This window comes from Malania oleifera, chromosome 3 (genome assembly GCF_029873635.1).
Source record: "Malania oleifera isolate guangnan ecotype guangnan chromosome 3, ASM2987363v1, whole genome shotgun sequence".
NCBI lineage: Eukaryota > Viridiplantae > Streptophyta > Magnoliopsida > Santalales > Ximeniaceae > Malania > Malania oleifera.
In genome coordinates, this window is record NC_080419.1 from 15270795 (window position 1) to 15342883 (window position 72089).

At 36.4% G+C, this 72089-nt stretch overlaps 1 protein-coding gene across 1 annotated transcript; it reads left to right on the forward strand.

Annotated features, from left to right (window-relative positions):
* The first annotated feature begins 5532 nt into the window (after positions 1–5532).
* LOC131150211 (UPF0613 protein PB24D3.06c) lies at positions 5533–33460 on the forward strand. The gene is made up of 9 exons (XM_058100810.1): positions 5533–5939; positions 9241–9317; positions 16592–16697; positions 18787–18879; positions 18994–19059; positions 19202–19347; positions 29853–29961; positions 31574–31638; positions 33096–33460. Exons 1-9 carry the CDS (start codon positions 5697–5699, stop codon positions 33241–33243), a joined length of 1053 nt encoding a protein of 350 aa, XP_057956793.1. The 5' UTR covers positions 5533–5696; the 3' UTR covers positions 33244–33460.
* The last annotated feature ends 38629 nt before the right edge of the window (positions 33461–72089 follow it).

Here is a 72089-nt window from a genome sequence, read left to right on the forward strand (position 1 = left end):
TTATTTCCCTTAATCAAGGTTAAATAATTATTTCTCTACCCTCATTTTTAAGATGAATATAAAATACTGCTTCAAAATGTGGATTCTTTTCATTTTTTTTTTGGTGGTTTCAATTTTTTTTTTCCTATCTACATTGTAAGAGATTTGAATGCTCAAAGTCAAGCTAACACTGCCTATGTTTAGATGATTTTAAGGGTAAAATCTAACAACACCCCATTACTTTTCAGAAAATGACACTTCACCTCCTAAGTTTTTGAAAACTACCACAAAACTTCCTAAGGTTTAATTTTATTAACAATGTGAACCTTTTATCGTCAACCGTTAAGTTTAGTAAAAAATTAATTTTATCCTTAATAAAATGATAGTTTTACCTTTCCACTTAATTTTGACAAGATAAACTAAGAAAATGATATTAATTTAATAAATTAAGTTGAAAAAGTAGATCAAATAATTGCAATGTATTTTAAAAATTAAACTTATAAGTGAATTAAACACTAATCAACTAAGTCGGGTCAATGTGTTGATATAAGCATTACAACATAACCAAATTATTATTTTAAAAAATTTAAAGGTTATGAAAAATAAATAAATAATACAAATAATTCAAAAAATAATTAAATAATTATATCATTACAAAATATTTTCCATACACATTTCATGAAAATTAAATGACTAAATATATCTTTGATCAATAAAATATAGTTCAAAAATTGATTTGGATAAGAGGGTTGGTCAAATTGTGGATTTTTTTAAAAGCTTGATTGAATACCATATTTAATCACATAATAATTTGAATAAAATTAAGAAAAGTAAAGTGAATTGTCTCAAATAATAGTCAATCAATTAATATAAATTTGAGTTTTTTTATTCATTTAGCATTAATATTTGACACATAGAAGAACAAACAACCCATTTTGTAATTTTTATTTTATAAAGAATGACTTTTGAAATTATATTTTGTCTTTTTTTAACATTATGTTTGATAAGTTGCTTGAATTTTAAAATATTAAACTGTTATATTTGTTTTACGATGTGTTTGGTCATTAAATTTTTATGAAAATTAGCTCTAACAAACATTTTGTAGTATTATTATAATTACTAGGTATTTTTATGATTTATTAGTAATTTTATTTTTTCATATATTTTTTAAAAATTTAAAATAATAACTTTTTTTATTATGTTGATGTCAATTGGTTGATCTAAAGAAAATGGACTAAATAGACCAATTATTTTGAGAATATATTAGGTCTTTGAGTCACTTGATTAGTTTTCAAGACATTATATTGACCAATTTTTTAGTTTTATTTTAAATTGGCGTCATTTTAAAAATATCATTTTATTATGGCTAAAATTAAAATTTTTTTTTACCACATATACATAATGGTTGACTAATGGTTAACTAATGGAAGGTTCATTCTATCAATAAAAATAAATCTTAAGAGGTTTTTTGGTAGTTTTTGAAAACATAGGAGATGAAGTCTCATTTTCCAAAAACTTAGGGAGTGTTGCTAAATTTTACCCTAATTCTAATTTTGAATTTATTGCTTCTTTACCCCAAAACAAAAACACACCCACCTACCAACCTGATGGGGATCAACATACTTTGTCTATCTCATTTGTCGATATGATGACACGTGAACGATTTCTTGATGTCCACTATTATTTATAATTGTTTTGTAGGGGACTACTTGAAGATCATCTACCTTTTTTGATGGAAGACTTTGGAAGACTTTATTATTAAGTTGGATTTATATTTTGCTTAGATATTTTATTTCAAGACGATTAGATGCATGAAGACCCAAGTGAAGATGTTGAAGCAAGTTCCACCACAAGACCCATGTGGGTTCCACATGGCTTGTGGTTCCCACACAATTATGCTCCATGGGCCCCACATGATTTTGTGTCTCCTTTTGGCATATGCTTAAGTCTCACATTTGAATTGTAATAATGCAAGACAACTAAGTTAGAGTTGTGAGAGTTTAATGTTTTGTCTTCCATGCTTGTGTGAGAGTTGTGAGCGTTTAATGTTTTGTCTCTCATACTTGTGTGAGAGTTCTGAGAGTGATTAATGTTTTGTCCTCCTATGCTAGCCTCTATATCTTTTGTCATTGTAAGAACTCAAATTTTGTCTATGTTTGAATATGGAAGAAGAACTCCATTGTTGAAGTTTGAAGCTTGTCCAATCTTGTGATTGCGTAGTGTGAGGCTACAACATTCTCTCCGGAGATCAAGTGATGAGAGATCACTCTATCCAACATCACCATCACCCCTCTTCCCTTTCTCATCCGCACGGCCTCCCCCTCTATACCCACACAACCTTCTCTCTCTACACATCCATACCTGTTCATCTTTGCGTTTCAAAGCTTGGTTGAAGGACTATCGGTGTAGTCTAAGCTCGTGTTAAACAATGTCAAATCATCCAACGATTCTCTTGGGTAAATTCGTTATTTTTCTTGAATCCTTAATTAATTGTATGAGCCATTGCTTGAAGCCTAGAGTCCAATATTAGAATAACCCCACTTGAATTTCAATATTGTCATCTGCTAGTTAATATCACTTATAAGAATATTAGTTTGTTAACCTAAAACTTGCAATCTTGACTTTGAAATTAACATCTTTCCACATAAAAAACTTGATTCCTTGATAAGGAGCACTTAGGACTTGATTTCTGGACAAAATCATACACATTTTCAAAAATCTTACAACATGTGAATCGTCGCATAATTTGTAATGTTTATGTTTGGTTAATTGAATTTTTAAATCAAAGTGTTCGAATGTATGTGCCTATGTGTGGGTTGACCGTAGGACTAGGCCAACCATACCCGTCCTACATCACAACCATCACATATAGAAAAAGAAGTAAATCAATAGATGGTTTTATGACCCCGAGTAATGCACTTTAAATAACTTTCTCTACAAGTGCTGAAATTGTGCATTATTTGATATATTGCAAAGAAGAGCATCAAACATTTCAAATGGTACCTAATTTGAATTGAGAAAGTTTCAAAATTAAATCAATTTTCCATTAAAGTTCCTTCAATTTTATTTGAAAACCATGTTTTACCATAATGAATGATTAATGTAAACTCCTTCTGAGCAAAAGTATTGAATTTTAAGCATTATGTTGCACTAAATATTTTCATTAGTATGTTCTAAAACCAAGTTATTTGGTATAGTATAATGCAAAATGTTTTTATGGACAAATTTTGTTATGAAAAAATACTAATGAACCAAGTTCTTTGGTACATTATAATGTAACATGTTTTTACAAACAAATTTTGTTATGACAAAATACAAATGAGCCGATAATAAGCCAAATATAAATGTTGTTACTGCTATAATATTATATAAAAATGCGTGCAATGTCACTTTTGCTATAATTTTGGGATAAATAGTTGAATGCAACTTTGACAAAATAAGATTATATATACATGAATAAACTAAAACATAAAATATGATGATGAAATTTGCTATAATATCTTATTACATCTCATTATTTGTTTTAGCTTTTCCATGTCAAGGTGAAGAAATTTTAATTGATGAACTCTTGCTGGTTTAGAGCTCATATATATGCTTAGATGATGACAATTCTTATGACCAGATTTTGATGTTCTCTTTATTCCCTATTACTATAGTTCTCAGGGGAAACATTTGCTAGGTTTGATTTAGCATATAATTATAATGTTTATTGTGTGCCCATTGCTACTAAAAGGAAGGTAAATTAATGACTTAATTTTTTTTTTTCTCTTATAATATGTTTTACGACCTAATTTATTGAGTTGTTTGAAGACCACTTATGGATAGTGTAAGACATGTTATGGTGTGCGTTCCTTGATAAATTACAAAACTTGTTATGCAAAATTACCAATAATATGGAAATTTAAATCAGATTATGAAACTAAACAATTCATCTCACACAGTATAAATTTTTTTGTTTAGGTTAATTGATCTACAAATTGATCTTTCAACCCCAATAGGCTAGTTTGGGCTTGCTTTTGTATCTGAATTAACTTGTACCCTATTTTAGACCCCTAAACTTTAGCTTGCCGTGCTTAGTCTTCATATTATTAGATATTAAATAACTATTTGCCAATATACTCCTCGAATTTGTATGATGACAAATTATACTTTACTGCAGTATAGAGCTTTTCCAAGGGGCAAATAAGGTTGTAACTATCAAATAGGTATATTTCCTTATCCGTTGAGATATAAAATAGGGGATGTGACTGAATTGTTTAAGATTATGTAGAGGAAGAATTATCAGTACGTGTTTGATCTCAATTCATTCTATATGAATGTAGTTGAATATATTTTAGGTAATGACATGGTTTTGTCAAATGAATTGATGCAAGTTCTTATGATTCCAAAATCTGAAGAAATTAACAATGATAACTTTTCTTTAATGTAAATAGAATATTGAATATTAACATCATCTGAATTATTAGAGGGATCAATAATTAGGAAGTTAGGATCAAACATAGTATCGTCTTCTATATTAAGGATCAATTTTTCAAATTTGGTTCCATTTATGGCTATTATTTATGAATTCAATTAGAAATTTGGTGGAAGAGTGTGATTTAGGGGAACATGTTATTTTTGGATAAAGATTTGTAAATAACATATATAAAATTTATAGATTTTCAAGTTTTTTCTTCTATTGAAATGTACAAATTTTTTTAAACAATAAAATATCTTATTATTTCATTAAAATTTAGTAAATATGTCACATCTGATCACCAACTTGATATATACCAAGAATAACTCTAAATTTAACCTTCATGGGGTATAGTACGGTGGAAAGGCATCAGCATGTAAGAAGGAATATCGGAGATTCAATTCTCAATAGATACCCAATGTGTGTCTTGGGTTTAGGATTGATCGAACGTGCAACTGATCCATGAAAGCTGTATCCGAATCTAGAGTTTACCTTAATTAGCGAGACCTGGGGGAGGAGGACGTTGATTTGTGGGTTTAATGCCCTATTGGGGAGGGGGTCCAAAGGACTCGTTGGTGGCTGGAGTTCCAACGTCATCCAAGAAAAAAAAAGAATAGCTCTAAATTTTTTTTATGACATCACTTATAATTATATATCAATGAAGGTAGAATAGTACGTCCTCTTCAAATATAGAAATATATAATTATGGACAATTTTAATAATCTTGGTATATGAACTCACTTTTTATTAATTTTTATTGGAAAAAAATGAAATTATGAGTAATTTTTTATTTATTTCAATTGATTTTAAAATATTAGAAAAAATAAATATGGTATCACATGCACCCGTTCGTACATCACACTAGTTTCACAAAAAGCACGTGCCCGCGGCTAGTTTTATTTTTTGACCATTTTGATGGGCAATTTGCCAATTTCCATACCGTTTGAAAGAGCGTTCGATATAATTGTGTGTGTGTTTCCTAGAGGCCCATTGGGTCATAGCAATCTCCCTCTATTTCAGCCCATGTTGAATCTTGGGCTTTGTCTCAGCTTCAGCCCATGTCAAACCTTGGGCTCTCCTTCTTCACTATATGGCAATAATTTAAAATTTAAATTAAAAAATTAAATTAACGGCGAATGCCAGATGGAGATGGAGATGGAGAGGAGGAACTATGCTCTGCAAATCGCTGGTACAGCTTGGAACAAACCCTAGGAATCCGTGCCCGAGGACATGGCGTGCATGCTAAATTACAGTGCTTGACATGAGTCTCTCAACAACTTCATCTTTGCCGTCTTTTTCCACTATTTCCTCATCCTCCTCCTCCTCCTCCTCGTCGGCTTCAGCCACTTCATGGTTTTCCGGCATTGTTCGCGGCCGTTCTGATAAGTCTGGAAGCATCAAGATGGCAAACAGTTCCACCGGCGGCGGCGATGCTGGAGGTCCCATAAATCGGAAGAACCAGTTCCGGGGCGTACTCTTCAAGTACGGTCCCAACACAATTCAGGTCTGGCTGTGATTTAGAGTAAATTTGAAGTGATTAGACTCTTCAACTTGAAATGTCTATGCATATATTAGTTTCAAGGGAGAGTTGAAAAATCCCTAATTTTAGTTTCAGTGTTGGTGATCTTTGAATTTGAGTTTATGCTTAGAACAAGACCGTGCAATGATCTAGAAGGGCAGTTGCTTTTGCAGTGCGTTTTGGCAATGATAAAGTCATTTGATTTTTCATTTTTTGATAATGGTATTTGAACATGTAGGATTAGCATGGAATTGTGGTTTGCTGCGTTCTGAGTAGCACTTCAGGGTCAAATGCACCATTCGGAATGGGTCCAACTGACCACTGGAAGATCACTGTAATTGATGATACAGCACCAACACTAGGAGAATTGATTATGAATTTGAATTGACTTCATTTACTTTCTCTTGTCATGTCAATATTCACGACCAATTTTTTCTGAGGCTGTTGCATGGAAGTTCTCAAGCGCAATGGGGCAATTCAATTTGTATGCAATGTCCAAATGAATCCTTACTTCATTAGAAACCTTAAGGTGCCAGTTGCTTAGAAATCTACTTGTCCATTATTCTAATTGTTGCAGTCAGGGGAACTTGTCCAATTAGCTTATTTGAAGTTGCTGAAAATATCTAAAACTTTTTATTTTTTCTGTGCGGTCTTAGGGGATTTATAACATACTTGCCCAAACAACAACAACAACAAAACCAAGCCTTAGTCCTCCAAAGTGGGGTCGGTTATATGAATCATTTTCCGTCAATTTGTGCGATCATGGACCATTTCTTTTGATAGATTCAAGGATTAAATCCTTACTCATTATCTCCTCTCAAGTTATTTTAAGTCTACCCCTACCCCTTCTACTGCCCTCCACAGTAACTAAGTCACTCTACCTCACAGGTGTACTATGTAACCTACGTTGCAAGTGTCCATACCATTTGAGTCGTCCCTCCCTTATCTGATTTTCTATAGGAGCTACACCTAACTTACCATGAATATGTTCATTCCTTAATTTATCTTTCAATGTTATACCACTCATCCATTTAAGTATTCTTATCTCGACAACTTTTACTTTTTGGATATTATATTTTTTCGTCGCCCAACATTCTGACCCATATAGCGTAGTTGGTCTTATAGTTGTCCTATAAAACTTTCCTTTCAATTTTAAGGGTATTCTATGATCACATAGCACACTTGAAGTATTTCTCCATTTTACCCAACCTGCTTTAACTTTATGCATTACATCATCTTCAATTTCTCCTTCAGCTTGCATTATAACATACTTGCCCAACACTGACTTAAATATTTACAGCATGCTTCTTGAGTGGTGCTATGTTCTAAATCCATGGGGCGATAGGTAAGCAAACAATATGAACATAAACAGAAAAGCCAACTTGTTCACTAGCAGCTATTCACAGACTTTAGGACATCATTTGTTGATTTCTAACTTAGACCGCTAGACATTCATTATTTTTCACACACTTATCCTCACATTATATTCTCTGTTAAATGGATGCTGACCATATTGTAAGGTGTCACTTGAAAAATGTGAGCTGGTTGCTAGTGGCATAACTTGTTAAAAATTTTGGTGCCTTCAGTAGGAGTAACCAGTTTCATATGCATGTCTCAAAATTTATTGTTTCTTGTAGTAGTACAAGAAGTTGAGGGTATTTTTGGGCTTTTTTTTTTTTTTAAAATTTGTGAAACAAAACATATAATCTTTGCTTAACTAATTGAGTGATAGTTAACCATTGGTTGATGAATTTCAATTTATCTATAGGGAATACGCCTTTCAAACAAACTATTGAGGTACCATCATATGGTATCATTTATATCAGTGATCTGGGTTTAAATGGTCGTAATTATTTTTGGTAAGTGAATTTTGAGTCTTGTTTTGGAAATGGAAAAGTAATTGGAGACAAATACTGGCATGGAAATATGATTGTGAAAGAGTAGATAGATTTAGTGTCAAATTTTGGAAGGATACTTGTTGTGGTAACATGTCTTTAATGGGTGAGGAAGGTTCTATCATATTGTGGTGGATGGAAAACTTGGGTGGAGCTCATGTGGTTTGGGAGGCCAGTATTATGCATTGATATCCCTTCTTTGTTTGATGATTTGAAGCTTGGGGGTTTGGAAGTGGCTTTTCTGCTGTTTGAGAAGCTTTACACCACTTCATCACAAAGGGGCTAGTGGAAAAAAATGTTTTTAAAAGGAGGCCCAAATGGTTTTTTCACGGTTAAGTGCAATGGTGTATATTTATTTATTTTTTTAAAAGTAAATAGTCGTAGATATTTACGTAAGAGAATGTTGGAAGTTTTTTGGTCAAGTTGGTTTGTGGTTATTGTGCATGCTCAAGATTAGTTTTTTTTTTTACCTGTAGACATTTATATTTTACAATCATTTGATTAGAAGGGGATGAATAACTTCAAATGAAAGAGCAATGAAGAGTTGGTGGACCATCGACTAATCCATTGTGTTTTGGAAGTGGCTTTTTTGTTGTTTGAGAAACTTTACACCACTTCATCACAAAGAGGCCCAAATGGTTTTTTCCACGGTGAAGTACAGTGGTATATATATATATTTTGTTTAATAAGTAAATAGTATTAGATATTTATGTAAGAGAATGTTGGAAGTTTTTTGGTCAAGTTGGTTTGTGGTTATTGTGCATGTTCAGGATTAGTGTTTTTTTTTTTCCCCCCATAGACATTAATATTTTACAATCATTTTAGTAGAAGGGGATGAATTACTTCAAATGCAAAAGCAATGAAGAATTGGTGGACCATTGACTAATCTACTGTGTTTTGGCTACAGATCTTTGGAAGTACCACTTCTTTTGGTGGAGATTATTTGGGTTATGCCAAATTGATCTTCTTAAAAGTTAGTCTTTGCAAGAAGGGCATCTTGAGAGGTGGCTCCACTTCACCTCCTTTCGGTGCATTTGGTAGGAGATTTTAAGGATAGAGTCTTAACTTTGGTGAAGATTGACATCAACATGCTCATCTTTTGGGACTTTGTGATTCCCTTGTTTGTGGAGACTTTTTCCCACTATTTTGGTTGCATTTGTTAGATTTTTATAACTTGTTACCAGTGGCCTCAGGCCTTGTATGCCCCTATGTAATTTACTTTTGCTCTCCCTTTCGTTGAAACAGTTCATTCAAAATAAATAGACTATCTCTATGCTCCCAGAGATTCAAAATCAGTTACATACACGCACATATATATATATATATATATATATATATATGTATGTATACAACTATTTGACATGTGCATGCTATTTTTATTCTCTATGCAGGTTGCGTTTAAAACAGGCGATTATAAACAACAAGTAATTTTTATTGGTGGATTGACTGATGGCTTTCTGGCTACAGAGTATGTTTAATGTTGTTGTTTAGTGTTATTCATCTTTATTATTAATTTAACTTATATTTCTATTTTCTTTAAACTAATATATACTGTTTGTCTCCAATCCCAAAGGAGCTGCTTTGAGCACTGATTCCCTAGCTTGATAAGGGTATTTCCTTTCGAGCTTTCTGTTGGGGCATTCTTGAGGATTATTTTCTCCCTATTTTTCATTCTGCCTTTATTCTTCTTACACTTCTTGAGGATACTTTTAGCTCTTCCTTCTTTACCTTCTTTTCAATCAACCTTACATGCAAAAAATTATTTGCCCTTTTTCAAACTGCACATAATGGCATATTTTATAAACTTAAGCTCCAATCCTCAAATTAGTTGTTCTTGCTACGGAACTATGAATAACAATCAGGTTTTAAATAATCTACCTGTAAAAATTTCCTAAAAAAACTTCAAGTTATTAGAATAGCACAAATGTTGAAACTTTAGGATTATGGAGGCTTAAGTTGGCTGATTGATGTTAGCTAGAGCAATGACACAGGGATTTATGCATCGTGGAGGCAGAGTATATACCATGCAAAAGGTTACAAAAAACATAAAAGCAGGATAGAGGTTAATGCGGCGATGCATGTGTTAGTTTTGGTGTATTCCCAAAAGGGGGGGTGAATTGGGTATTTAAAATTTATTCCTAGGTTTAGCTAATTCAACAGCAGTATTTCACAACCTAGGGTCTTTCTATATACACAAACTCAAATGCGCAGATAATATGCGAAAATTAAATCATGCGCTATGATATACACGTGCAGAAATATAAAGTGCTGAGAATATAAGGTACACGCACGATATGTTATCGGGATTTGGCCAACTATGCCTACGTCCCCACCTCTAGCTCGCAAGTCTGAGGGTTTCACTAAAGGCTCACTTAACGGGTGGAGCGACACCAGTTACAATCAAGTCAATTCAAGGGGCTGACCTCAACCAACACGCCTTATCAGGATGGCGCACCTAGCTTTCCTAATCGGGTCTAAGCCAGTCCGAGACTATTTAACAGGGCTAGTCTCCCTCTTCAAGCCCGTGCCTAGAATACAACCAATTTGAAATTCAATTTTTGCGTACAAGGAAATGCTTCTTACACAAGCTGATATGTACCAATATAATCAACACATTACCAAATGATAAGATATGATAAGCTCAGTGTAGCCAAGGTGTCTACTCTCAAATTAATGTCAATAATGCAATCATTATATGAGAGTGTAAGTGACATGATCTTTGTGTCAAAATAATATTCTCAATCACAGTGCACTAGCAAAGATCATACTCCAAATATCTCAACAAAAGTTTTTATCAAAGTGAACCACAAGAGATATTCAACAATGATTTGTAAAAATAGTTATTTGATCTTCGTATTAAAATGATGATCTCAATCAAGGTTATAGCAACAAAGATCTTTTAGCACTCAAGCAAATATCTCAAAATATATATTTATCAAATATAAGCACGAGATATTTTGAGAATGATTTGTAAAATATTTTAGCAATCAAAATCCAAAGTGAACTCCTTGAGTATTGCAATGACAATGCAAAACTCAAAGGCTCAGTGAAGTATTTCTATGGAAGACTTATTAACAAAGTCTCCTATGGAAACTTCAAGCTTAGCTCTCTAATAAAATAATCTCAATCAACAAGAACAAGAGAGAGCTTAAGCCTAATGAGAAGAACACTCAATCACACTTACAAAGGGATTTAAGCAATAAAATTTGGTAAAAATGGGTGTAGGAGGCTCAAAAATGAGTATGAGAGATTTTCGAATTTAAGAGGATTTTTCCTAATTAAGATTTCTAATTCGATACTAATTATTTCAAATGAGGGGGTATATATAGAGTTCCCTAAAAATATAAACGTTCAGGACACATATGAAATTATTATAAATGTTTTAATACATTTTAATACAATTAACCCCGTTTAAATATTTTAACCACGGTAAAAATATTGGGGCAATCCGAGAGCACCGGTCGACCGAAGGCAGATTCGATTGATCGAGTTGTGCAAGTTCGGTCGACCAGGCAAGATTTGAACTAAAAGTTCGGTCGATCGGTCAACAGGTTCCAAAGTGATTTTTCTTTTCTGCGCGATTTGGTCGACCGTGAGGTTTTGAACTAACTAGTTGGGTCGACCAGACCGTTAGATTTTCCCACGTGTGGGTACGGTCGACCAGGTTGTTGTCTTATGATTTGGGCTCGGTCAACTGTATGGTCAAATGGTTGATTCAAAGGAAGTTTGGTCGACCGGGTGAGAATGAACTTGCATGGCTCGGTCGATTGGGCAATGGCCAAAGTGTTGACCCGGTCCCGGTTCGGTCGACCGAGAGATATTGTACTTTTAAGTACAGTCGACCGAACATATATTTTTCATACATTTCGGTTCAATTTGATTATATGATCACTCTTTCCATATGACCATGTATATATGTGCATGTATGAGTGTCCTAGGGTCATTCTAGCCCCTTTTTCGTTTTGAGCTTACCTATCAAATCATGCAGGTGATGCATATGATTATTACAATTTAGATCCTATTTACTATTACATACCCATAATGAATATAGAAATTAAATACAACATAAGTAGGATCTTCAGGGCCTTCAACTTCTACTCCTTGTGCTATCATCTTGATTTGCCAATTGTATTCTTGCACATATCCTCAATCATCCATCAAATACAACAAGTATTTGTTATTATCAAAACCGGGTGTGACCTATAAGGTCAACATTCTCCTCCTTTTTGATGATGACAAATACATCATGCAAAAAATGTGGGTATGGCCTTAAATGGCTCCCCCTAACAATATGCATTAAGTGCAACCCAATTTCAACCCAATTTTTTTTGCCTCTTTATCTCCCCCTTTTGGTAACAGCAAAAAGGGCCATAAAAACTATAGCTTTAGGCAATGGGTAAAAATCATATTTATGCACAATAAGTTTGGAAAATTTTTGAAAATTTTTCGGCAGTGTGCCGTTTGTAAGTAGGTCATGCCAAAAAAAATCCTGTATGAAAAATGTCTTGTTTTGAGTTTATAAGATCTAGCAATTTATCCACAACTAGGAAACTCAAACAGTTCCAGTATGATTAATACAATAAAACATAAATGTCATTATCATTATGCAGTAGATATGAGAATTATGCATCGCAAACATTAATCAAGTTTCACAAAGTCTAAGCCAATACAAAATATCAACGGTAGATTAGTTGTTAGACTTGTAAAATTTATTTGAAAGCTCCCCCTGACAAATTGAATCCAAGCTTAGATGAAATAAACTGCTTAGACTAGATGGATAAATATTTCATCAAGAATGCCAAGAAGTGTAAGCAATCAATTTTTAAGTCTTTTAAAACGAATATACTGAATTAAGATTTATTCATTTACCATTCAATCAGTATAATCATCTCTATAGATCACACATGCATTAGAAGACATACATTAAGGCATGAAATAAAGCACATAACTGAGAACAATCCATATCAAAACATACGGGATATAATGATAATCAGGGTTCTTAGAAAAGCCTCAATATTCAATAAGTCAAAACATGATGCATATGAGTTCTTTATGGTCTTTCTCTAGGGATGGAGCTATGCTCCTTGAATACCTAATGATTATGTGAGAATGAAGTTTAATTTTCATTGAGTTTTCACTCATCCTTTGAAAAAGATTTTAACTTTTAATTTTACTATAATCATCATTGGACAAGGTTTTATGTTGGAAAAGACCACTGAAATTTCGGCAGCATGCCGTCTGTAAATAGGACATTTCCCAAATAAACCTGCATAAAAGACTCCCAATAGCGAGTATATCGTAAGTTTTAGGGCATGCGAGAACCTAAAGATCTACCAGCAAGCAATTGCACATCCACTGCATCCGCCATGCAGGAGACATTCTAAACTACTCTTGCAATTAGGTAGACAGTGATTTATATGCCGTTTATCACAGGATATCCAACAAGAGAACAGAAAACTATCATCTAGGCATATACATACATGAGTTACACACAAACATAATCATGGGAACATGCAATACCTAAGAAATAGACAACCACGACTTTCCCAAATCAATACATACTAGCAGATATAAATAAAAGCAGATAACCCAAATATCCGCAGAATCCAAAATGGACAGCGGGTGAGAGTATAGTATGTAAGAAAAGAGAAAAGAAAGAAAAGAAAAATAAAAGTTGTTTATAAGTACAGATTAGAGAATACAAAGGATAATGAATCAATACATACCAGTAGATATAAATAAAAGCAGATAACCCAAATATCCGCAGAATCCAAAATGGACAGTGGGTGAGAGTATAGTATGTAAGAAAAGAGAAAAGAAAGAAAAGAAAAATAAAGCTGTTTATAAGTACAGATCAGAGAATACAAAGGATAATGAATCATAAAGACAATTCTAGATCTTGCAGAATACTTCCCTGAAGCTAGATCTCGCCCCCATCTATACCGTCATAGGTGCCATCACCCGCTTCGAAGTCAAAGTCCATCGTCATCCTATCTCTCTCATCCTGCATCTCCTGGATCCGGTCATTCAACTCACTGAAGTTAACCGCAATGACCCTCTCCATCTCCGTGAATTGGTTTGCAGAAGAGATCGAGAACTGTTTAAACTCATCATGAAGTGCACTGGATGACGATACTAGATATCGAAAATCTGATTGGACAGATCCTTTGAATTGCCTGAAGGAGTCAGAAAAACTGGTGATGGCATCCATCAGATTAATATTCGTTGGCTGCATGGGCTGTGGTGGTAACTCCTGTGGGGCCTCCTCCTGAGTTGCTGCACCCTTAGCACCAGATGGCAACCATATGTTGCCGACCAGCTCATACCCCATCAGTATCGAGGTGACATAAGAGAATATATCTGTAGACCTCTTCCTTTTCAGCACGGCGACATTGGATTGGGTGACTCCCACTGCTCGAAATAACTTGTTCAAAATCCCCCCATATGGCATAATGATCCTATGCCCGATTGTCTTGGCCATCATCCACTGAATCATCAAGCTGGGTAAATCAAGCTTCTTCCGTGCGAATAGGCACCACATGACAAAGCAGTCTAGGAAGGAGATATGCACCCTAGATCCTGCCTTAGGCAGAATATTGTATGTAATCAGGTGGTGCACAATCTTAGCCTCTAAGGTGAACTACCTATACTGAGGTGGGTGATCCTGACTGGCGGCTAGTGGATCAGACATAGTCAGATTAGCAAAGGTGGCAACAGTAAAATCCTATTCCTGTATCCAGGACGTTATTGAGTCAGGACATTCAAAATCGCCACGATCAATATCTAGAATATTAGATAAATATTCTGCATCAAATCGAATATTAGTCCTCACTACCCTGGAGAAATACCCATTCTCGTCATTGCCTAGGTTTGCGTAGAACAACCTAACATAGGTAGGGTAATGGCCACTGGGCTGATAAGAGATAAAGATCTTCCACCCCTGATTATGGAACATATTCATAATATTCCCAAAATGTTGTTCCATAAATTCAAGATCTAAAATCTTACCCAAGATAGCTTCTTTTGGGCGAAACTCCTGCACAAATATGATTTTGGCTTATTCTGACCGAAACCAGTTGTCCTCAGTGTGCGCCATATCATGGGCTTCGATACAATCCTCTTGACGAGCCATGAATGATGGAGGAGATGGGTTTGGTACTGGTCTAAGAATATGGGACAATACTCAGAGGAGCAGTGGAGGAGCTCTGAAGTTTTTCTAGTGAAAACTGAGTTCTGAACGTGAAGGACATATAAGCACCGAGGTTCGGTCGACCGTCCCTTTAAATTCTTCACAAAGTAGCAATGTTCGGTCGACCGAAATGAACATGCAAAATTCAAAACTCCTCCCTTCTTATTCCCACTAAACACACTAAAAGTTATCTTTACTACATATGGAGGCACAAATAATGTAAACTATCTTGGGGGCAAAAATATTCCTACCTTCTAAAAATAAAGCATAACTTCCCTAAAACATTCGTGTTGAATTATTGACTATCAAGTTTTGTAGAAAGTCGAAGTAGATTAACAGTTGAATTCAGCTTTTTACTGGGATAAAGCTGAATTCCTCTTTGTCATGGGAGAAGACTCGTTACTTAGCCTCACTTCAGTGTGCTGCTGCTGGTTGTTTTGAAGGAGTGAACTTTTCTGATAATCTACAGGATTGGCTATCTTTATTATCTAATTGCTGTTTTTTCTCTTTTTCGTTTTCTGCTCGTTTTAGGAGGATTTCTTATTCTTCTTGTTGTATATTCTTTCTATTCTAATGAATCCATCTTTTTTTGTTATTTTAAAAAAAATTCCAAATATAAGTGATTAGTAGTAATTTTCTATTAAAAAATGATTAGTATTTTGCGACAAAAAATTAACACAAACTAGCAAATTAACATAGATTATCAGTCAAAAATTAAGTGAAACAAACAGGGGAAAAAAACCCAACCAAATAAAATGGCAATGTAATGACGTCAAGAACTGGTTGAGAGTCAAAAATTGAGCAAAGAAAAACAAAACACTTTTGCTTCCTGCGAAGAGATTGTGCAAGCTTAATATGGGTTTTCAGCGTATTTTTTAAATTCATTTCTTGAACACCCTATATTAAGTTATAATTATTAAATTGACAGAAGGTAAGAATATGAATGTAAATTAATAAAAGAATGTTGTTTATGAATTTGATGGATCTGTGGCTGATTTTGAACAAATGTATTTGGTGTTTCTACCATTAAATGTTCTGAACCACTAATTTCATAAAAAAGCTGATATATGTTTCTGTGAGAGAATATATACTCGAATAAACTTGGAGAAAGCAATGCGTAGAAGAAGATCTAAGATTTAACTCTCAACCGTAAGCCTCAATTGAAAGGGTGCAAATGACTTGAAGAAGAAGAAGTGTTACTAAAAAGTTAATGGTTTCTGAAAAATGTCCGAAACTTTCCATAATTTTTATTGTTGGCTCTTCATGGGGTCCACTTCTGAACTCTGTTCACTTAGTAAGAATCATAATTCTTGGGTGTTATTAAAAAGTTAATGGCATGCATTCTGACGTTTCTTAAATATTTAAGCACGCATTCTTTGTCAAATTTGCATGGATAAATCCTTTTCTGCCACGATAGCTTATTTGTTAATTAAGCATTGATGCTTTGCTGAACACTAGATTAATATTGTTTGCTTTGATGAACACTATATTAATATTATACTCATATATTTTAGAACATTCTAACTCTTAAACAATTTTAATCTCATGTGCAGATACTTGGAATCTTTGGCAATTGCTTTGGAAAATGAGAAATGGTCGCTAGTTCAGCTGCTGCTTTCGTCTTCCTACAGTGGATATGGCACTTCCAGTTTGAAACAAGTAATATATCATTCTCCGTATAGTTCCATTGGTGCCTGGCGAGCTAAATACCCTACAGCTACTAGTTTTAGTACCTGCATGCTATGCTTTGGGATGTATGCAATCTTTTAGTGGTAAAGCATATTTCTCTAATGCATTGTATATTATTTTTAAATTAAAACCCTTAGTTATCAACTTATCACCCATCCTGCTTAACTGAATATTTTCTGGATTATTCTTTGTCAACACCAGTTGGGTTGTTGTGTAAAAAATTTTTTCCGGTTAAGATAAAGTAAAATGGGTGGGGGCATGTGCATCTGCTATGGATCAGAATTCAGGACATACTTGTCAGTTTTCACTCAAACACTAAAATAGAAGTAAAAGTAAAATTTTCAAGTGGAGATGAGTGTGTAAAAAATTTAGAATGTAAAGAATGACTTTGTTTTAGATATTTTTAATTTTATATTATTATATTTATTTAATTGCATTCGCACAAACATAACTCTGCTGGTGTTGCTCTTGGTTTCTTATCTCTTTCCACAGAGTGATCGCTTGCCCAGGTAAAAAAAAAAGTGGGGGTGCTTGTGTTGGGTAGCTGATTGCTAAAACTGTTCTGATCTCTCTTAAGAAGAAAGGGGTTTTTGTGGGGTGGAGGGTGTATGCTCGCATGCTACTGCTAGGTTACGGAAGCAAGGATGCCATAAAATAAGAAATGAATGCATCTGTTGTAAAATGGTTTGGATGCTTCCAATGTAGACCAATTACACTTTAGTGGGAAAGGGTGATTGGTTTGTTTTTGGAGGCAATAGAAGATTTTTTTTTTTTTTGGAAGGGGGTGGGGGTGGTGTACACTTAGAATAACTTGGACTGAGATAGTGAGTGGGGATCTGATAGCACTCCAACTTTCTGAAAATCTTATCATGCCCCAAGCATATGGGCTCAATTGTGATGAAAGTGAGGATGCTGCTGCGTTGCTTATAGACAGATAAGCCTAAACAGCCTGCATTATCATGGATAAAACATGTAACAACAGCAGCAGCGACAAGTGAGGTGGCTGTTTTGTGACTTGAGAAAAGGTAAGGTTAGAGAGTTACATATTTCTTAGATTGAGAAGGAGAAGGTTAAATACTAAATTCAAAGGAAAGAGGAAAATATGCTTGATGGTTGAGGCCTCGTGAAATCAGATGGGTACCTGATAGAACATGTTCATGGCCCAGGTCTGTCTTGCTAAAAGAGTTAAATAGGAAGTATGTCTTTTCAGATTCCTCATCAGCATACAACTGGTAAAGTGTTAAATGAAAGTCTGTGATGCTTTTAACTGGTAATCTACCCTCATCTTCTATGCTACTACAGGAGGATATTTGTTAAGGTACCTGACTGCACCATGATCAGCCCATACAAGCAATCATTTTATGTGACACTTTTTAAGTGATAAGAGTATCATTATTGAAACATCAACCATTGGCTTTGAGGGTTTTGTCTTAGAAAGTTCCTTTGCTCTTGGTTTAGGAGTTGCATGCCCTGAAGGATTTGATTTAGAAAGTTCCTATACTCTTGGTTCCATTGTTGTACACTTCCAATTCTGCAATTCACTTTTTAACTCCTGAGTAAAAATCTGATTAAACGTTCTACTTCCTCAATTCTTAGAATTGATTGTCAGACTAAGACCCTGCTTCTCTGCATGCATCTAATTGTACTGACTAACTATGGCTTTTAACATAATTCATGTGACTGTGTCTGGGACTTCATATATTTTATTTATTTATTTATTCTTCTGTTTTACCTCAAAATGGATGTTTTGATGATATTGGGATGCTTGAAACCTTTGAAACTGACCTACTTGTCCTTACAGATGTCCATTCTGTTAGATTCAGTTAGTAGTAATATTTTGATTTGATCCTGTTTCCTTCTTTAGGTCTTTTTACTATAAGGATGGTAATACTGTGATTTGGCTTGATGCCTTTTTACTTGATGTAGTATTTTTGATATATCTCTAATCTAGTTTAAAATAAGCACAAACTAAATGTTTGATATTGTGTTTTCTTTACATGTTTGTGCACTTAAATATGTTGTTGCTATGTTAGTAAGATTTCCATTATGCATTTTCAAGGACGCATTGGAACTTGATCAGTTGATCAGTTACTTAATAAACAAGGAAGATTCTGAAGGTGTGGTATTACTTGGGCATAGCACCGGTTGCCAGGTTAATACCTTTTCTTTTTTAACTTTCAAGTGTTGAAAATCTAATTTAAATATTTTCTTTATGATCTTTTGAGGAAGTAATATCAGTTAACCTTGTACCTGTTTACAAATCTAGGATATTGTGCATTATATGCACACAAATGCTGCATGCTCACGGGCTGTCCGTGCCGCCATTTTGCAGGTGCTAGTCTTTCAGTATTAAATTGCTCATCTAATTTTGCCTGGTTACAATTTAAAGTGAATAGTACCAGCTTCATGGTGCTTGGGTTTGTTTTGAGCAACATAAAACAAACTTTAATCATAATCCCAATTTGAATGTGTAGGCTCCTGTAAGTGACCGTGAATACAGAGCAACTCTTCCTGAAACTGCTGCTCTTATCGACTTGGCTTCAAACATGATAAGCGAAGGGCGGGGTTCAGAATTAATGCCTAGGGAAGCAGATCCATCTGCCCCAATGACCGCCTACAGGTGGCTGATTTGCAGTATTATTTTTATTTTACTGAATTAGCAGTTGGTATATAATAATGAAGTGTTGATGGATGTTTTCATTTACAAAGTGTTTATGGGATGTTTTAATTTCTAACAATTGTACCCTAACAGATTTTGGTTCTCCAGTATGTTGGGTTGCAGAAATAAAAACAAAGTGTACCATATTTTATAATTTTCATTGGAATTTGTTTATTTCTTTGCACTTGACTAGTACAACAATAAACTAAATCCCAAGTCCACTAGATGGGTTGGCTACATGAATCATTTTCCACCAATTCACACAATTGAGGGCATTTTCCTTAGATAGCTTAAGAGCTATTAAATCCTTTCTCACTATCTCATTCAATGTTATTTAGGCCTACCCCTGCCTCTTCTCCTACCGGTAAGTTGGTAACAATGACTAGTGCACTCCTCCTCACTGGTGCACTATTGAGCTTGCATTTTAGATGCCTAAACCATCTAAGCAGCCCCTCCCTTATTCTCTATACCTAACTTATTCTAAATTTGTTCGTTTCTTAATTTATTCACACAGCTTATGTATGAATCATTTTTTTAATAAAAAAAGAAATTCATTGATAGATTAAAAATTTACAAACAGGATAATAAGACATCTTCTTACCAAACCTTGGGTTACCCCAGAAATAGCAAAAATGAAAAACTAAAAAAAGTGCAAAAAACAACCCAGAATAATCAGCATGCCCTAACAAGTCAACAAGGAATGGCAATTGCGCTGAATATCTGAAAAACATACCCCTTTGAAGTTCCCATTACCCACACACAAGAGAAGCCAAATAGTGAATCTTCTCCCAAACCTACATAAATGACAGCTTCTACCCTGAGAAAATACGTGCATTCTGTTCCATCCACAGGCCCCAAAATACTGCAAAAGAAAGCACATCTCTAGAATGCTTTTCCTTCCTTTTTCCTACAAGACTGACAAAAGAAATTGCCAAGAACTCCTTCATTTGTCTCTGGACAAACCCAACATTTTCCAGAATTAAATAACTTGTTTCATACCGTCCAAGAAAAATCACAATTCAAAGAAAAGGTGGGGAGCAGTTACCGAGAAGTTTTACCAAAGCACACATACATCTGGAGAGAGAGCCTTCAAAGGCCTCCTAATCTGCAACAAGTTGTTGCTGTTGATTCTATTAAGCACAACCAACAAGAGAAAAGCTTTGATTTGATGGGGGATTTTGGCCTTCCAGCTAGTTTTATTGAGAGGAAAGGAAAAGTCAGTTATAGTCAAGAATTCACAAAAAGATTTTTGGAATAAAATCCCAAAGGATCCAAAGACCAAGATTGGCTTCCAAAGAGACCTGTTGGTTGGAGAAGTAAATAGGAGAGAAAAAAACTAAGAGAGTGAGGAGAAAAGAAGTTAGTTTCTCTCCTGTGTGTTTGTTCAATAAGTCTCGCCTGAAGAATTTTTTGTCCCCCTGTTTGGTTCAACTAAGAAGAGAAAAGAAAAGAATTTGTACATGGTTATTTTACAGTACTTGGTGGAAATGTGTAGGATAATAAGGCTGCCACTATATAAAATATAGATTTTCTTACATAAAAAAATGTATACATTTTTTTTTAAAGATTAGCCCAATTGCCCAATATCCCATTTAATGTCGAACAGTATGCACATTCAACTCCATGACCACAATGTTTCCCTTGGCCATATTTTTTTTTTAGAAATAATCTAACCATATAAAAAATTCAACCATACATTATAGTTAATGTTTTCATTACAATTGCTTAAAATAACATGAGTGATAGTGAAAATGCTTTAGTTTTTACCTGGAGATGAGAAATTCATAACAGGCCTGAAGATAATAATAATAATAATAATAAAGCAAAAGAATGGGGTCAAATAGAAAAAAAAGTAAAGAACGAGTGAAGGGATCGGATTAATGTATCTAGGAGGATTACTTCTGGCTGTGGAGTTGAGAAAGGCAGGAGAGCCAGGGAGTGCCAATTATATTAGGTTTCCTTACTGTTGGAAATTTGTATTTATTTAAGGGGCATTATTGGCTCTTCCTAAATTTTTGAGTTCGTTTCCCTTCTTTTCTCTCCAAATCTCTCTGATTTGGGAGGGTGAAAAAGTGATACTTTTCCTCTTTCTTTTTTTCTTCTCTCCACTTTTTTTTTTTTCTTTTTTCCTCTTTATTTGAACCAAGTAAGAGTAATGCTGGGAAACTCTTCTCTTCTTTTCTCTCAACTTCTCCAAACCAAAAGAACTTTTAGGGATCTTGATATCTCCTGCACATGTTGAATCACATAAATTACACATATTCCACTCAGATATTTAAACATTTTTAAAAAAATTACGGGGTTTGTAGTTTATAATAAGTTAGCTATTTGGCAGGAATAATAGAAGATTCAAGGCGGGGCAAAAACTGTCCATGAACCATATAATGTCCAGATTTAGTTGTGTATGTACCAGAATTATCTGTTCTTTCCTAGTGTACCTTGGATGGTAATGAAGCTGCAAACAATCTTGTTTGCAACTCATTAAAGTGGCTTCGAGTCCAAACTATACGAGCTCAAACCTAGCTTGGGTTCCGAAAGTTAAGCATAACTAAGTAGGCCTGTTAAGCAGACAACCCCCAACCAAGCAAAAAACACACATGTAATTTGAGATCAATCTTGAGTCAAGTTCGAATGCTTGACTCTTAAAGAGCCAGACTGAGGCAAACAGATAAATAGCTCAAATTGAAAAATAGATAATAGAGCTCAAAACAACTTCAAGCTTGATTTGAGCTTGTGTTAATTGAGCAGAGAGCTTTAACAATCAAAAGCTGGGTTAAGCCGAGTTTGGTTGGCATCCCTAAAGGTAACTGTTAGGGCCTCTTAAACCCCCTTACAACTTGAGTCCTGGCAGGTTTAGCTTTCTTTAATGTTGTTTTTGTTAATTATGGTCTGAATGCCCTTTCCATCAGGTTTGCTTTCATTATATAGAAGAGATTTACATAGTTGTTTCCTGATTTTCAGCACTTAAATGGTGCCAGATTTTCAGGATTATTTACAGCCTAATTGCCTGAATTATCTCCATTAACATCCACCCTCAAATTGATGTTGGTAAATCAAGAAGCATCAATTTGTCAACCAAGAATTGATGCCGGTGCCAAGAAAGAGCTTTAGTGAATATGTTTGTAGTTTGACGTTCGGTGGAAATGTGAGGAAGAGTAATCACTCGTTTGTCAAAGGATTCATGTATGGAATGGCAATCGACTTCAATATGTTTCGTTCGCTCATGGAAGACAGGATTAGCGGCGATTTGAATCATGGTTTTAAATCGCGGTAGTGGGTAGCGTAACGTAACGGTAACAGGTGTAACGGGAAGCAGGAGTAGCGGATGTTACATAACGAAAAACGGGTGTAACGGCCGTGAATTTTTTTGAAGCACGCACAACCTTGTGCATATTAGCGTACTTGCATGTTTTAAACTTTTGGCCATTCTTAGAAAGGGTTTTAGTGTATTTTGGACCCTTTAGTTCGAGTAACTAAGTTATTTGGTAAGGACAACAAGTTTACATTTGTTTTAAACCATCATTGATAGAAAATTACGTGTGTGCGCATATTTATACTTCTCATTATTCTTATCTGTGATAAATTCTTATGTGTGCTAAATGAATTAATAAAATAAAATACATTATACACTCCATTAGTCTATTAGACACATAAGACATACGAATAATATAAATATAAAATAGCTAGAAAAGAAAGAAGGTTGAAGTTGAAAAATAAAGAACATAAATATCACATTACTAATATTATTAAAAAAAAATTCCTAACAAGTTAGTATTTTGAAATTGTTAATTAATGCATCTATTGTGAGTATTTAAAGAAAAAGTAAATTTTGTATCATTGTCATCCTCATTATAATCTTTTCCCCCTCTTGCCACTTGATACATTGAGAATGATATATGAAAGAGAGAGAAAAAGTGAGAAGAAAAAGTAAAAAATAAAATATTTTTTTGGTGTAACAGTCTTGTAGCGGTTATGTAACGGCCGTAGCGGCCTTTACGTAACGGTTGCGGTCCGTAACGGCCGCTACGGCCGTGATTTTTCTTCCCACCGATTTCGCGGTGTGTAACGGTATCGGTAACCCAAAAAACCTTTACGTAACGGCGTTACGTAACGGTCGCGGCCTTTATTTAAAACCATGATTTGAATAGCACTAGTATTGTCAGCATTAAGAAGAGTGGAATGAAGTTGAGAAAAACCAAGTTCAGCCAATAACCCACGAAGCCATGAGATCTCAGAGCATGTTGAAGACATAGCACGATACTCAGACTCAGTCGAGGACTTGGAAACTCCGTCTTGCTTCTTACTCGTCCAAGAAATAAGTGCATTGCCTAAGGACAGCACCAGCCAGTAACAGAGCGACGAGTATCCATGCATCCGGCCCAATCGGCATCACTATACCCCACTAATTGTAAGGAAGATTCCTTAGGAAAGAACAACCCGCGTGTAGAGATGCCCTTCAGATATCAGATAATGTGGCGGACAGCGGCTAAATGAAGATTTCGGGGAGCCTGCATAAATTGATTGACTTGCTGCACAGCAAACTAGGGTTGTAACATTGATATCCCTTTCTAGTATAGGAATACCCTAGAAAAATACATTTGATAGCACGGGGATCTTATTTATCCGTTCCTAGAGTTAACTAATGGACAAAGGATACACAGTCGAATATATGAGGGGGAAGGGAGAACAAAGGGGCTTTGGTGAAGATAACTGAATATGGGATTTTACCACCATGGATGAAGAATGACATTTTATTGATGAGGAAGCAAGCTATGAGTAGAGCATCACTTCGAAATACTTTGGGGACATTCATTTGATACAATAGATTACAAGTGGCTTCAAGAATATGTTTTTTTTTTTATTCTCTGTAACATCATTTTGTTGTTGAGTGTGGGCACAAGGGGCCTAATGGATCATACCAAAATTAGTCATATAGTGATATAGGTAGTGAATTGGGTATTGAAGTACTCCTTAGCATTATCACTACGAAGTAACTTGACTGGCATATCAAGTTGAGTCTTTATTTGAGAACAAAAGGTACAAAAGATATTAAACAACTCAAAATGATCTTTAATTAAATAGAACCAAGTCATCCTAGCTGATATATTATAATACTAGAAGTATGAAAAAGTACAGTTGCGTTTTAAATTATAAAAGATGCAAGTTGTACTGTATGTTGTTCTATCAGTAAGAACATAATTACCCCATTGGATACCAGCCAATGAAATCACATCCTGTGTGTATTTGTGCTGGTGTAACAACATACCAATCGGCGTAAGCTGCACCTCAAGGCCAAGAAACTACTGCAGGAGACCAAGATCTTTCATGTGAAAAGAGGCCTTGAGATGCTGTTGTAATTGCTTAATTAACTCGGTATCAGAGCCAGTAATACAATGTCATTAACATATACTAGAAGCAATACAATTCCTTCAGAAGTCTTGTGAAGAAAAATAGAGGAATCAAACGGACTCTGAGTAAAATGACAAGCAAGCAGAATAGAGTGAAATTTATCAAACCATGCACGTGGAGCCTGTTGCAGTCCATACAAGGATCGGCGTAGCCGACAAACCTCCAAGGAAGGTGTAGCAAACATGCGGGGAGGTGGAGACATAGATTTCTTCCTTCAAATCCCCATGTAGAATAGCATTCTTCACATCTATCTGCTGGAGAGATCACCCCTGTGATGCAGCAAGCGCCAAAGATAATCTGCACAGTAGTCATTTTGGCAACAGGTGCAAAGGTCTCTTCATAATCAATACCATACTCCCGCCGAAGCCCAAGAGCCACGAGACGGGCCTTATATCTGTCCAGTGACCCATCAGACCGAAACTTGACTGAGTACACCCATTTACAACCAATAGGTTTGACACTAGAGGGACAAGTCACAGGATCCCAAGTGTGATTATCTTGAAGAGCTTGGATTTCTTCTTGCATGGCCTTCTGCCAACATGCTTGGGTATTAGAGTGAGGAATGAAAACAGTGTCGAGAGTGGCGGTAAGTGAGGTATGAGGAAAACCATACCTACTCAGTGGATGTGTAGCCCGGGTGGAGCGTTGAGGAACTGCATAATCAAATGACGGATCAGTGTCTGGAAGGGGCGTTGAAGAAGGAGGATGTCGATGATGCACCACACCTAGTTTAAATCGCTTAATAGAAGAAGACACATCATCAAAAGAGGGAAGAAAAGTGATAGGACTATCAGAAACAACTTGAGACTAAAAGAAATATTGATTTTCGAAGAAAGTCACATTCCGGGAGATTCAGAATTTGTTTACATGAGCATCATAACAAACAAATCCTTTCTGAGTAGGACTATATCCCATAAAGGCACACGTGACATACTAGGCAGCGAGCTTGTGACCATGGTTTTAAATAACAACCGCGACCATTACGTAACGCTGTTACGTAATGATTTTTTGGATTATCGATACCGTTACACATCGCGAAATCATTGGGAAGAAAAATCACGGCCGTAGCAGCAGTTAAGGACTGTGACCGTTACATAAAGGCCGCTACACCAAAAAAATTGTTGTATTTTTTACTTTTTCTTCTCACTTTTCCCTCCTCTTTCATAAATCATTCTCAATATACCATGTGGCGAGAGGGGGAAAGATTATAATGAGGATAACAATGACACAAAATTTACTATTCTTTAAATATTCAAAATAGATGCATTAATTAACAATTTGAAAACACTAACTTATTAGGAAAATATTTTATTTTGATAAAATTAGTAATGTGATATTTATGTTCTATATTTTTTAACTTCAGTGTTCTTTCTTTTCTAACTATTTTTTATTTGTATTATTCGTATGTCTCATGTGTCTAATAGATTAATGGAGTGTATAATGTATTTTGTTCTATTAACTAATTTAGCACACATTAGAATTGATCACAGATAAGAACAATGAGAAGTATAATACATATACACGTAATTTTTCTGTCAATGGTGGTTTAAAACAATTGTAAACTTGTTACCCTAACCAAATAACTTAGTTACTCAAACTAAAGATCCAAAATACACTAAAACTCTTTCTAAGAAGGGCTAAAAGCATAAAACATGCAAGTACGCTAATATGCACTAGGTTGTGCATGCTTCAAAAAAATTCACGGCTGTTACACCCGCTTCCCGTTATGTAACATCCACTACTCCCGCTTCCCGTTACATTTGTTACTGTTAAGTTATGCTACCCGCAACCACGATTTAAAACCATGCTTGTGACGCTCAACAAGTGGTAGATGAACAAAACAAACACATCCAAAAGTATGAAAGGATTGATACTCGGGAGATATGCCAAATAATAAAAAATAGAGAGAATCATAATTTAGAGTGGCAGTAGGCAAACGATGGATCAAATAGACAGCAGTAGAGAAAGCTTCTACCCAGAACTTAGGTACAGAAGAATCAATCAACAAAGTACGAACGACATCTAAGAGATGACGATTCTTATGCTTAGCGACTCCAATTTGTTGAGGGGTACGAGGACAAGAACGCTGGAAAATGATCCCCTTTTGCTGAAGAAAAGTCTAAAAAGAATGAGACATGTACTCCCTCTTTGAGTCGGAGTGTAAAGTTTTGATACAAGTACTGAATTGTGTCTTGATAAACGCAACAAATTTTTGAAAGATAGAAAATATGTTAGCTTTAGAGCGGAGAAATTATATCCAAGTGAATCGACTATAATCATCAATAAAAGTCACAAAATAACGATACTGATCATGAGAAATAACAAGACTCACACCCCAAACATCAGTATGCACAATCTCAAAGCAATTAGAAGCACGACTACCATGCGCAGGAAAAGGTAAGGTTTTACTTTTACCAAGACGACAAGTAGCACAATCAAAAGATATAGGAGAAGAAGAAAAGGAATCTTTATTACCCAGAAAACCATGTTTCATAAGATGAGCCAAGACAACAAAATTAGGATGACCCAATTTCTTATGCCAGACTTCATTATTATTGGCATTAGCCGTACTAGCAAGGAAAACGACATTAGGAATAGAAAATTGTTAAGGAAATAAACGCCCTACTTTAGGCCCCTTCATGATCACCGTCCCCGACACTTGATTCTGCACAAGACAACAACCACGAGAAAAATGAACATCACAGTTATTATCTACCAATTGTCCAACAAAAATCAAATTGGTAGACAATCCAGGAGAGATAAAAACATCGCGAAATGAAGAGCCCAAATTACCAACAATAGTAATTGGAAGAGTACTGCCATCAGCAATCTGAATATTTTGCGTGCCTTTATACTTATGAACACCATGGAGATCCATCATATTACCTGTCATATGATTAGAAGCGCCCGAATCAACAATCCAAGAAGTTGAGTTAGTAGCTGTACCTTGCAGGCCTAAGGTCATAAAAGCATACACAATCATCTGTTGTACCATTGCTGGTGTGAGAACAAATGAGTCAGAGCTTATAGTGGGTGGCGTAAAAGAAGAAGAGGACTGAACAACAGCCTGAAAAGCTTGGGATTGGCGATTTTGAGGCTGCACTCGACAGTCTTTGATGATATGGCACTCTTTCTTGTAGTAGTTACATCCTTTCTTAAGACATTTACGAGCAATATGACCAAACTCCTTGCGACTGAAACACTGCAACTTGTTCCTCCCTCTCCCTTGTGCTACATATGCTGCATTCGCAGCCTCAGAAAATACCTTCTCAGAAGTCATGCCCATCTGAGTGGATAACCTCTGTTCTTCACGCAATAAATCTCCCAAACAAATATCCAAAGAAGGAACCGGATTACGGTTCAATAAACTGGCTCGAACAGGCTCAAATTCAGGTCGAAGTTTTATAAAAAACCGATCATGTTGACTCTCAGCATGAACTGCTTGAAGAGCTGCAATTTCCGTAGGGAGAAAACCAAAATAAAATTGTTCAATAGGTAAGTTACCTTGACTGTAATTACTAATTTCCAACTCCAATTGGAACTTCCGAGCACTGTGATCGTGGTGGTAAATACGGTGGAGATAATCCCACATAGCCCGAGCCATAGTAAAACGGCGAAGATTGGTCACAAGGTGAGACTTAATCGTCCCGTACAGCCAAGAGATCACCTTAGCATCCTTGACGTCCCATTGTGCAAATTCCTTTTCATCAGTGGGAACTTGAGCAGAACTATCAATATGATTTGATAATTTGTTCCCTTTCAAGAACATTTTAAATTGGAATTCCCACGTAAAGAAATTCTTTCCAGTAAATCGAGCAATAGTCTTTTCAATAGACATGATGAAAGGCACTGAAAAAAAAAAAAGCCAAAGTAGTCAACCAAATAAACAGCAAGGCTAACTCAAATCAGGTCCAAATCCAAATAATAAGGGGTCCACAGACAACCAGATTACAAAAGCCCAGCAGAAACAAAAAACCCAGATCAAACACGGAAGGCCCAGATCAAACACGGAAGCCTAACTAGAAATACCTGCCCTGTGTGAAAAACGACACAACAGAGGAAGAAACACAGCACCTTTGTCAATCACACTAGGAGTCATTGAAGCTGCTGACCACCACAGAAACTGCTGACAGCCACAAAGATGCGCAGCCACCACAAGAAAAACACCGAGAAGAGTAGCTCGCAACAAAGGACAGTGTGTGCAACTAAAAAAAAAAAACAAAAATTCCGGCTGCCCCAAACAAAACTCAAAACCACGAAAGTGGACACCTCAGAGAAGACTGATGCCCATGAAAAGCAAGAAAGAACTTGCTGAAACCGAGAGAGAAGAAGAAAAAAAAAAAACCAGCGGTGAGAATCGCACCCAGTGATTAAGACCAAATCGACGGAATCAGAAGAGGGGCTCTAATACTATGTTAATTTTGGTTTGACTGCCCTTTCCATTGGGTTTGCTTTCATTATATAGAAGAGATTTACACAGTTGTTGCCTGATTTTCAGCACTTAAGCATTATTTACAGCCTAATTGCCTGATTTTCAGCACTTAAATGCTGCCAGATTTTCAGCATTATTTACAGCCTAATTGCCTGAATTATCTCCATTAACAGTTTTTTCCATTCTGGTTGGTCTGGTTGAATACTAATATTATTAGCTGCTGTAGCCAGTGATCATTAATGATTGTTGTTCTTGTATGCCTGAAACATTTCATTTGTTATGGTCACTGATATTTGTATGACAATGAAAATATATTATATTTGGAGTTATAATTTTAATGTTTTTTTTTTCCCCCTTAAATAGCTTAGAAAGATCATCCACCCCCACAAAGAAAAAAAACCAAAAAAAAAAGACCAACTTTAGAAAAGTTTTTCCTTCTTTGCAAGTTATATTTGAGTGCAATCAAGTCAGAAATTTTATTCTCCTTTTTTAAGTTTTTGCATATTGCCTGTCATAAGTTTGCATTATCACATGAAATTTTTTTTCTTTTTTCCCCCTATGTAGCAAAACATCATTGCAATTTTTTGTTACTCCCTATCACTAACATAGAGTACTACATTTATAGGTTTCACTCTCTATGTGCTTACATGGGGGATGATGACATGTTCAGTTCAGATCTTAGTGATGACCAGCTGAAAACGAGAGTTGGGCATATGTCTAACATACCTTGCCAGGTAGGGTGATTTTCTCTTCATATAGTTTACTAGTGAGATTTGATGTTGTTGAATAATTAGGTAAAATGGAAGACCTAACCTCAATGATAGCTCTCTCCATCTATTTATAATATATGTCAAGTACAATACCAATGGCCACAATATCCTTATCAACTCAAACTTACCAATCTAACTCTTAGCACATGAATAATGTTAAATGACCAAATAACCATTAAAACTCCCTCTCAAGTTGGAGCATACATATCATACGCTCCTAGCTTGTTACAAATGAATTTCACATGAGCACCTCAAAAGGCTTTAGTGAACAAATCAACAAGTTTAAAATTAGACTTCACATGAGCTTTTGTACAAGTTTCTCCTGAACAAAGTTGCAATCAAATTCCATGTGCTTTGACCCCTCATGGAAGACCAAGTTAGAGGCAATATGAATAGCAACTTGATTATTATACATCAACTCCATAGCCCTATACTCTGACCCAACACTTGACTTGGCCACAACAATTTAACATGTGGGTTGCAGGGGACATGGGGATGGACGAGTTGTATGCTTCCTTGCAAATGTTAAGAGTGTATTTCCTTCTCTTTGAATAAAAGAAAGGTTGGGGGATGTTGCTCCTGTATTGCTTGTTGCCTCATGAATGTTTACTCGAATTGCTGTACACTTGCAAGATTTAACCAACAAGAGTGTGTGTGTGAGGTTGGCTTAACCAGGTGTGTCACTTGGTGCCGCACGATGCCAAGTTTGTGTGCTGCGAACTTAGACCCTGATACTTACTAACATAACTCTTAACGCATACTAATAATGCTAAATGACCAAATAACCATTAACAGATGCTTATATAATTAGTGCACTTTAAGATGAAGCTCTATTCCACAGGCTGTTATTAGATAGATAGATACATGTTTGAACTGGAAGTTATTTCTGAATGTATGCAATATGAGAAAAAAGTTGTGCTTAATTTATAATAAGGCAATTTAGCTTATGTTTGGTTTACGAAATATCTATTTCTAGGAATAGGACAGTCATAATTGAAAATTTAATGGCTTACAAAAGGTGTTGTCATCATCATAATGTAAGTGACAAAGCAAAAAAAATTATGAATGCAGAACATAAAATTAAAAAGCAATGACCATTCCCAAATTTCACCATCGGAATGTCTATTCCTATCACATTCCATGTGGTATGGAATAACACAAGCTTTTGCACAAGTGACTATTCTTCTTGTCTATATTATTACATTCCTATATAATTCTTATTACGTGTCCATTTCATTTCATTTTATTCTTGGGAATAGACATTCTGCAAACCAAACCTAACCTTAGTGTTCAAGTAAAGAAAGGCGGCTTAAAAAAATGGATGGAAGCTAATATCAGCTATAACCAAGTTGATCAGTTCCCATATTAATTTCCCCTAACGGATCATCTGGTCATCACTTGCATAAAGATTTGAAAAAGTACGAGGATGCCTTCTTTGATAGCCTTAAGTGTGCCTTGAAAACAGAGAAGTTTACAGGCAAATTGGATAACAGCTTATTATTGCTGCATGTCTTCTTCTTTTCTTTGTTCATGATGTTGGATAATGGCTTGTATGACAAAGTTTTGTTGGCTGCAGGTTATCTTTTCAATGGCTGATGAGTATGTACCAGAGTATGTTGATAAGAAAGCATTGGTTGAAAGGTAAGCAAATACAGTTTTTCTGCATCTAGTTTACCTTGAAGAAAAGCCACATGGCATTTAGTTTGCATAGCATCAGGATTGGACTCTGGAAGATACATAGGATTCCCGTTTGGTTTTGAAAAATAAAATATATTATTGATAGATTTATGGGAATGTGACATTCTCATTTTTTATTTATTCCTGAGATAATGATAAAATAACTAAGTTTTCTCAAAATATTCTCAAGTTGGATATGCAATACTTCACTAAAAACAAATGCTTCTACATAATATTTTTGGGTGAACTTGTTCCTCCAACTTTATATTAAATTTTTTTTTGAGAAAAAGAAAATTTATTGCAGAATAGAGAAATACAGAAAAGAGCATAAGAAATCCTTCTTACAAGATAAAAATTAAAAAAAAAAATGTAGAAAAAAATGAAAACAAAACTACCTTCCAATCATGTTGAAGATCTGAGAAAGACAACCTTAAAACAACTAGCTGCAATTGCCTGCAGTGATGCCAAATATTGTATTCTATCCAAAAGCATAGAGCGACACCCCTTCTATATTAATTATATTATATACTTTAATCAGTTAAAAATTCTCTCAAACATTTATTTGCTCAAACTTCAAACATGTCAATGAAAATTAGAATAGAAAAATTAAATTACCATATATAAATATACATATCTTTGCATATGTGTTTATATATATATATGGGTGGAAGATTATAGATAGTTGTAGTGACTAGCAATGTTCAGATGAGGGAAAAATTCTTTTCTTATGCACTGCTTGGTTGACTACAGTGGGAGAAAATTTCATAAAATATAATAAACTTGCCTAGATGAAATCCTTATAGCCAGAGAACAAATTGCAACCGGAGACGATGAGGAAGATGAGGAAGGAGAAGTTGAGGAGGGGGGGAGACAGCTAGAGTTTGAGGTCATCAAGTAGATTAGTTTTTGTTTGGCCTTTATTATAAATTGGTACTTTTGGGTTTATCAAATATGGCTGGGGCTTTTTTGTTGTTTATTGGTGATTCCTCTATCTTGGAAATCCGGATATCCACCTATTTAAATGGGATTAGGATGCCAATGCTTGGTAAGCAATGTGAGTCTGTAGGATTCCTGGGAACAGGATCTGTAGTGTTAAAATGCAAACCAATCCCTAGAATACCAGGGAATCAACTAGGACTCCCAGCAATCTTTGATTTGATTCCTTGAATCAAATGCCGCATTAGAGCTGGTGGTAGAGATGTCTATTGGTCCTAAATGATGGTTTTTGGGACAGCGTGTGGATGTCTGTGCATGAGCATATTAGTATGGTCATGTTTTTTTTTTCCCTTGGAGAGAGAGAGAGAGGAGAGGGGGGGGGGGAGGGGGGGGGAAGAGAGAGAGAAAAGGTTCTGGCTGATTCATTTTAGTCATAGCATATTAATTTTGTGATCATTTCTGTCCTAAAATTTGGATTTGTGCAGATTGTGCAGAGCAATGGGTGGTGCAGAGAAAGTTGAAATTGAATGGGGAAACCATTCCCTCTCTAACAGGGTTGCGGAAGCTGTCCACGCCATAATAGACTTTGTCAAAAGAGAAGGACCCAATGGGTGGGACGATCCTTGGAATTGATTTATTGCATTTTTGCATTCTTGTATGCTTTTTATGTCTTTTTTTTTTCGCCCTTTTCAATTGTCCATTCATATACTCGTTTAATCAAATTTTGTTTTGTAAAATGTAGAGGATGAGTGAAGTTGTTTGTTCAGTAAGTCTGGGTTTAGTTTATACATTGGTGAGCATTGTGCTTGAATATTGTCAACTGAAGCATGCTTGGTATTTGCCTGTAAAATTTTCTTCACATCCTCCCCCCCCCCCCCCCAAAAGTATACCAGAAATGGGAAACTAATGGCACAATATATTCTTCCTCATGGTCTTTTGGAGGGATTGAACATGCAGCATGAGATTCGTTGTGTTTTAAACTATTATACTTTCTACATGTTTGTTAAGTAGGAATGAAATGAATAAAATATATCATAAATTTTTTCATACTATCATTCAAATTTTTGTCTTTATTTCATTTCTACTCATTTCGTTTCACAAACTAAACATAAAGAAATGTTATGAATACCATAAAGTGGTGATTGCTTTTCATAAATAAATGAGTGTTTTTGAGTGTTTTTCTCTGTTTTTTTTTTCATGTGACAAAATGTGGGTTTTGCCTTGTGCTCATTGCAATTATCATTCCTGGTCTTTTTGTTAGAAGGGCAAAAAGACACTAATCTGGCTCAAAGTTTGGTAAAAAAAATAATGACTTCTTTGGAATTTCAGGAACTTTTTCAGAGATTTTAAAAATTTTAGGAACTTTGTCAAAAAGGTATAAATTTCTTTTTATATTTTGTAAAAAAGTAAATCCTTTTAGGCTGTATTTTTTAGGTAAATTTTGGGGGAGGTTTGATATTTTTTAAAATTTTAGTGAGGTTCCTGAGATGCCTAACCAATTAGATGCCTCCTGCCCTGCCAATCCTCTGAGCCACCTCCAACATGGTATTGCAGGCTTGAGTGGGCGATCTTTGATAGGTTGTGGGAGGGATGATTCCCTTCGCCCTCTCAATTTCTCTCCCATCACCCGTCTCTCACTGCTATACAATTATTCAAGTTTTTAACCCGCGTTATTAAAGCTTATGGAATAAGTATAAGAAATAAAAAAATTTATGACCTAAACTCGGATGACAAAGCATGTGCCCCATTTTTAATCACATGAAAACCATAATTTAATCAATAGAATTTCCTTTTTTATCAAAATATAATGCTTAAACTTTGCCTGTCAAAAATAGAAGAACAAGAAGAAGAAGTATATTTTTATACAAAATACCAAAGAATATTGTAATTACTTATTTTATATGGAAAGACATTATTACCCTTTACAAATAACTAAACAGAATCAAAAGAAAAGAATTTTGAAAATAGGATTGGTAGGATTTTATTCTTTAGCATCTTTTGTTGTGCTGCTCTGGTATTTCTTCAATGTGTTATACTGCTCAGGTTTATTCTCCAATACCCCCCCCCCCGGCGCAAGATGGAGCGTAAAGATTTACGACTCCCATCTTGTATAAGTGAGAATGTAGACCAGTCAAAGACAAATCTTTTCTCATGGTATTGACAATTTGATTAGGGCTAGGAACAAAACGAGTGCAGATGCTACTATGTTTGATTTTGTCACAAATTAAGTGATAATTGAGCTTGATATGTTTGGTTCTTTTGTGAAAAACATGATTTGCAACAATGTGAAGGTCAACTTGGTTATCATAGTGGAGAAAAGCTGCTTGAGGATAAGGAACTTGAAGGGTGGACAAGACAAATCATAACAATGTTAATTCAGAACAGGTGGTAGCCATTGATCGATACTCTGCTTCTTCCGATGAATGTGAAATGACCGATTGTTTCTTGGACTTCCAAGAGATCAAGGAAGAGTCAAGAAAGATGCAATAGCCACACACGGATCTCCTAGTGTCTGGACAAGAGGCCCAATCCAAATCACAGTAGGCCTCAAGTTGAAATGAAGAACTAGGGAGAAGGAGACCTTGACCAAGGGCTCCCTTGAGGTACCAAAGAATTTTCTGAGCTGCCAGAAGGTGTGTATTAGTAGGATTAGCCATGAATTAGCTTAAGGTATAAACACTAAAACAGATGTTAGAGTGAGAGATAGTGAGGTATAAGAGGCGACCAATTAATCTTCTGTAAACACTAGGGTCTAATAATGGAGTACCGGAGGACTTAGTGACCTTGAAATTTTGATCCATAGGAACCTTAGTAGGGGTGCTACCCAAGGTACCGGAATCAGCCAGAATGTATAGTGTATACTTCCTCTGACAGAAATGAATCCCTTTAGATGACCTTGCAATCTCTGTGCCAAGAAAGTACCTCAACGTGCCAAGATCCTTTATTTGAAAATTGCTGTGCAAAAAAGTCTTTAAATCATTCACAGCATTGAGATCATTACTTGGTACAAGTATATCATCAACATATATAAGTAAAGCAACAAAGATGCCATTAGTGTCTTGGGTGAAAAGGCTATAATCAACCTTGGATTGAGAGAAACCAGATTCAATTAAGGCATCCAAGAATTTAGAATACCATTGCCTCGATGCTTGTTTGAGGCCATACAAACTTTTGAGTAACTTGCAAACTTGGTTGGGAGAACCTTTGGTGTAACCAGGAGGCTTGTTCATATAAATTTCTTCATGTGGATCCATGTAAGAAGGCATTATTAACATCAAACTGATGTAAATGCCAACCCTTAATCGATGCAATAGCTAAGAGACATCTCATGACGACCAATTTTGCAATAGGAAAGAATGTCTCTTGGTAATCGACCCCATCAAGTTGAGTGTAGCCTTTAGCTACTAATCTTGCCTTCAACCTTTCAACACTCCCATAAGAATTATACTTAATGTTGTAGACGTATTGGCATGCAATAGGAACTTATCTGGGTGGTAATGTTGTAGTGACTCGAATTTTATACAGCAGAGACCTCAAATTCATTATACTAGAGTACTAAAAAACCTCATTATAACAACAATATCTCCAATATCAAAATTAACATCCCTAAAAATTCTAAAACATTAAAAACATAACTAATTTAATACTATTTTAAATAACTCTTCTATCCCACCCAGGCTTTCGCTACCCTACTCTGATTTTGGCTATGCTCCTCAAGGTATCTAAAATGTAAGATAATAATAGGGCGAGACACCTCTCAGTAAGTAAGGATTAGATTATTATCAGTGTGTGGCTGACATGAGCTTCACAATACAAAAATATATTTAATAAATTTAATAAAAAATACATTTGTAAAATGTAAGTCACATATTTTCTCCAAAACACCATTTAGGCCTATTAAATGGTCATAATCACATGAATACCCAAATATGTATAAAAGACTCCTTTTTGGTCGATGCATGTTATGTTTAACCTCCATGATCGAGTTGTGCGATCCGAAAACTGGACTTAACTTGGTTGGCTAACAAAAGCTAAATCAAAATATTATGTCTGTAAGATCGATTTGTCTACCACATCCTGGTCCGGAAATAAGTGGGTACAACCAAACTCAGGCCAAATCGACTATCCACAACCAATACTTCCACAACAGTGTGGCTGCACTAATATTCTTCTGTAGCTACGGTACCGAGCATTCACCACAGAGCCCATCAGGGTTCTTAAAACATATAATTGCAATTTATGCAATTAAAATAATATCATAATCTCATCAATATTCCCAATATAAAATCTGTACAAAATTATCATCCTTATTCCTAATCTCATAAATATTTGCAATATTAAATATACATAGCAAAAATCCTCAAACTTGCTCAATTATGCGATAAAATAAAATAAACTCATGTCACACTATAACGACCCAAAAATTATACCATTTTTATTTTTTTGTTTTAAATTGCAAAACATAACGTTATGATACTCCTAAATTTTTCTGCTATAACCTCCCAGGCCCCAAGTGAGCATTGAGGAAAACCTGATTATATTACACACCTATGCAACAGAAAAATATAAAACTGTTCATCCATATAAACAATACCATAATTTGGTAACTCTTCCCAAACCATACACAAATATATACACATCATCCCAAAATCATCTACTCAAAAATACTATCTCCTGTATACACTTACCCAAAAAATAAGGTAGTGTACTCGCCCTCTTTATCTGCAAGCTTGATTCGCTCGCCTAAGTGGATCACCTAAAAAATATTAAATCACTGGGATGAGACAACGCTCAGTAAGAAGAAATATGCTATCACTAGTGTGTGGCAACTGAGTTACATAAATACTATATTTATAAATATCTGAAACTACAAAAACTGATAGAACAACATACAATACAACTTGCATCTTTTATAATTTAAAACGCAGCTGTAATGTCTGAGTTTTCTACTTTTTCATACTTCTAATATTATAATATATCTACTGATGTTCTATAAATCTTTATACATAGAAATAACTGTGATAATACCCTGAAATACTATACATCATGATTTAACCCCTCATGACAAGGTTGTGCGGCTCGTAGGCGGGACTTAACACTAGTTGGCCTACCAGGATAAGTCAAACTGCACTCCACCAATCATCAACCCGGCCCTCACACAAAATTCGTGGCACGGTAGCTGGTAAACTGCACTCCACCAATCCTCAGCTCGACCCTAACACAAACTTCGTGGCACGGTAGCTGGTAAACTGATCTAAAATAACAATGGTACTGTGCTCTGCTGATAATTGATATAATTCATCAGGGTCTAATACTGTATATACTATATGTATTATCTTGCTGTTTCATCATGATTTCAAAATAACCATAACACCGTAAACTGTTCTAAAAATACTGTAATATTTGTACAGTATAAACTGAATTACCATAGTGTTATGGAAAATAATCATAACACCGAAAACTGATATGAAAATACTATATTATCTGAGTTGTATAAACTGTAATATCATAGTGTTATGACTTTAGTATTTTAGAAATCATGGTAATTTGCATATGCTGTAAAATATTTGCCTTATGCCACACAACTACATAAATAATATCTCATATATTGATACTGTATTTTTTGATATATAGATAATTTCTGAACTGAATAATAGTCTAAGAAAACATATAATTCATTAATAAATATTCTAAGATTCCTAGCATAACATATTTCTCTTACCTATCTGACTGGAGGGCTGGCCTCCAACTCTACCCTCACACCCTCAGCATACCAATCTATAAATCCTGCAATAATACATTTATACAAATTTCTCAGTGAATCACTGAATTTCCCTAGAAAATTATCCATTCATATTTCTTGAACCTAGCTATTCACAATTTCTTAAACTTTAATATACCTGAGTTCTAGGAAAAAATACCTTCTGGGGTCCTGAACCCATGCCTGTAGGGTCTCAAAGACACCCAAACCCTGAAAACATAACACCCTAATTTTACTCCACAAAACTCCAATATATTTTCATATATTACAAAATCTGGACTCAAATAAGCCTGCTAATACTAAAAATACCTAAATAATCTACTTACCTTGATTTTGGGATGGTATCCAAAATGCCCAAACCAACAATCTATTCCAACAGACTTATAGAGAATCTCCACAGGATCAACGTGGCGGCTTTCGATCGTCGAAACGGGGAGAAACGGGGTGAGAAATCTAGAGAGAAGGAGAGAGGAGCCGAGCTAGAGAGAGAAGGAAACAGGAAAATTTGAGTTTCTCCGCTGAAATGTCATTTTCAGCTATTTATAGTCCTCTTGCCACGTGGCCTCGTCGACGAGCCACGTCACCTCTTTGACGAGTCCAAGAAGGGAGTTCGTTGATGAACACCTAACCCTCGTCGATGAGTTTCAGGCCCCAAAAATAGCCCCTTGGTAAACTCTCGTTGACGAGCCACGCATTCACGTCGACGAGCCCAAGAAGACTGTTAGAGTGTTCGTTGACAAGGCTTTGCTACGTCCCCTTTAAAATTTCCTTCTTCCTCTCATTTCTTTATTATTTAATTCTTATAATTATCCGGGTTACTACATTCTCCCCTCCTTATAAAATTTCGTCCTTGAAATTCACTATCTGTATTGAACACCATTTATTGAGAGAAATAGACTACTTATTTTATTAATTATCCTCACTTATGGCGGAGGAATATCGTGGTTACATAAACGGTTATGGGAGATTACAAATATACCCATAAAAGAAAACTCTCCCAAAACCAAAACAGTACCTATCCTATGATAAAAAATACAACTATACATTCATCACTCTGTACTGAATAAATCAAAATTAACTTTATTTGAATAATAGTGACTAATACTGTACTTCATTAAATAGCTATAGGTATTTCTGTCTAATTTCCTCCTCAAGCTCCCACGGAGCTTCCTCTATGTCATGATTCCTCCAAGGGACTTTTACTAACTGAATTTTCTTGGTACGCAATTCCTCTTCCTTCCTGTCTAAGATTTGCACTAGTGCTTCCTCATACGCCACTGAATCCCTACGCTCTATCTCTACATAACTAATCACGTGGGACGAGTCTGGGACGTATTTCCTCAGCATGGAAACATGAAATATGTCGTGTATTCTAGATAGAGCTAGTAGCAGAGCTAGCCTGTAGGCAACTGACCCCACCCTCTCAAGTATGTCAAATGAGCCAATGTACCTAGTGCTTAGTTTACCCTTCTTACCAAACCTCATAACTCTTCTCAGTGGAGCTACCCTCAAGAATACCCAATCTTCCACATCAAATTCTAACTCCTAGCGGCAAGTATTTACATAACTTTTCTACCAACTCTGAGCTATACTGATTCTTTTTTTAATTAGTCGGACTTTATCGTACACCTACTACACCAATTCTGGTCCCAAAATTCGCCTCTCACCTACTTCATCCTAGTATAGTGGAGAACGATACCTCCTATCATACAACGCCTCAAAAGGTGTCATGTCAATGCTGGCCTAATAACTGTTATTATTCGCGAACTTAACCATTGGCATATACTGGGTCCAGCTACCCCAAAAATCCAAAACACAAGCTCGCTGCATATCCTCAAGCATTTGAATCATCCTCTTTGTATGTCCATCAGTATGATGATGAAAAGTTGTGCTGAATGCTAACTGTGATCCCATAGCCTCCTGAAAACTCTTTCAAAACTGTGACATAAATTGGGGGTCACGATCCAAGACTATGGATACCGACACACCATGGGAGCGAACTATGTCCTAAATACACAACTCTGCTAGCCTGTCGATAGAATAGTTGAATTTTATAGGGATGGAGTGAGCGGTCTTCGTTAGTCAATCTATGACCACCTAAATAGAGTTTTGTCCTTGTCGTGTTGGAGGTAGCCCTGTTACAAAATCTATAGAGACGTGATCCCATTTCCACTTAGGAATGTAGAGTGGCTGCAACTGTCTCGAGGGTCTCTGGTGCTCAGCCTTGATCTACTGGCACGTCAAGCACTGCTTTACATTCAGCAATCTCTTTCTTCATGCTGCTCCACCAGAAGGATTCCCGTAGATCCCGATACATTTTAGTACTACCTGGATGTACGGTGTATAAGGATCTATGAGCCTCCTCCAAGATAACTCTCCTGATTTGAGCATCTGTAGAAACGCATAATTTGGTACAAAATTGTAGGGTTCCGTCATCTGATATACTGAACTCTTCCTCCTGTCCATCTTGCACTTTCTCTATCAACTCTGCTAGTTCTGAATCAGTTCTTTGGGAAACTTTAATTATTTCTTGCAATGTAGGCTGTAACACTAGGTTAGCAATAAATGTCTGGTGATCACCCTCTATCATCTCCATGTCTAACCTCTCCAAATCCATCTGGATAGGGCGCTAAATCTCCACTACTGACACTACTGCTCCTACTATTTTCTTGTTCAGTGCATCAACCACCACATTTACTTTCTCTTGGTGGTAGTTGATGGTACAATCATAATCCTTGATGAGCTCCAACCATCTTCTCTACTGCATATTCAAATCTTTATGGGTGAAGAAATACTTTAAACTTTTATGATCAGTGAAAATCTCGTATTTCCCACCATAAAGATAGTGCTTCTAGATCTTTAGAGCATACACCACTGCATCTAATTCCAAATCATGTGCATGATAGTTTTTCTCATATTCTTTAAGCTACCTAGAGGCGTATGCAATAACTCTTCCATGTTGCATCAACACGCACACAAGTCCCTTATGAGACGCATCACTGTGTATAATGAATCCATCCTCTCCTGATGGAATAGCCAACACCGGGGCGGTGACCAACCACCACTTCAACTTCTGAAAGCTCTGCTCATAATCATCGATCCAATCAAACTTCATATTTTTCCTCGTGAGTCATGTTAGCAAACCCAAAAATCTGGAAAAACCCTCCACAAAGCGTTGGTAGTAGCTTGCTAAACCCAGAAAATTTCTGACCTCCTGGACATTTCCTGGCCTCACCCAACTCATCACTACCTCTATCTTACTCGAGTCAACTAATATGTCATCCCTAGAAATCACATGCCCGAGGAAAGTAACCTGCCTCAACTAGAATTCACATTTCTTGAATTTGGCATATAATTTATTTTATCTTAACACTTGTAACACCAACCTTAGATGATCTTCGTGTTCCTCAATACTCTTCGAGTAGACCAGTATATCATCAATGAATACCACAAAAAACTGGTTCAGGTACTGATGAAACACCTGATTCATTAAATCCATAAATACTATCGGTGCATTAGTCAATCCGAATGGCATTACTAGAAACTTATAGTGCCCGTATCGGGTTCGGAAGGCTATTTTTGAATACTCATCTGCCTTAACTTTCACCTGGTGATAACTCGACCGAAGGCCAATTTTGGAGTAGACCTGGGTCCACTGGAGTTGATCGAATAAGTCATCAATCCTAAGAAAAGGATATTTATTCTTGATTGTTAGTTTGTTTATTTCTCTATAATCTATGCACATTCTCATGGTCCCATATTTATTTTTCACGAATAGGACTGGCACTCCCTAAGGCGACACACTAGGTCTGATAAATCCTTTATCTAGCGAATCCTGCAATTGAGCTTTCAATTTCTTCAACTCAGCTGGAGCCATTCGGTACGGTGCTTTAGATATCGATGTCGACCTTAATAGTAGATCCACAGTAAATTCAATCTCTCAGTCTGGTGGTAAGCCAGGTAATTCTTCTGAAAAAACATCTATAAATTCTCTGACCACTAGAATATTAACTTGTTTTAATTCTTCCTTTGCCAACTCTTTTATGTATGCAACATATCCCTGACAACCACCCTAAAGCAACCTCCTCACCTGAATAGCTGACACTAACTGTGGCAAGGTGCGCACACGTGAACCCTCAAATATGTATTCTTGCTCTCCTAGAGGGTCTGAAAATTACTTCTTTATGATGGCAACTATGTTGGCGTGATTAGCTTCCAGCCAATCCATACCCAATATTACATCAAAACCCTGCATATCTAATATCACAAGATCAACTGGTAGTATTTTCTCCTAAATGTCCACTGAAAAATTTCTAAGTACCTTCCTACACCTCACAGTAGATCCAGTTGGCAAGGCTATAACCAACTCAACATACAATAACTGTGCTTCAATCCTAGCTAATTTAGCATACCCCGATGAAACAAAAGAATGGGTGGCACCTGTGTCAAACAAAACAACAACTTTATATGAAAAAGTAGTAAAGATACCTGTAACAACATCTCCAGCAGCCTCAGCGTCTCCCGACGTCAAAGTATACACCCTCGTCGGTGCTGTGTTCCTCTGCTAGTCCCCACGGGTTGCCTGATAATCACCCCAAAGTGGTCTATGAGCTGGCACATGGATTGGCTGTCCCCAACATGATTATGTCATATGATCAGGTCTCCCACAATGATAACAAACATTTTCTCCCCTTTTACATTCACCTTGATGCCTCCGACCATATTCAAGACAGATAGGAAAGGTTAGCCCACTCTAAAACCGCCGTGCCTCATCATTTGTTCTTGATCTCCTCCGTATCGGTTTCCTCTCCATGGGCCCTGGCTGGAACCAGCCTAGAAACCCTGAGGCGTGGGCCTTTTCCTCTGACTCTGAGCTACGGTGCCTCTCTGTATGCCACTCTCAATTACGGCAATTCTATCCACAACCTCCACGAATATCTGAGCCTGAAAACCAATAACCTGCTCAAACAAATTTTGCCTCAGGCCTTCCTCAAACTTCCTTACCTTCTTATCCTTGTTTGGTGCCAAATGTGGGGCAAACCGAGACACTCTATGAAACGGGCTACATATTTCTGTATTGTCAACTGTTCTTGAGTTAGGTGTAGAAATTTTGCTGCCTTCACCCTCCTTACAGAAATATCATATTCATAATTAACCACACTCCCTGATCTTAATTCAAAATTCAATCCTGCAACCTAAAGACACGATCCGATAATAGTTTATTATGACTTTCTTGAAATCGTCACCCCTGAAAAGACACATAAACCATCACTAAAATCTTGTACCCAAACCACAAAACAAAATCTCAAATGCTTTTCCTATACTATGGTATTGTTTCCACTTGATGAAACTAGGGATGGAGTAGAGGTTGAGTATTCAAAAGGAGGTTCCATGGTGTATGTTGTTTACAGATGATATTGTATTCATTGATGAAACTAGGGATGAAGTAGAGGTTGAGTTAGAATTAAAAAGAGAAGGTTTGGAATCTAGAGACTTTAGGATAAGAAGAAATAAGACAAAGTATATGAAATGTAATTTTAGTAATGGTAGGAGGAATATTGGAGACAAAGTTAAACTTGATGATGAATAAATAAATAACACTTGTAGATTTCGATACCTTGGATCTATTATGCAAGGTGAATGAGAAATTGACGATGATGTAATGCATAGAGTTAAAACAAGTTGGGTAAATTGGAAAAGTGCTTCATGTGTGTTTTGTGATCGAAGAACACCCTTAAAATTAGAAGGGAAGTTTTGTAAGACAACTATAAGACTAGCTATGCTATATGGATCAAAATATTTGGTGACAAAGAAACAAAATATCCAAAAAGTAAAAGTTGCCGAGATGAGAATGATTAGAATGGATGAGCGGTATAACACTGAAAGATAAATTAAGGAGTGAATATATTTGTGGTAAGTTGGGTGTAACTCTTATAGAAGATAAGATAAGGGAGGGATGACTCAAATGGTATGGACACTTACAACGTAGGCCACATAGTGCGCCATTGAGGAAGAGTGAGTTAGTTACTATGAGGGGTAGTAGAAGGGGTAGGGGTAAAGCTAAAATAACTTGAAAAGAGATATTGAGTTAGGATTTAATATCCTTAAATCTATCAAAAGAAATGGTTCATGATCGCATAGATTTGTGAAAAATGATTCATATAACTGACCCCACCTAGTGGGACTTAAGGCTTGATTTTGTTATTTTGTTGTTGTTGTTGTATCAAAATATAATGCTCAAAATTTTCCATCATTTTAATATATCCTACTAATTTTTGGTTTCATCTACATAAAATTTTAAACTAGTAGAAAAAATTTCATCAAATTAGTGTGGTTGCACATTTGGAGTAGGCCACAAAAAGGAGCGGGGGGCAGATTGGAAAGTATTAAAGTTTTGACCTGTTAGAAAATACAAATTGAAACTAAATCGTTTAAAATGGTTAACCAAAGTTTGGTTAATTGATTTTTAGACTAATATTTATTGATTAACTGAACTGAACAATTAAGTAAAACGGTAGCTTGGTGCACAAAGCTCCCGCGTATTTGGGGTCCACGGAAGGGGCAGACCACAATAGTTATATAGTACGCAACCTTACCTTACATTTTTGCAAGAGGTTGTTTCCACGCCTTGAAACTCGTGACCTCCAGGTCACACGACGATAACCTTACCGTTGCGTCTCGAACCAAATCATTAAGTGTAATTTAAAATTTTAAAGTCACTACAACTAATATTTTTTCTTTTAATTAATTAAAAATATAATTTTGAAATACGCAAAATAAAAATTTAGGCATGAATATTAGAGAAATATATAGTTTTTAATTTAAATTATTAAAATTTTATATAATATTATATATAATATGTATTTTTTATGTATATATTTATAGTGCATTGGTTTAGTTTGGTTAATTGTGGTTATTCAATGGGCTGAATCGAAACCAAACCGATAGATGAAAAGAAAAAAAAAAAAAAGGTCCCAAGTCAAAACCATATGAAAAAAATGATTAATTGATTTTTTTTTTTATTCAATTTGACTATGTTTTGCAGTTTGGCTCAATTCTTTTTTATTTTTCTTTCCAACCCAACCCTAGGCTGTATGACTAGAAATAGCCAAATATCAGCTGGTGTTACCACTTCACAGTACAAATAGGCAAGGAGTATGTAAACACCCTATTTTTGCCCGAGCCAAATACAACAAGGTCACAATATTATTTTTTTATTATTTTATTATTATTATTATTATTATTATTATTATTATTAGTATTTTTTATTATCATTATTATTATTTTATTATTTTATTAGTATTATTATTATTAGTATTTTTACTATCATTATTATCATTATTATTATTATTTTTATTTTTTAGTATTTTTATTATTATTATTATTAGTATTTATTATTATTATTATTATTATTATTATTATTAGTATTTTTTATTATCATTATTATTATTATTAATATTATTATTATTATTATTTTTTTTTTTAGAAATTTTTATTATCACTATTATTTTATTATTATTATTTTTAGTATTTTTTATCATCATCATCATCATCATCATCATCATTATTATTATTATTATTATTATTATTATTATTATTATTATTATTATTATTATTGTAAAAATATAAAAAAAAAACAAAGAAAAAGAAAAAAAGAAAAAAGAAAAGAAGGGGGTAGAAACCCTAGGGTTCCCCTGTCCCCCCCCCCCCCAGCCGGGGGTGCAAGAAAACACAAAAAAAAAAAACCAAGCTGTAATTTTTTTTTTCTACACACCCTAAATCCTTGCTCTCTTTCCCATGGTATTAAATAACAGCCGTTACGTAACAAAAAAACAGGTCTCCGATATCGTTTCGCGCCGCATTAGCGACAAGCCAAAAATTCACATGGGTAACGTTCGTTACACTAACGTTACAAAACGTAACGTCCATTACGCAGCTTCGAGCCTTCGAACCCTTACATTTGTCGTCCGCAAGCTGAGTTCAATTCCCTCTTCACCTAAATCACTCTTTGATTCTTTGTCTCCTTCATATGTACAGCTTCGATCTACTGATATGAAGTTTCAAAATCCCTAAAACCCCCAAAATCTGCTTCATACAGCTTCGTCTCCCTCAATTCGTCATTCGTCTCCTTCATCCAAGAACCCAAAAATCAACAAGCTTTCGATTCCTCCATTAAAAGCCTCCATTCGAAGCCTTCGATTCCTCCAAAATTTGGAGGCTTGCAAGTTGCAGCTGCAGCAAGCTAGAAGCTCTCTTGCAGTCGCAGGCTCCCAGCTTCCGTGGTGTTGGAGTCGGGAGTGGGTATTGGTTAAGTGGTAACTGGGTAGTGGGTGGTGGCCAGTGGGTATGTAATATGTATGTTGTTTTATTAGTTCAATTTATGCTTTATTGCTTAATAATTTATTTTGTTTTATTATTTCAATTTATGCTTTATTACTTTATACAAATGTAAATTTCAGTTTGTTTTAAATTTCAGTTTATATAATTAGTATATAAATTGTAAATTTCAGTTCATTTAATTAGTATATAAATTGAAATTTTCAGTTTTAAATTTAGTTTGTTTTATAATTTCAATTTATAGTTTATATAAATTATAAATTTCAGTTTATTTATTTACTAATTAGTATATAAGTTGTAAATTTTGTTTTATAATTTCAGTTTATAAATATAATTAGTATATAAATTTAGTTTATTTATTATTTAATTAGAATACAAATTAAAAATTATAAATTATTAATGATTGTATAAGTAGAATTTATTAATTAAAATAAAAAAATTAGTATAAAGTTTTTAAAATATAAAATTTATAGAGTTACTTAGACTCTTAGAGAGTTAGAACCTAAAACTTAGAACTTAGAAACTTAGAGTATAGATTTAGTAAAAAATTATTAACTAATATTCTACATATTTATTTTTTTAAATACCTTCAGGTCCTTGACAATTAATAATTTAATATTAGATCTACAATTTATAATAAATTCTAATTTGTACACAATTAGTCAAGTCTCAACTTTTAAGTGACTCAAGTTCAAGTCTATTACCATTTAAATAATTAAATTGTAAGATTTACAATTTCATATTTATTTTGTTAAATTATAAATTTTAAAGTAATGTAAATTATTAAAAAATATATATATTTTTTTGTAAATAGCACACTAAAATTAATATAAAAATCATAATGTCTATTAAAAAACATTTGTAGGTTGAATGAAGACCTTTAAAATTCTTTAAAAATCATGTATTAATGGATTTCATGCTTATTTTTCGATTTTGGCATGGTTGTGCATGCGTGAAAAAAATTCACGACCATTACGCCCGCTTCCCGTTACGTAACACCCGTGTCTCCCGTGTCCCGCAATAACCACGACCATAAAGCGACGTTACCTGCGACCGCAATTTCGAACCATGCTCTTCCCTCACCCTTTCTTCTTCTCTCCCCTCTACTCTCCCTCTCTGTTTTGGCAGTCCCCCTTCTCTTCCTCTCGGCCTCCTCTACTCTAGCCAGCCCACACCAAACCAGTCCCCGGCCAGCCACCATCCTCACGCAAGAACTCCCCTCTGCTCCATCATATGCCGCCTCAACAGAGCCCTGACCATCACAGACCATCCCCTCTGCAGCAGTCCTTCTCCAGCTTGTTCCATCCAACCGAGCTCCTCTGTCTCTCCACGAACAAGCAGAAGAACTGCAACACCAGCCAGCCGAAGGCTTCTCCATCAACTCCGACGCACACATTAAGCCGCCCCTCTGCCGCTGCAACCTGGTTCTCCCCTGCCCTGTTGCACAACCGCTCCTCTGCTCCAGCCAGCCCACACCAGACCAGTCCACGGCCAGCAACTTTCCATACACTGCCGTAAACAAAACACGACGACGCGCACTGCCGTAACCAACTTAAGCGACCACCGTCACCGTCGCCGTCGTCACCAACTTCTGCAGCTCCCTCGGACTTTCTCTGCTCCACGAGTCAAGCCACGGCTGAGAAGACCTGGAGATCACCAGAACTCTCCAATAACCCAGCCGAGACCATCCTCGGCTCCTGCCGCTGCTACACTGGCACCTAACTCCGGCCTCCTCTGTAAGGTCCTGTACACCCACCATCCTCACGCACAGCACACACATGCTTACACGTACTGATTTTTTTTTTATTCTTTTTTTTTGTTGTTTAAGTATTATGTTTGGTATAAAAACTAATTGATTTATTCTTCTTGAGTGTAGGATTTTTCTTCATATTTAATTTTTTTTTGTTTTTTTTTAATTTTATTTTTCTTATGCATATATTAATATGTTGTCATATATGTTCATATGGTTAATATTCATATTTTTTTTATTATTATTGTAGAATTTTTATTGTAGGAATTTGTTCTAGTGTTTAAAGTTTAAATTTTGATATCGAATATTGTTGTAGGATTTTTTTTCTTTATAGAGTGGATATTCATGTTTGAGTGATCATTATTATTATTTTAGAGTTTTTCTTTCTTTCTTTTTTTTTTTTTTTTGGGCTAGAAGTTGTCTTAATATTTAAGTTAAAGTTTTTGGGTTTTCATTGTTGATGCGTGTCCATTTTTAATTATCTAGAGTTCTCCTTATTTTTGGTGTTATGTTTTGATGTATATGTGTGCATATTTAAAGTGGTTATCGTGGTTGTTAGATTTAATATACATATTCAGGTTTTTTTTTATCATCTTTGTTATATTTAATGTTTAATATTCATACTTAGGGTTTTTCATTGTGGTTATTGTGGTTTATTCAATGTATATTTGTTCATATTTAGGGTTTATTACTTTGTTGTTATATTGTACATTTAGGGTTTTGGTTTATCATTTTCATTAGTAATATGATAGTTTATTATTAAGGTATTGTTATAATTATTATTTATTACGGTAGTGTATTATTAAGGTATCATTATTATGTAGCAAGGTAGTTTACTATTGAATATATAATATTTTCGTATTATGATATATCGTATTATTATTATACTATGTTCTTTATTAGCTATTTGAAATTTCGGTAAAATATAGAAAATCATAAAAAATAGAAAATTAGGAGAAAATTCTAAAAATATTTTTGATTTGACTTTCACTAATTGTATTTTTGTTATTTCAAAAATCAACAAAAATGTGAAAAAATATAAAAATAGAAAAAGCCATGAGAAATATTTTGAAACTTGTAAATCATTTTTTGATTTCATTTGAGTTCCAAAAAACCTCCTAAACTAGTATTTTAATACTTAGAAAAACCCTAAAAGATTTTCAAAATTTGGGAGTATATTTTGTAAATTATTTTCGATTTTATCCCTATGATTGCAATTAAAAAAGGTATAAGCTTTTTAAACTTCACGTACCTTCAATTCTGAGGGAATATATATATATATATATATATTACGTTTATTTATTTATTTTGCATGGGTATTTGTAAATTCATAAAAGGAATAACCTAAAAACTTTTTAAATTTACTTAAGGATAATTTCATAATTAATTAGGTACCGTTCGTAAGAACGGGCGCGTAGGGGGTGCTCATACCTTCCCCTCGCATAACCGAACTCACGACCCCAGCTTTGGTAACGTAGACCCCTTCTATCCTTAACCGGGTAGTACTTAAGTGTTCTAACCACACTAAAAGATTAATGGCAACTCCATTCGTGTTGTTTTTCTTGAAAATTTAAACCATAATTTTTATTTCGCCGATCCCGGGGCACACGCACTCCAAGACGTTGCGACAGCTTGGCAACTCAGATGAGGACTTTTGAGAGTCGAGCCAATAGTTAATTAGGAATTATCCCAATTTAAATTTATTAAGTCTTTTAATTACTCCACTTTATTTTGTAAATAAAATACTCTCATATTTTAATAAAGGGGTTTGTGAAAATTATAACACATTTGATTTAGTAAAGACATATGTTTCCATAGTTGTGAATATCTTTGAGTTAATATTTGTAAATATCCTTGAGTAATGTTCCCATATAGGTAGACATCCTTGATTAATGTGAATATTTAATTTCCATATAGGTAGATATCCTTGATTAATGTGAATTAATGTTCCCATATATGTAGACATCCTTGATTAATGTGAATATTTAATTCCTATATAGGTAGATATCCTTAATTAATCTGAATATTTAGTTTCCATATAGGTAGATGTCCTTGATTAATGTGAATAGTTAGTCTTCATACATGTGAATATCCTTGATTCAATGTGAATATTGGTTACTATGTTCGAAAATATTTTGGGTTTAATGTAAACATTTAGTGGCCCTATTTAATACCCCTAATTTAAATATTTGTTTCCATGGATGTTTAAATAAGCATGTGATTAATTATGAATAAGCATGTGACATACATGTGGGGTAGCAGGATTAGGTTAAATCTGGAATCACACACTTTCACTAGCCCTATACCCGGACTTCACCCTTTAGGATTAGAAAGGAGCACAATACCGTTAGCCCTCATAGGATAAAGTCCTTGGGGGTGCGTGAACCACTCTGCTCAGTTTAAACTTTGTCCAAGCCTATTAGGCGAGGATAGGGGACAGGTTGGGAACCTTTATTTCTATTAAGGATTAGAGCTTAACCACAGGTCTTCGTCCACAAGATCCCACCTTTAGGATAGGTCCTTTAACAAGTCACCCACATGGGATTGGAATAGGGCTCACATCTTCCTTCATAACTTGGTCCCGCATATGCTGTGACTGATTAGTTGTCTTGAATCATTAATATCATGTTCATTTGCATACATACTAGGCCCATCACTACATTGTCATGATTCTAAGATAACCTAAAATTATTTCATGACAGGCCCAATGGTGGTACACAAAGAAGAAGAGGCCATTGTTCAAATATATTCTGAAGCCTAAAAAAATCGTTATGGGGACAGTTTGAACCAAAACCTAGAGGAGGTGTTACCAGCCCGAGTTAGGTTGGACACTAGGGCCAACATCCTAAAAGAATTAAAGAAGACCTGGATCAGTTGGACTGTTGAAAGGCTTGGAATTTTCAAAGTTATATGGCCATATCGGTTTCTTGCTACATGTGGGGGTTAATTTTGATGTGATGAATGTTTTGATGGAATTTTGGAACCCTTATTATCATTGCTTCACTCTGGAAGGGGTAGACATGGCCCCAACGATGGAGGAATATGTATCCTTGTTACACTTGCGAAAGACCTACGAGTCCTACAAGCCTAATACAACGACGTCTTTCAGAAGGGAATTATGCAAAGTACTTGGGGTCAAGGCTCAAAGGGTAAACACGTATGTAGGGAAAGAAGATAAAACCATCTCTTGGGAAAATCTGACAGTAATGGTAAACCAGGACGAAGCAGAGAAAAGTCACATGAGCATGCTAGCACTTGCTATTTATGGGCTAGTAATCTTCCCAAGGGAAATGGGGGTCATTGATTATGGATGTAACGCCCCAGACCCGCCACGTGGGCCTAGAGTGTTAAGAGACCGTCACGCGTCTCTGATACCATTCACGCAGCGGGAAAAAAATAAATAAAAATAACCTCAAACATAATATACTAGAGTTCTATTTTGCACATTAACAAAACTTATATCATATAGCCATGTTTACCATATTACAAAACTTGAAAGAAAAATAAAAAACTATAAAAACTAATACATGTCTATTCTAGTTTCACTCACAAAACTACCCGCCCTGGAGCTATCTAAGCTCGATCTCCTGAATAACCTGAAAAGATTTAACATAGGACGGGATGAGACACCTCTCAGTAAGGAAGAAATAGTTTACAATAGTGTGTAGCTGAAGTGTTTATTATACAATTAAAATATCCATCTAAAGAGTACACACAGTTCCTAAGAAGCCTAGATAATATACCTATAATCAAACAAGATCAATGTCTTTATCATCTAATCACGTACCCATAACCTCACAAGATCAACATCTTTATCATCCAATCACATACCCATAACAATCAGTATTTTAATGTTAATTTCTGAGAATAGGGCAATCTACCCGCCCATACAAGTAGGTTCCCTCTACTCTAGTGCTAACACCAGGGCACTCACCTTTCTCAGTAAGCCCTTAGGTTAAGTATCCAGGTAAATTCACCGAGAATAGGGAAGATTACCCGCCCATACAAGTGGCTTCCCTCTACTCTGGTATCCACAAATAATTACCAAAGTACTCGCCTTCCTCAGCAAGCTCTCGGGTGGAGTAATCTATATCCAAAATACTTAGTTAAATTAAAATCACATGCTGCTGACCACATTCATTTCACAAAACTCCACACAAGTAATATAACGCAACCAATCCACACAGGATCAAACACAACATATATGTCTTCACAAGATTGGTCCACACAGGACTAATCAAACTACACAGCATAAATGTCGACATAGGACTAATCAAACCACACTACATAAATATCCACACAGGACTAGTCCACACATGACTGATCAAACCACAGCATCAATGTCCACACAGGACTAATCAAACCACACTGCATAAATGTCCACACAGGACTGGTCCATATAGTACTAATCAAACCACAACATCAATGTCCACACAGGATTGGTCCACACAGGACTAATCAAACCACATTGCATATAAAACAAAACTCTGTTTATGGTAAATAGGTAAACAACCTCCTCATACTACTGTCAAAGTTTACCTCCCAATATAAGAGTCTATATAACGACCACCTCATACCACTGCCAACGTTATATGACGATTATACTAGGTACGATACAACGATCTCCTCATATCACTACCAACGCTATATCGTAATTTACATGAACCACAACCGAATCAACAGAAATCAATCGTTCAACATAATCAAGAATTCACCACAATATACCCAATATCAGCATATTCAATCAGTCAGAATTTCACAATCAACAACATTCACATTCTCAATAATTCCTCATTCCACATTAATCACAATCATTTAATTATCAAAAATGGTTTCAACCACACAATTTTTCTTAATATAATTTATCTATCTAAAAACAACATTTTCAATACCAGCAAGGTTCAAAAAATTATACTTGTATATATATAATTTCATATGCAAAACTAGTCGTTTAAAATTATAAAAAGGCCATTATTAAATATTTCCCCTTACCTACTCCTCGAAATTTGACCCAAAATTAACAAAACGATACCCTGAAATCCAAAATTCCAAGTTCTTGAAATCTTAGTATAATACTCCTATAGTAACTCCTAAGCTCCAAAGGACAATATTTGTTAAAGAAATTCCAAAATAATTCACTTACCTTGGTTTTGGGATGTTTCCTAAATTACTCAAATCAAAGATCCACTTTGCCTATATTGCAGAGAATCTTCCCAAGAATCTCGTGGTAGCTTTTGATCGTCGAACAGAGCTAAATCCGGCCCGAAATCGAAGAGAGAAGGTGGTATGGCCGAAGGCTTTAGAGAGAGAAGGGAAACATGCAGAAATTTTGTGCTGGAATGAAAGAAATCCACTATTTATACTCAAGGATTCGTTGACGAGACATGTCGATTCATTGATGAGACACGTCAATTCGTTGACGAGTCCTAGTACACAGTTCGTCGACGAGATAACCAACTCGTTGATGAATTTCAGTCATGCAAAGAACCCCTCTCGGTAATTCCTCGTCGACGAGACATGTACCCTCATCGATGAGCTAAAAAGAACATTCATCGATGAGACCAGTCTATTGTCGACGAATGTTTGTTGCCACCTTTCGAATTCGTTCTTCCTTCCCTTTCTATCTTCCTTATTATCTTAAATTATTTAAAAATTTCCTCGATTGTTACAATGGAACTGTCTCCTTTTTGGCCCAGATCTAAGGAGGTGTCAATCCAGTTCTAGGTGTTTTGGCAGAAACATTTCTGTCTTTGAATCATTGCCGAATTAAGGGGAAGGGTCGATTAAAATGTTGTGTCCCTCTACTTTATGTATGGTTCATGAGCCATGTACCTTGCAAAGAGAGTCATTTTCACCCTTTATATTCTAGTCTTCGAATCCCTTTGATTGATTTTGAGAAAGCTTCATGGGAGGAACACCTAAGCAAGTAAGACTGGGCTAACAGAATGCATAATTGGGAAACCAAGAGATTTTCGTGGCTGGCCCCATGGATGGGGAACTCAAATATGGTGTACAGATGGGACTTCCTGTGGGTCCCATTACTAGGCCCATGGGGAGGGATAGCCTACGCTCCCCTCATGTTCAAAAGACAAGTTGGTTCTTTCCAGTTTATACCTATGACTCACAGGCTGAGAAAATCGTAGTTCACCTATGAACAAGAAGAGGATCACAAGAAGATAGGAAAGTTTGTAGCCGCATGGAAGACTGTATACATCATTGGCTCGAGTAAGCGTTTGACAGAAGTTTGGGGGAATTATTACAATTGGGTTGCTGATCAGATTAATTTGCAAGTCGTAGGAATCCCAAATCCACTACAGGCTCCAATGAATCAAGACCGAATGGAAGAAAGGATCAGGGAGGCTGAAGTCATTGCTATAAAGGCAAAAGATAGAGAGCGCGAGATAATCCGTAAATATAAGAAAAATGTGAAGCGAAAGAAGGACAAGTGCATACAAGTTGAAGAAGAAATATTAGCCCTAAGAAAGAGGCTTCAAGCAGAAACTCATATCAACAAAGCCTAACACAAAGATAATCAAGAAATGTAGGGAAGACGAGTTGTAATTGAAATAAAATGTCAAACTATCCATGTACTCGCTTTTGAAATAATAAAGGTTGTCTTAATAATCTTGGCAATGTAGTTATTTAATGTTGCATCCTATGCTTATGCATCAAACATTCATTCACTCATGCAGTACATAATTATGCATTCGTGGTTCTAAATAAGGAAAGTTTTGGTTTGCAGCTCCTAACCAAAGAAGTCATTTGAGTGACAAGAAACAACATTAAGACTACTACGCATCAATACAATACCAGGCGAAAGGCAAGAAAAATGAGCGAACAGCTAGAAAATGGGGTCCTAGGCATAGAACAAGGACAAGAAGAATTGAATGAGAAAATGAGCAAAATCCTGGAATTATTGATGAACAAAAGAAAAGCGATACAGAATGATTTGGAGACAGATATGGACCCCACTCATCCTCTGGGGTTCACCCCAGTTCATGGACAAATGTCAGCTCCACCGCCTAGGGTCATGAAAGGACCGATGCCAAATATATCTCTGTTCATCCCTACTGTGCTGGCACAAGGGTTTCCAGTGGCAAGGACTCCCCCACTGGTAGCTTTTGATCTGTGGATAAGCAAATCCAAGGCCGAGTGTCATTATGACGTACTAGAGGAGTGCCTAAAATCCATTAAGGGATCTAATACATTCGAGTTCGTAGATCCCAATGACCTGTGCCTCGTCCCAAAGGTCATTCTGCCACTGAAATTCAAAGTACCGGATTTCGAAAAATTTGATGGAACTCATTGTCCTCGGACCCACTTGTGCCTCTATTGCCAAAAAATGGCCGCACACACCGACGATGAGAGGTTGATGATGCATTGCTTTTAGGATAGCTTGACAGGGGCAGCTATCATGTGGTACATTTAGCAGGATCGAGCTCGAATCTGTACTTGGAAAGATCTCGAAAATTCTTTTATAGCTCAATATCGCCATGTGATAGAAATGGCACTTGATCGTATGACCTTACAGAGCATGCAAATGAAACCTAACGAAACTTTTAGGGAATATGCATATAGATGGAGGGACATGTCCATTCAAGTGAGCCTTTCGATGGAAGATAGGGAGGCTATCTCCCTATTCATGAATACATTGAAAGATCCCTACTTTGGACATCTCTTAGGGGCAACCCCCCATGACTTCATGGATATTGTTTCTACTAGAGAGAGAATTGAAATGACCATCAAAGTCAGAAGAACCAAAAGTAGTAATGCAGAGACCGGTCTAGGAAAGAAATGGACAAACAGGAAGAAGGAAGAAGAGGTCCAGATGATTCGAGAGCAACAATATCATAGAGGTCGTGGCTAAAGGCCTAGAAGGAATTTTGTTTTCGAACCCTCTGTTAATCACACTGTCCATGCAGGCGCGAGACCCCAAGTTGTTCCTTCCCGGCCCATGCCCGCCCAACCGAATGTTTGGACACAAGATAGAGGCAACCAGAGAAATGCGAGAAGAATATATCCTATTCCAATGACGTACTCAGAATTATTCCCCTAAATACTGGAAAGGAACTTGGTTTCAATCATTCATGGAATGGTTGTTACGGCACCTTTTTCACAATGGTATGACCTAGAAGCCAAGTGTTCATATCATGCTAACACCCCCGGGCACACCATTGAACGTTGTTGGGCATTTAAAAATAAGGTTCAAACACTAAGAGAAGTCGAATGGTTAGCATTCGATGATAAACCCCAGGGATCTAGGGGAACCCTCTGCCTAATAATGGGGGCGACAACGTCGGAATGATAGAAGAAGGGACAGATGAAGTAGATTTTGAACAAATGTCTCTAGATTGGGTGTTCAATGAACTCGCTGCAGCAGGTTGGATAGGGTAGGAGGTTGTTTGCCCTGCCAATGCACTTTGTTTATGCTAGAGCAAGGAAGGAAGATCAGTACGACATTGTGACACTTTTAGAGTGTTCCTGCAAAAGATGGTGGATAACAAGTCTGTGGAGATTGGTTTTACCCACAAGGGCGAAGACATTTCAGTCATTGGAGAAGACAGGCCAGTCTATCACCAGTAGACTAATCAACCATTCATACCTACCATGAACAGGACCCTTCTTACGCAGGACGCGCCAACTCGCTTAGTGATCTCTACTCCCAAGCCATTCCCATACAAAAGTAACCAAGCAGTACCTTGGAGATATGAATGCAAAGCGTATGTCGAAGGGAGCACAGGTAATATAGCAGGGGTAAAAGGGATAACCCGAAGTGGTAGGGTATATACGCCAGAATCTTCAGAAACATCAAATCAATAGAAGGTGGGAGAACCAGACAGGGCAGTGAAAAACCCGGTGCCTAATAGAGAGGCCGAAGAATTCTTGAAAATAATAAAGCACAGTGAGTACAACATTGTGGACTAGTTAAAGAAAATGCCAGCAAATATATCTGTTTTTACACTTATGCTAAATTCAGAGATCCATCAGGAAGCTTTACTTAAGGTCCTAAATCAAGCCTACATTCCCCAGGATATTAGTATTGATAAGTTCAACCATGTGATCGGAAGCTTGGCAGCCTCCAACTACATTACTTTTACTGATGAAGAGATCCCGCCCGAAGGCCAAGGGCATAACAAGGCGTTGCACATATCCACCAAATGCAAGGACCATATGATGTCATGGGTATTAATAGATAATGGGCCATCTCCCAATGTTATGCCAATGACTATGCTGCAAAGGTTGCCCATTGATCCCTCTTACGTGATGCCAAACAATTTGGTGGTATGTGCTTTTGATGGAACACGAAGAGAATCCGTTGGGTCCCTTGAGATCCCTATTCAAATTGGACCAGTAACCTTCAACAGTATTTTCCAAGTCATGGATATTACACGTTCATACAGTTGTCTTTTGGGGAGGCCATGGATACATAACACAGGGGCGGTTCCATCATCTTTGCATCCGCGAGTGAAGTTTGTAGTAGGGGATAAACTGGTGTATGTCTACGGAGAGACTGATATAATGGTTACTAAACCTTCTTACACTCCCCATGTGGAAGCGGCTAAAGAAGCCCATGAATATTCATTCCAAGCATTTGAAATTGTCAACGCCACTACTGTAATGGAGGGATCTTTTATCCCTTAACCTAGGATCTCTTCTTCAGCACGTATGGTGGCTTCTGAAATGATTAAATCGGGGTTTCGCCCAGGCAAAGGATTGGGGAAGCATCTTCAGGGTATTACCATACCGTTGCTACCAGAAGGCACAAATGAGGGATACGACATCATATATACTCCTACTTTAACTGACCATAAGAAGAAGGTGGAAGAGAAAAGAATACTCAGAATCGAGTGGCACATGGGAAAAGTAAGCACCAAATGGGGAGCAGAAGTCTCGCCAATTAATCAGACCTTTCGAAAGGGCAATCAAGTCACTCTTGAGGCAGAAATGAGACAGAAGAGCATATTGGCCTTAGATTCGAGGAATCCCATGAATGACTCAAGTAAATGGATATACCCTTTGACTATAGGAGCAGAAATCCAGAACTGGACATCTTTTGATTACCCAATCACTTCATGTAATAGTTTTGCTTATTTTATTCTCTTTTTGTAATCCATGGGCATTATCACCTCAGACCATTTTTCTTTTCATTAATAAAACAAGTATGCATTTCTTTACATTATTTGCATCATGGGATCAGTGGTCAAGAAATTGTTTACTTTTATTTTATGCAGGGATAGGTAAAATAATCATACCAGTATTCATGAGCCAGAAACTAATGTTAACTTTGAAAATCTAATCCCAGAAGCTGAAATAGAAGAGGAAGAATCCAACTTATCACCTGAAATGCAAAGAATGTTGAAATCATATGAAAAACCAACTTTAACCAGTAGTGGCCCCACAGTCACGATAAATTTGGGGACTAATGAGGAGCCAAGAGAATTAAAAATTGGGGCACTATTGGGAGGAAGAGAAAAAGACAAAATGATAAACCTTCTGAAGGAATACCAAGATGTTTTCACATGGTCATATCGGGATATGTCGGGTTTGGACACAGATCTAGTGACACATAAAATACCCATTTACCCAGATAGAAAATTGGTAAAACAGAAATTGAGGAGAATGCGCCTAGATATGTTGATCAAAATAAAAGAAGAGGTCCAAAAACAGTTTGAGGTTGGTTTTTTAGAAGTAGCCAAATATCCGGAATTGATGGCCAATGTAGTTCAAATAATGAAGAAAAATGGAAAAGTGAGAGTTTGTGTTAACTATCAGGACTTGAATAAAGCTAGCCCTAAAGATATTTTCCCACTTCAACACATAGATGTGCTGGTAGACAACATGGCAGGACATACCCTATTTTTATTCATGGATGGTTTTTCTAGATATAATCAACTTAAGATGGCCCCGAAAGATAAAGAAAAAACCATGTTCATTACCTTATGGGGGACCTTTTGCTATAAGGTTATGCCTTTCGGTCTAAAGAATGCAGGGGCAACTTATCAGAGAGCCATGGTGACTTTATTTCATGACTTGATGGATAAGGAGATAGAAGTATATGTAGAAGACATAATTGTGAATTTTTGGGATGAGAATAGCCATGTGATGAACTTAGAGAAGCTCTTTAAAAGGCTACAAAAATGTCAATTGAAATTAAATCCGGAAAAATGCACATTTGGCGCCTCTTTAGGGAAACTGTTGGGATTTATTGTAAGTGAGAAAGGGATCGAGGTTGACCTAGATAAAATAAAGTTCATTCGAGAAATGCCTAGCCCCAAAACTGAGAAAGAAGTTAGGAGTTTCCTAGGCAAATTAAACTACATAGCTCGATTCATATCCTAGTTGACTACTACTTGTGAGCCTATATTTAAGCTGTTGAAAAAGGATAACCCCGAAAAATGGAATGAGTGTCAAAAAGCTTTTGAGAAAATAAAATAATATCTATTGAACCCTCCTGTATTGGTTCCCCCTGTACTTGGAAGGCCTCTTATATTGTACTTGGAAGTATCAGAAAATTCCATGGGGTGTGTGTTAGGGCAATATGATGAGTCTGAAAGAAAAGAGCGCACTATTTATTATCTAAGCAAAAAGTTCACGGAATATGAATCTAGGTATTCTAACCTGGAGAAAACATGTTGTGCTTTGGTATAGGTGGTTAGCAGGTTAAGGCAATACACGTTGTATTACATGACATGGCTGGTTTCTAAAATAGACCCGATCAAGTATGTTTTCTAAAAACCCACAGTAACTGGACGAATGGCTCGTTGGCAGATGTTGTTGACTGAATATGATATTACATATGTGACGAGGAAAGCCATCAAGGGGAGTGCTAGAGCAGAGTATTTGGTCGATAGGGCCGTTAATGATTACCAACCCATGGAGTTTGACTTCCCAGATCAAGATATTGATTCAATAAATTAAGAAGAGGAAGATAGTGTCGGGTGGATGATGCTATTTGATGGGGTGACCAATGTATGAAGGCATAGAATAGGGGCCGTACTTATATCACCAGAGGGTAAATACTACCCAGTCACAGCCAAACTCACCTTTCCGTGTACCAACCCATGCGTATTGCGCTTATAAGCAGCTATTGACCGTGGTATTAAAGAATTAACCGTAAAAGGAGATTCAGATTTGGTAATTCATCAATTGACTGGAGAGTGGGAAACCCAAGATTCCAAGTTAATACCGTATCAGGAGTACATTCAGGAAATGATGCAGGAATTTGATACTATCAGTTTTTCACATTTTTCGAGAGAAAGTAATCTAATCCCTAATGCGCTAGAAACATTGGTGGCTTTATTCAAGGTTAAGCCCGGAATAGAGATTGAACCCATTCGAATAAGGTTGCATAGGGAGCCAGAATATTGTGTAATGATGGAAGAAGCTGACGGAAAGCCATAGTTTCATGATATCAAAACATACTGTGATAACCTAGGAAAATTACACAGGGTCTCGTCGACGAACACAAGGAGTTTGTTGACGAGCGCATAAGGGGGCCTTGTTAACGAAGCCATGCCTTGTTGATGAGAAGATACCAAGAGGGGTTTTTAGGCAATCTGAAATTCGTCGACAAGGAAGGAAGGTTCATCGACAAAATTTATTAAGGACTCGTCAACGAGATGATGTGTCTCGTTGACAAATCTGAGGCTATAAATAGAGAAAACCCAAATTAATTTGCAGAATTTGGCACAACAAACTCCCTCTCTCTTTCTAAAACATCTTCCACTCCTTCTCTCTTTGATTCCGACCCGTTTCTCGCCGAATCGATGATCTGAAGCCACCACAACACTCCTGGGGAAATTCTCTGCAAGTCTACCAGAGCAGATCGTTGGTGAAGGTGATTTGAAATTCATCCCAAACTCAAGGTAAGACATTTTATTCAAAATATGCTTTCCCTACAGTCATAAAAAATATTTTATGCAGAAAAATACTGATGTTTTGTTCTAAGAAATGTCGTTTATAGGGTGTTAAGTGCAGAACCCTGCAGGTATAGGGCCAGAGTACAGTAGGGACTTTTCAGGGATAAGGTAAGGGAAATATGCTATGTTAGGAGATTTGATTATTTAAACAAAATTTTACATATATATATATATATATATATATATTTTGTGTGTGTGTGTGTGTATCAGTTATTATGTAGTTTTATAGAATATGAGTTTTTAAAGTATGTGTGGCCTTAGTACATATTACCTGATATAGAGTTTTATACAGTTTTTACAGTATATCAAGTCATACAGCATATACAGATACAATAAGATATTATATGGACAAATGTATGTATATATACAATTTTTATTCAGAGAATTACACAGATAGATAAATATATAACTATATACAGATGTTTATTCAGATCAATAAATATAGTGTTTATAGAAAGATATGTTTTCCTAAATGCCATAACACTTAGAGTATACAGACAGAATATATATACAGATTATACATTATAACATCAAGATGCTGCAGTTATTTGGATATTACAGCATTTACAGTACAGAGTTATAATGTTATGGTTATTTTGGAAACATGATGAAAACGACAAAGATATATATATATATATATATATATGTACTTATATAGTATCAAATCCCTGTGGAAATATTACAGACAGATACAGTTTACAGAGCACGGTACCTTTAATATATACAGATAGAGTGCAACCACATATCTTAGATAGTGTGTGGGTACCGTCAAACCGTGCTCGAGGAGGATGCAGCTCCCCAGTTTGGGTTGAGGGGGCCGGTTTGACGAGGTAGCAGCCAGTCCCGTGCTTAGGAGAGGATGCAGCTTGGTCGGGCTGAGGTAGTGTAAAGTATATTGACTTACCTAGAGGGCCGACCAGGGTAAATCCCGCCTATGGGCTGCACAACCCTATCATGAGGGGTTAAATCATGACATACAGAGTCCTAAGGAAAGAGTACAATTATGTATATGTATACAGTTTTACAACATTTGTTGAATATAGTATGATATTAGCAGTATAAATGATAGCAAGTTCAGATGGTACAATTATATTTTAAGCTACTATAAATGAGATAAATGTGATTTACTGTTTGCTAGATTTTACAGTTTAAATATTGCTATTATAACCATACAACTTAGTCCCACACACTAGTAATAGCATATTTACACTTACTGAGCGTCGACTCATCCCATTATTCTAATATTTTTCAGGTGAACCAGCTAGGCGAGCTGAACGGGCTCACAGATAGAAAGAGGCCTTTTTTATTACCCTGTATAGAGGTAAGTTTTTGTTGGATGTTGAGTTTTGGGTAAAGGGGACTTGTATGAGTAATTATGATGTGGGTAAGATACTAAATTCTGGTATTATATGTGTATATGTGGTTATGTGATTTATGTTTTTCTGCTGCATAGGTGTACCCACTACTTATAGAAATACTTCAGTGCCTATCTGAGGCCTAAGAGTCTATAGCAGGGATATTTAAGTAATATATATAGATAAAAAAATGGAATAATTTTTGGGTCGTTACATTTTGGTATCAACGCCTAGGTTGCTAGGTTATGTAGACTCTAGAGTGCAGCGGAAAATAATACCAGAATATAGGAAAAGATTTGAGGTTTTACTCCGTAGTATGAATACAGGATTTTCGTGATCGTTTCTGTGCTTTTCCTAGAGTGACGATTCCAGGAAAGTCATAGTAAACTATCGACGAGTCATGTGTTTAGGTTGCAGGATTTGATTTGGGGTCAGGAACAAGAGGGTTTGATAATAGAGAATCTAAAGTTTTAGTTGAACATAATAAGTTAGGTTGTATGGGAAATAGGACTCTAAAATAGTGTTTTATATATTTGCAGGATGGACCTAGGAGGCAATAGTGCTCATGCTAGTGGGGACAATGGTGCTGGGCCTTATGACGTAGGAGGCGCGGATTCAGATGTTGTGCTACGCAGTGTGGCTCAGCAAGTTATGGCTGAGATAGCACGGAGCTCTAGAGAGCAAGGAGGTCCATCTCCAATTCAGGGATGTACCATAGATAAATTTATGAAAATGAACCCGCCAACGTTCTCTGGAGTAGCCGACCCTATAGTTGCAGAGAATTGGATGTAGGAAGTGGAGAAGATCTTGATGGTACTTCATTGTACGAATGAGCAGAGAGTTCTGTACGCTACGTATAGACTGGAAAGGGAGGCTAAGAGATAGTGGATGGCCACTAGACTATTGGAGGAGCAGAGGACGACTCCAGTGCCGATGACTTGGGCCCGTTTCAGGGATATATTCTTTGATAGATACTATCTTGCCTCAGTCAGAGAGGCTCGAGTGCAGGAGTTTCTAAGCTTATCCTAGGGATCATTGACCGTCTAGCAATACGCGGCGAAATTCATTGAGCCCTCGCATTTCTGCCTATATATCATCCCTGATGAAGTAAGGAAGGCCAGAATGTTCAAGAGAAACCTGAGGCAAGATATTTATAGGCAGGTGGTGGTACTGAGGATCCAGAATTTTGTAGACTTGGTTGACAGGGCCATTATAGCAAAGGAGAGTCTACCGAAAAAGACTGAGACACAGAGTCAGAAGAAGAAGACTGCGCCCTTGATTTTTCAGGCGGGTCCCAGCCGAGGCCCTTAGAGAGGTGCTAGATCTAGCAGAGATCAGAGGCAGATGGTAGAGCAGGGTGGATTTCAGGGTGGTCAGCCTCCCACCATTTGTACCAGATGTGGACAGAGACATCCTGGTGAGTGCCGACTAGGGGAGAATGTTTGCTATCGCTACGGGAGGCCCGGTCATATGGCTCAATCCTATCAGATGCCACTAGGTTATGTGCTAAATCCTAGACCATTTCGTGGTGGATACTAAGCACCCCGCGGAGGTCAACAAAGGAACACTACGTCAGCAAGGGTATTTGCGTTAACACCAAGTGACGCTAAGACTGCTAGATACGTAGTCACAGGTACTCTTATTGCTTTACCATATAAAGTTATTGTTTTATTTGATACAGGTGGCACACATTCCTTTATATCGGCAGGATATGTGAAAATAACTAGAGTAGAGACACAGCCATTAGATGTAGAACTGTCTGGATACATCGATGGGATCTATGGTAAGATGCAGAAGGGTACTTTGGAATTCCAATAAGTATTCAGGAGAGAGTACTATTAGCTGATCTAGTGGTCCTATATATGCAGGGGTTTGATGTGATACTAGGCATGGATTGGTTAGTTATACATCACGCTAGCATTGATTGCCATCAGAAATAAGTGATTTTCAGACCCCCAGGCGAGCAAGAATACAAATTCATAGGATCACGTGTACGTGCCTCGCCACAGCTGGTGTTGGCTATTCAGGTGAGGAGACTGCTACAGGGTGGTTGCCAAGGGTATGTCGCATACATAAAATATTTGTCAAAAGAAGAATTAAAACAAGCTAACATACCCGTGGTAAGAGAATTTTCAGATGTCTTTCCAGAGGAATTTCCTGGCTTGCCACCTGACCGAGTGATCAAGTTTACTGTAGATCTATTGCCTGGGTTAGCACCGGTATCTAAAGAACCATATCATATGGCTCCAGTTGAGTTGAAAGAATTGAAAAAACAGTTACAGGAATTGTTGGATAAAGGTTTCATCAGGCCTAGTCTATCGCCCAAGGGAGCGCCAGTTCTGTTAGTGAAAAGGAAGGACGGGATCATGATATTATGTATCGATTATAGGGAGATAAATAAACTGATAGTCAAGAATAAATATCCTCTCCCTAGGATTGACGATTTATTTGATCAACTCTAGGGGACCCGGGTTTATACAAAAATTGACTTACGGTCAAGTTATCATCATGTGAAATTTAAAGTAGAAGATATTTCGAAGACCGCATTTTGAACTAGATATGGGCATTACGAGTTCTTAGTGATGCCGTTTGGGTTGACTAATACACTAGCAGTATTTATGGATTTAATGAATTGGGAGTTCCATCAATATTTGGACCAGTTTGTGATTGTGTTTATTGATGATATATTGATCTACTCGAGAAGTTTTGAGGAGCACAAGTATCATTTAAGGTTGGTGTGTCAGATGTTGAGAGAAAGGAAATTGTATGCAAAATTAAAGAAATGTGAGTTTTGATTAAGGCAAGTTACTTTTCTCGACCATGTGATCTCTGAGGCAGGTATATTAGTGGAACCGAGTAAAATAGAGGCGGTGGTGAATTGGAAAAGACCAAGCAGTGTTCAAGAGGTCAGTTTGTAAATGGCTTCTCTAGATTATCGGGTCCATTAACACAACTTACGAGGAAAAACATGAAGTTTGATTGGACTGTTGTTTGTAAATAGAGTTTTCAAGAGTTAAAGCGGTGGTTAGTTTCAGCTCCGGTATTAGCTATCCCATCAGGGGAGGACGGTTTTGTGATATATAATGATGCGTCCCTAAAGGGACTTGGGTGCGTATTGATGCAGCACGGCAGAGTTATCGCGTAAGTGTCTAGACAGCTTAAAGTGTGATAACATGCTTAATTTCCACATTTTTTTCCATAATATAAATACAATATCACAAATCTCAATAGATTATAATCCGCATGGACGCGTGAGTACTAGGGATACATCAGAAACACATCACGGAAGCCTATGTAGCAGGAAACATAAATCATAAACACCTCATTATACCATACATCCCAATACCAGAGTTACTACAACTACTGTATTTATATACACACAGTACACAACCCAAAATATATCTTTGGGTCATCCTACAAAATACATCCAACCCTATCAAAACACTTACCCTTCTCAAAGGGCAGATCAACCGTACTAGACCAGCGGGGCTTTACCTGCTCTCCTATCAGGGGCTCCTGAAATGTTTATAAAATTTTGGGGTGAGACACCTCTCAGTAAGGGAAATAAACTAACACTAGTTTGTGGCAACACAAGCATTTCTGTGTTCTATATAAAATCATACATAAACATATCAATATAACTGTCTGTATCATATTTGGGAAACATATATTTTCAAATCATTGCAGAACATACATAATTTTCATAAATATAATTCATCTCATACAACATAATATGAAAACAATCCTGGTAGGTTAGTTGGTTGTTGTCATGTATTACCCCCACATGACTGGGTTGTGTGGCTTGAAGGTGGGACCTGGCAATAGTTGGCCGACCACTGCCAAGTCAAAAGTACAGTCCATAAGTTTGATGGGTCTACCAGGGGCACTCACACACTTCTTAAAAACCACATCGTCCATCCAATCTCACACCACTCCGTACAGCGGCGTTAACACAAATATCATGATCATGATGACCATGGACACATAACAATGGTATCGTGCAAGTGCTAGCCTAAACCAAGCCAACCAGGTTCTGATATCATATAACATATACTGAAACTGTGATACATGGATATTTCATATCATTAATTATCAAATCAATCATCTCATTTTGCATATATACGTATATCATGAAAATCATCGGCCCGTACGCCAGTATTTCACATTTTACCATAGTTCGGCCCGTACGCCGGCAATCATATCCATAGCTCAGCCCGTACGCAGGTAAATCACATCCATAGCTCGGCCCATATGCCGGCAAATCATATACATAGCTCAGCCGTACGCTGGCAAATCATATCCATAGCTCAGCCTGTACGTTGGCAAATCATACACATAGCTCAACTCGTACGCTGGCAAATCATACACATAGCTTAACCCGTACGCCAAAAAATATATCAAAATCTTGGCCCATACGTTGGTTTTTTGTTATAAAAATCTGTATCATTAACACATTCCTAGAAAATAGTATTTCATAACAATTTTTACCTATGCCACACTAAACATGTTTTTCGCATATTTAACATACCATCATTTTCAACAGTATTTTCCAAATGTAAATCATATATAAATATATTTATTTCCTTGAAATCAAATTCTATAATATTATACGTACTTTTCATAAAATATTAGTTTAGTTTATCCCCTTATCTGATTCTTGAAAAGCCCCTAAGAAAATTTGTCTTGCACCCGCAGGGTTCCCTACTCAACATCCTAAAAACAACATTCCCTAGAACTAAAGTTCAGTATTTCTACGCATACAACACTTTCTTAAACTGTCAAATAGAAAAATACTGAGTAGAAAGTCTTACCCTGGATTTGAGATGGTTTCCACCTCAGCCCCATCGACAATCTGCTCCGGCAGATTTGCAGAGAACTTTCCTAGGAGCATCGTTGTGGCTTCAGATCATCGAACCGGTGGAAATCTGGCCCAAAAACTTAGAGAGAAGGAGGATAAACCGAAGGATGAGAGAGAGAGAGAGAGAGAGAGAGAGAGAGAGAGAGAGAGAGAGAGGGAGGTTATGCGCAGGAAAATGAACTGAAAAATCATGTTTAACCTTATTTATACTGCGAGATTCGTTGACGAGCCACGTCACCTCATCGACGAGTCCTGTAAAAAGTTCATCGACGAACTTCAACCCTCGTCGATGAATTTCAAGCTTCCAAAAATCCTCTCTCGGTATCTTCTCGTCGATGAGACAGAACTTTGTTGACGAGATCTTGAAGAACCCTCGTTGATGAAACCCTGTGTTCATTGACGAGGCTTGGAAAATTTTCTTGATATTATCTCATCCAAAATGCAACTTCGTCGACTGCCTTCTTCTATTCCTGTTTTCATTTCCCTTTATTCTTATTATTTAAATACCATTATTCCTTGGGTCTTTACATAAAGAGTATGAGAAGAACTATCCCGTGTATGATTTGGAGTTAGCTACTATGGTGTACGCACTTAAAATCTGGAGGCATTACCTATATGGTGGGAAGTGTGGGATTTTCACAGATCACAAGAGCCTAAAATATTTCTTTTCCCAGAAAGAACTGAATATGAGACAAAGAAGGTGACTAGAACTCATTAAAGATTATGACTGCACCATTAGTTACCACCTAGGGAAAGCGAATGTGGTAGCTGATGCTCTGAGTAGGAAATCTGTGGGACCAGCACTGGCAGCCATAGAGATTCAGTACCCAATTTTGATGGATTTGGAAAGGCTCAACATAGAATTAGTGGAGGATAGTCCTTAGGCATTTATTGCTAGTCTGGTGGTACAACCTACACTATATGAGAAAATTAAGATAGCTCAGGGTGATGACGCAAAATTGGTAAAGGTGATGGTTAAAGTGCGGGATAGTCAAGGAGAGGAGTTCAGCATATCAGATGATGGAGCCCTGTGGTTTCCTACTAGGCTATGTGTTCCTAAAGATACTGAGATCAGGAGAACTATATTGGAGGAGGCTCACAGATCCCTATACATGGTTCATCCTGGCAGTACTAAAATGTACAAGGATCTACAAGAGTATTTATGGTGGAGTGGAATGAAGAGGGAGATAGCTGAATTTGTGCAGAAGTGCTTGATGTTCCAGCAGGTTAAAGCTGAGCACTAGAGATCGATAGGATAGTTGTAGCCATTGTTCATTCTAGAGTGGAAATGGGATCACGTTTCAATGGATTTAGTTACGAGGTTACCACCAGTGCGACAGGGGTTGAATGCAATTTGGGTGGTTGTTGATCATCTGACGAAGACTGCTCATTTCATCCCTATTAAAGTTAGTTACTCCATGGACAGATTGGCAAAAATATATGTTCAGGAGATAGTTCGTATCCATAGGGTACCAATATCTATAGTCTCTGACCGAGACCCTCGGTTTACTACGCGATTTTGGAAAAGTTTTTAAAAGGCTATCAGTACACAGTTAGCATTTATGATCGCTTTCCATCCTCAGACAAATGGTCAGACTAAGAGGACGATCCAGACACTAGTAGATATGCTTCGTGCTTGTGTGCTTGACTTTGGAGGTAGCTAGACTCAGTTTATGCCGTTAGTCGAGTTTGCTTACAATAATAGCTATTAGGCTAGCATCGGCATGGCACCTTACAAGGCATTATATGGTAGGATATATCATTCTCCTCTATTTTGGGATGAAGCAGGTGAAAGGCGAGTGTTGGGTTCAGAGATTGTACAGCAGACATATGATAAGGTTCGACTAATTAAAGAAAGAATCAGCACCGCGCAAATTCGGCAAAAAAAGCTACGAGACACTTGCCGCTAAGAGTTAGAGTTTGATGTGGGAGATTCAGTATTTTTGAAGATAGCTCCTCTGAAAGGAGTTATGAGGTTTGGGAAGAAGGGCAAGTTGAGCCCTAGGTATTTTGGCTCTTCTGAGATACTAGAGAGAGTTGGGTTAGTTGCCTATAGGCTAGCTTTGCCACCATCTCTGGCTAGAATTCATGACGTGTTTCATGTTTCTATAATAATAAAATACGTCCCAGACCCATCCCACCTAATCAGCTATGCAGAGATAGAACTTAAAGATTCACTAGCTTATAAGGAAGCACCAATACAAATTTTAAATCGGAAGACAAAAAAACTACGCATGAAAAAAATTCAGTTAGTGAAAATTTTGTGGAAGAATCATGCAACAGAAGAAGCTTCATGGGAACTTGAGGATGAAATAAGATGGAAATACCCCCATTTGTTCCAAGAAGATTAGCAGTAATCAGGTAAAATGTAAATTGTTAGGTAATGTTTCTTTTGCGGGTAGATGTATTAATTTAGTTAGTAGGTAGTTTTTAGTTTCATATGTGTAATCTCCCAGAGTTTAGAATGTAACCACAGTATTGCTCCACCATAAGTGAGGGTGAATAATAAAATAAGTAGACCATTTACCTCTTGGGATGATAGATTATATAGATGATGATCAACACGAATAGTAAATTTCGAGGACGAAATTTAATAAGGAGGGGAGAATGTGATAACCTAGGAAAATTACACAGGGTCTTGTTGACGAACACAGGGAGTTCGTCGACAAGCACATAAGGGGGCCTCGTCGACGAAGCCATGCCTCGTCGATGAGAAGATACCGATAGGGGTTTTTAGGCAATCTGAAATTCGTCGACGAGGAAGGAAGGTTCGTCGACGAAATTTATTAAGGACTCATCGACGAGATGATGTGTCTCATCGACGAATCCAAGGCTATAAATAGTGAAAACTTGGATTAATTTGCAGAATTTGGTGCATCAAACTCCCTCTCTCTCTCTCTCTCTCTCTCTCTCTCTCTCTCTAAAACGCCTTCCACTTCTTCTCTTTTCGATCCCGAGCCTGTCTCTCACCGGATCGACGATCTAAAACCACCACGACGCTCTTGGGGAAGTTCTCTACAAGTCTGCTGGAGTGGATCGTTGGTGGAGGTGATTTGAAATTCATCTCAAACTCAGGGTAAGGCATTTTATTCAACATATGATTTCCCTACAGTTTTAAGAAATGTTGTATGTAGAAAAATACAAATATTTTGTTCTGGAAAATGTCGTTTTCAGGGTGTTGAGTGGAGAACCCTACAGGTATAGGGTCAGAGTATAGTAAGGACTTTTCAAGGATAAGGTAAGGGAAATATGCTATGCTAGGAGATTTGATTATTTAACAGAAATTTTACATATATATATATATATGTGTGTGTGTGTGTGTGTGTGTGTGTGTGTGTGTGTCAGTTTTTATGTAGTTTTACAGAATATAAGTTTTTAAAGTATATGTGACCTGAGTACATATTACCTGATATAGATTTTTATACAATTTTTACAGTATATCAAGTCATACAGCATATACAGATACAGCCAGATATTATACGGACAGATGTATGTGCATATATAGTTTTTATTTAGAGAATTACACAGATAGATAAATATACAACTATATACAAATGTTTATTCAGATCAATAAATATAGTGTTTATAGAAAGTTATGTTTTCCTAAATGCCATAACACTCAGAGTATATAGACAAAATATATATATAGATTATACAGTATAGCATCAAGATGCTACAGTTATTCAGATATTACAGTATTTACAGTACAGAGTTATAGTGTTATGGTTATTTTGGAAACATGATGAAAACGACAAAGATATTTATATATGTACTTATATAGTATCAGATCTCTGTGGAAATATTACAAACAGATACAGTTTGCAGAGCATGGTACTGTTTCTATATATAGATAGAGTGCAACCACATATCTCAGATAGTGTATGGGTACCGTCAAATCGTGCTCAGAGAGGATGCAGCTCCCCAGTTTGGGTTGAGGGGGCCTATTTGATGAGGTAGCAGTCAGTCTCATGCTTAGGAGAGGATGCAGTTTGGCCGAGCTGAGGTAGTATAGAGTATATTGACTTACCTAGAGGATCAACTAGGGTAAGTCCTGCCTATGGGCCGCACAATCCTATCATGAGGGGTCAAATCATGACATACAGAGTCCCAGGGAAAGAGTACAATTATGTATATGCATACAGTTTTACAGCATTTGTTTAATATAGTATGATATTAACAGTATGAATGATAACAAGTTCAGATGGTACAATTATATTTTAAGCTACTATAAATGAGATAAATGTGTTTTACTGTTTACCAGATTTTACAATTTTAAATATTACTATTATAACCATACAACTTAGTCGCCACACACTAGTAATAGCATATTTCCCCTTATCGAGCGTCGACTCACCCCATCATTCTAATATTTTTTAGGTGAACCAACTAGGCGAGCTGAACAGGCTCGCAGATAGAAAGAGACCCTTTTTATTGCCCTGTATATAGGGTAAGTTTTTGTTGGATGTTGAGTTTTGGGTAAAGGGAACTTGTATGAGTA

What these genes read in the sequence shown, in the direction of transcription:
- LOC131150211 (XM_058100810.1), top strand. Translation starts at nt 5,697, where the DNA reads ATGAGTCTCTCAACAACTTCATCTTTGCCGTCTTTTTCCACTATTTCC. An exon ending in GGCATAGCACCGGTTGCCAG is followed by an intron (nt 18,880 to 18,993) that starts GTTAATACCTTT and finishes TTACAAATCTAG; the next exon opens with GATATTGTGCATTATATGCA. An exon ending in TGTCTAACATACCTTGCCAG is followed by an intron (nt 29,962 to 31,573) that starts GTAGGGTGATTT and finishes TGTTGGCTGCAG; the next exon opens with GTTATCTTTTCAATGGCTGA.